This window comes from Budorcas taxicolor, chromosome X (genome assembly GCF_023091745.1).
Source record: "Budorcas taxicolor isolate Tak-1 chromosome X, Takin1.1, whole genome shotgun sequence".
Lineage (NCBI taxonomy): Eukaryota > Metazoa > Chordata > Mammalia > Artiodactyla > Bovidae > Budorcas > Budorcas taxicolor.
In genome coordinates this window covers 43,248,169-43,319,504 of record NC_068935.1, presented here as the reverse complement: position 1 = coordinate 43,319,504, position 71,336 = coordinate 43,248,169, and the positions used below count along the sequence as shown (strand labels likewise).

Sequence of the window (71,336 nt, the reverse complement as noted above, 5' to 3'; positions counted from 1 at the left end):
CATTGAAACTGAGAAATGCTGATATTGAGTACTACGTGAAGAGAGAGAGGTAAGGCCAGAAGTTATGCAACTGCTTATTGGAATAATTTCAATTGAGATTTCCAAATTATAATGGAAACTGACTGGGCTGACAACCAGAAAAGCAGTTTTTGTTTGCTTCAGCTGAAATCTGGAAGTGGACTGATTCTCCTGAAATTACCCCCAAGTAACCATTAAAGAGTGTTTCTCACTGTCAGGTTAAGGACAACCAAAGAAATTTCTCCATTCAGTGCCCGCCCCCACTGTGGCCTATTACCCTCTCCGTACTGAGAGTCTCTCTGGCTCACAGTCTCTCTCCACACCCCTTCCTCACCTTCTCTGCTCTGCCCAAGTTAACTGGTCCATCATCAAGTGTGGGTTGGAAGTAGCTCACTTGAGATAGAAATGCAGCATGATGTTTAAATATTAGCACCATTAAAATAACATTAGCAGGTTAATTTGATGAATTTTAACCATTATATCAAAACATAGGAAGTGGACTAAAATATCTTATTTTATATTTTCATGGAAAAAAAAGATCTTTTAAGATTAAGAAACAAAAATGTGCTTCACATAAAATTCTGTTTAAATTCACTATATTGTTTTTGTTTGGGTTTCAAAGCTAAGAATAGGATGACAGGGCAATGAGACCAAGGTCAAATAAATTGGAGGTCACAGGTCAAAGGAAAGCTGTCATTATATATTAAAAATGGAAGCAAACTGAAACTTGAAATAAGCAGAGAGAGTAGCAAAGGCCTATGTGTGAAATACTGATGTATAACCTCAATGCAGGAAGGGAGACAGACTTCAAGTATGATACCATGAGGAGCTCTATAGATCTATTTCCCAGTTTAACTGGTGACAATTATTAAAAACAATACAAGAAACATTTAAAGTCTAGAAAATTAAGAAACGTCTATTTTTAATAGAAGGGGTAAAATGGAATAGAGTTACATACAAGAAATATTTCTACATCTCACTGACATTAAGTCAATATAAATCTGAAGCTGATTATAAGTCAAGATGTACATGTTAACTAGAGTAACCACTAAGGAAATAACTTTAAAAATTGTGAAAATTCATTAAAGTCAGTAAAATGTTACATTTAAAATATTTACTTGGTGTCAAAGAAAGCAGTAGATGACAGATAGAGGGACAAAAAAGATATGAGACATATCCAAAAATGAAAACTCAAAATAGCAGATATAAACCCAACCAATCAAAGGCAAGACTAAATGGTATGAATTAAACAACTCAATCAAAAGGCAGAGATTGTCAGACTGGATTTTTTAAAATCCAACTATATGCTGTCCAAGGAAACACACTTTAGATTCAAAGATACAAACAGATTGAATGTAAAGGAACAGAAGAAGATATGTCATGCAAGCAGCAAGTAACCATAAGGCAGCCGGAATGACTATATTAATATCAGACAAAATAGATAGTAGAACAAGAGAAGCACTTCATAATGATAAAAGGATCAATCCACTAGGAAGATGCAACAATTATAATCATATGTGCACTTAAATAACACAGTGCAAAATATATGAAGAAAAAAATGTAAAAAGAAATAGACAATTGATAACAATAGTTGTGGACTTCAATACCTCTTTGCACTACTAGATAGAAAACTTAGGCAGAATAGCAACAATAGAAGACTTAAAAATACCACAGACCAACTAAACATCACAGACATTTACAGACAACACTCCACAGCGAGCAACAGCAGAATATACATGCTTCTTAGGTGCAGAGAAAATTCTACAGGACAGTTGAGATGCTACACCACAAAACAAATGTTCAAAAATGTTAAAGGATCACAGTTACAAACTACATTCCCCCACTAAAATGACATTATAAATAAGTAACAGAAAAAAAATTGGGAACATCACAAATATAAAGAAACTGAACAACACATTCCTAAGTAACCCATCAGTCAAAGAAGAAATCAAAAGGGAGATTAGAAATATTCTGAGGTAAATGAAAATGAAAACTTTGGGAGGTAAAACCAGTGCTTAGTTAGAGGGAAATTTATAGCTATGAATGCCTATATTAAAAAGGAAGAAAAATCTCAATAACCTAACTTTACACCTTACACCATACCCTGGATGCAGACAGGAAATGTGTGCTCAAACTTGAGCTTCTTCCTGAATGTTAACTTCCTGCAATTTTTAATTATATACCAACTCCACCCCTACCCACCTCCATTATCCTGCATAACACACAGATCCTTATGCCTCTGGTGCATTCAGTCTCCTCTTCCTGGACTCTCAGAGTACTGCTTCTGACACTATCACCAGTTTGTATTTCCCAACCTATGCTCAAATCCCATGTCAGTGGAGGCCACTAACCATTCCCCTTGACCCGTCCCCCAGCCTTCTGACCTGAGTTCCCATCATCTAGTGACTGCAGCCATGAAATTAAAAGACATGTGCTCCTTGGAAGAAAAGCTATGACAAACCTAGACAGCATCTTAAAAAGCAGACATTACTTTGCCAACAAAGGCCCATATAGTCAGAGCTATGGTTTTTTCAGGAGTCATGTACGGATGTGAGAGTTGGACCATAAAGAAAGCTGAGCACTAAAGAGTTGATGATTTTGAACTGCGGTGTTGGAGAAGACTCTTGAGAGTCCCTTGGACTGCAAAGAGATCAAACCAGTCACTCCTAAAGGAAATCAATCCTGAATATTCATTGGAAGCACTGATGCTGAAGCTGAAGCTCCAATACTTTGGCCACCTGATGCGAAGAGCCGACTCATTAGAAAAACCCTGATGCTGGGAAAGATTGAAGGCAGGAGGAGAAGGGAACAACAGAGAATGAGATGGTTGGATGGCATCACTGAATCAATGGACATGAGTTTGAGCAAGTTCTGAAAGATGGTGAAGGACAGGAAGCCTGGCATGCTGCAGTCCATGAGGTCACAAAGAGTCAGACACAACTGAGCGACTGAACTGAACTGAAAATACAGAAGCAACCCAAGTACACATTTATGGAAAATGGATAAGCTAAATGTAATATATACATACAAGGGATTATTATTCAGCCTTTAAAGGGATGGAAATTCTGACATATGCTACAGCATGAATGAACCCTGAGGACATTGTGCTAAGTGAAATAAGCCAGTCATGAAGAGACAAACACTGCATTATTTTACATGAGGTACACAAAGTAGTCAAATTCATTAGAACAGAAAGTTGAATGGTGGTAACCAGGATCTGGTGATGGGGTGGGGGGTAGAGTGTGGAATGTAGAAATGAGAAGCTGTGTAAATGGGTATAGAGTTTCAATTTTATAAGATGAAAACAGTTATGGAGATGGATGTTGGGAATGGCTCCACAAAATTACAAATGTATTTAATACCTCTGACCTGTACACATGAAAATGGTTGAGGTTGTAAATGTTAGGTTGTGGGTATTTTATCATGATTAAAAAAAAAAATTGAAAAGAGAAAAATAGGCTTCCTGAGCAGGGTCATTAGCTTAAGGGATTTTCAATCCCACTCAATCTAAGGTGCTTTGTGACCAGCTATTCCCAGAAAGATATTTCCTCCTTCTACTCTTGATCAGAGTGGCCCATTTCCATCAGGCATTCCCCAACCCTAGAGAGCTCTTGAGCTCTCAAAACAGAAACCAAAGAAAGGAAAGCAAACCCTTGCCTTACCAGGGTCGAGAAAGGGCTGGCCTTCCCCAGCAGCACTGAAGTTCAGCTCCTGCGGCCCGGCTTGTGGGATCCACGCCTCTGCCACTGGGACTTCCGGGGCAGGTCCCATTACTTGGAGTGGGGGTGACTCCAGGTGGATGTTTGGTGGTATGTGTGCCATTCCCACTGGTGCCAGTTCTTCCAAGAGCATTTCCTGCCTATCCAGCTGGAGGAAATGCCAGAACCATCACTAAAAGTCCAGACCAAACCCTGCCCAGTAGCAATATAATGCAAGCTACCCATGTCCTCTTAAATTTACCAGAGGCCATATGAAACAAAAAAGGAAATAAAATTAATTTAACAATATACAGTATTTAACCCAATATATCTAAAATATCATAATTTCAGAATGTAATCGATATAAACAGTTGTGAGATATTTCACCTTCTCTTGTTTCATATTAAGTTTTCAGAATGTGCTGTGTATGTTATACTTATAGCATATTTCAATTTGGAATAGCCACATTGCAAGTGCTTAAGAGCCACACTTGGCTATTGGCTGCTGTGCTGGGTGGTGCATGATTAGACCATACAAAGATAAAATCTTATATGGTAAGCTAAACCAGAAAGACAGAGAAAGGGAAACCACAAATTCATCCTATCCTAGGGGGCAGGGAACCTTGGATGACTCCTGCTCAGGCAGGCTAACTACAGAGCCCCATCGACACTCCTTGCTGGAGTGTCCCTAATGCCCACTCACAAGTGCTTCCTGCCTTCTCCCAAAGACTCTGCCTCTGCTCAGCTATGGGTTTCACTCGATGGTTCTGAACAGAGACTAATGCCACCACTTCTATGGGGCATTTTGCCTAGGATGGTAGGTGGTGGCTATCAGAATTTACTAAACCAGAGATGGGAGTCTATATAATTCACAGGGAAGAACTGTTCCACTTCCCAAACCATTCAGGAATGTTCCCTCAAACACTCACGTAGGTAAAAAGAACCTGTCAAGGATCTCACCCTGTTGGTTATATAAACACAAAATATTTTTGCATATTTTAGCATGACTTGGATTTTCTAGAAAAGCATTACTTTGGCAATCAGAGAAAGACTATACTACTTATTGTTCCAATTGACCAAGAGTTGTTTGTCATCTTGAGAAATCATATGACCAGCAGCAACACCACTCATAATGTTTGAGTGTACCATATCACTCAGAAGTTCTGGCTGTCACATTCCCAGTGTATCTATGCATAGATTCAAGCAAATGACAACTCCCTAAAGTTTTGGTGTAGTCAAGCTCAAATACATGCACAATGAAATGCACAATGAAATGTGATTTCATAAGAAATCACAATCCTTTTCCTTTATATTCCTTCTAAACTCTACTCAGCTCAGGGTTGGTAATATTTTCTTGTAAAGAGACAGACAGTAAATATTTTAGGCTTTGTGGGTAGTACTGGAGTACTGGTTTGTTGTCTCTTCTTTTTTTAACCATCCTTCTAAAAGGTAATAACCATGACTATTTTGTGGGTTGTATAAAAATAGGCTTTGTGTAATATTTGGCCCACAGGGCACTTATTATGTTGATTTTTTCCCTAATTTTGTATATGTAATTTATATTATTCATAAATTTCATTTTAGGATAGTAAAGGGGACATTATCAAATATTTGTTATAGAAGTGGAGTTGGGTTTAATAGTTGAGACTGTCTGGAACCTATGCTGATTCCAGTAGAAGGAAAAATTGGAAAGCTCCAGCAGGGAAATCCTGTGGTACCAGTCAGAAGGTCTGATCCAGTCCCAGCTGCCTTGCTACTTCTTTGGGTCTAATTACTAAGATCCCAACCTCTTTTCTCACCTGCTGCTCTGGTATCTCAAGTTCTCTCTGTAAGTCTTCTATCAGTGACACAACTCTTTCTCTGTTCTCTGGGCAATGTTCCCTCACCCAAGTCTCTATCTCTGTGGGGAGAATCGTTAGGAATTGCTCCAACACCAGCAGCTCCAAGATTTGCTCCTTAGAACGCATCTTTGGCTTCAGCCATTGACAGCAGAGCTCCCAGAGTTTGTTGAAAGCTTCATGAGGCCCAGCTGCTTCTTTGTACTGGAACTGCCGGAAGCGCTGGCGGAAGACCTCACAGTCAGTATCATACTCTTGAAATACCGAGCCCTGATTCAAGGAGGCCTGGATTGCACAACCCAGGGCCACAGCCATCGCCCTCTTCCAGCAATGTGCAATTTATATGGAACTTGAAGAGGCAGATTCAAATTTCTTTACTTCTGTTATCCTCCGGGGGGAGCCACCTATGTATACGCTGAGGTCGGGACAAAATGAGAAAAGAGAAACAGCAGTGGTTACCAGAGAGCAGATTTACCTCCCTTAACTTGCTTACTTTTCTCCAAAACCCTAAGGAAGCAAATCAGTCTTGAGGGGTGGGGGAGATTGAGAATCTGATGAAAGCCATGAACTCTCTTCTAGAAAAATAAACACCACATGAAATTCTGCATTTAATTTCAATAAGGCTACAAAATCTTCAAGACCATCTATGGATTCTCTAGAAATGTACTCTCCAATCTGGTATTCAATAGTCCCATGTGAGTTGGGGGGAGAGATAAATTAGGAGTTTGGGATTAACATATACACATTACTATATATAAAATAGGTAAACAACAAGGACTTACTGTATAGCACAGGGAATTATACTCAATATTTTGTAATATCCTATAACACAACACTGTAAATTAACCACACCTCAACAGAAAAAGTGGGCTTCCCTGATAGCTCAGTTGGTAAAGAATCCACCCACAATGCCAGAAACCCCGGTTCAATTCCTGTGTCGGGAAGATCCAATGGAGAAAGGATAGGCTACCCACTCCAGTATTCTTGGGCTTCCCTTGTGGCTCAGCTGGTAAAGAATCTGCCTACAATGTGAGAGATCTGGGTTCGATCCCTGGGTTGAGAAGATCCCCTGGAGAAGGGAAAGGTTACCCACTCCAGTATTCTTGCCTGGAGAATTCCATGGACTGTATAATCCATGGGGTTGCAAACAGTCGGACACGACTGAGTGACTTTCACGCTTTCACTTTCAATAGAAAAAAGCAGGCCTACATGGATGTTTAAATTAATTAAACTAAAAATTCAATTTCTCATTCATACTTGAGCAACATTTCAAGTGCTCAAGTAACATCTCTGTGTGGTACATATATGCAATGGAATATTACTTAGCCATAAAAAGGATGTATTGCCATTTGCAGCAATATGTATGGATCTGCAGATTGTCATACTGAGTGAAGTAAGTCAGACACAGAAAGACAAATATCATATGATATCAAATGTGCGGAATCTTAAAAAATGATACAAATGACTTATCAACAAAACAAAAAGTTATAGATGTAGAAAGTAAACTTATGGTTATGAGGGGGTAAGGAGGGGAGGGATAAATTGGAAGATTGGGATTGACATACACACTACTATGTACAGAACAGATAACTAGTAAGTACCTACTGTACAGGGAACTCTACTCAATACCCTGTAATGGCCTAGTATAACTGATCCATTTTGCTGTACACCTGAAACTAACACAACACTGTAAATCAACTATACCCCAATAAAAATTTTTTCAAAAAAGGAGAGACATCTCTGCAGAAAGTTCCATTGGACAGCTCTGCTCTAGGATTCCATGGACCTAAAGCAAAGAAACCCTTCCATTAAACGAACCCCTACAGATTTAGTCGCTTCTGAACCCACTTCCAACCTAATTCCCACTGTCTTGTGGTTTTGAATACAGCTAGGCCACAGAAGAAATGGCAAGCAATATTTACAATGGTGAAGAACCCTAAAAGTTCATCTACCTTTGAGGAGCCTTTAGTCATCTTCAACCATGGGGATCTTAGCTAGAATCATGCCTTGCAAAGACAGTAAACCACCAATCCCTTATTCCTCCCCGCTAGGGGTCACCTGTAGTTCAGCCAACATCACCATGACCCTCACCCTGAAACAGCATTCTAAGTGACTTTCTCATGAGAAAAATACATGGCAACAGGGCAGGCCAGCAGGAATCAGGTCTGCATTAATAACCAAGGACATTTCTCACACCTTGTGCCAGGAATTGTTCTACACCTCCCACATATATTGGTTCATTTAGCCCTTACCCAACATCAGGAAGTGGGCTCTAGTACCGTGTCCTGAACACAGGTGAGAGACTGAGGTAAGGATGAGGAGGACTGAATAACTTGCTCCAAGTCACATGGTAAATGCCAGAGGGGAGTGGCGAGGAGTTTGGAATCGACCTACTACTGCAATGCTAAAGTCTCCTGCTGCTGCTGCTAAGTCGCTTCAGTTGTGTCTGACTCTGTGCGACTCCAGAGATGGCAGCCCACCAGGCTCCTCCGTCCCTGGGATTCTCCAGGCAAGAGTACTGGAGTGGGTTGCCATTGCCTTCTCCAAATACTAAAGTCTAAAAACATCCAAATGTTTTCAGTGCGATCTCTGAGGTCACAGAGGTCCTCACATCCATGTCTCCTCAGATGTCAACCCTAGTACCCACCCGGGCACTGTGGCTCTTCTCAGCCTGTATTTTCGGGGACTCCTCCTTCTTGGAGTGGGACAAGGAAAAAATACTCATGATTCCAGCCAGTCATCCCAAATGGACACAGTCCCCATCTCACCTTTATCTTGATGGTAGTCTGGGTTTTGGCGTCAGATCCATCTAGTGATAACCTGCTAGCCGTGTGATGCTGACACCCAGGGCTTCTGTCGTCAACATGCGATAATCACAGCATCTCTTTCCTAGAAGTTCCCTCGGCAGAGCCCACTGCAGGGAACAGCAGTATGCTTGGCACAGAGGAAGCACTCAGGAAAGGTCATTTCCTAGGAAGCTTCTATTTAACCTCCACCCTGCCAAGGCACCTAAATGTCTCTGGGGGGCATCCAGGGACATGCCTTGAACGTGCTCCAGCCTCGCAGCTGGGCAGCCCTCCCCCGATGGTCCCAAACCTTACACCACGTCGACCAGGGAACTGACCCTCCGGGTTTCCCCCGCGTCGGCCCCTCCGGAGAAAAACTTCACTCCATCCCTGGGCGGATGGCTCCTCCCCAAACCCTCCTGAGCGAACTCGGGCCCACAGGGCCCGTGGATGAATAAGGGTGTAAAGAGAGGGCACTCGGGAAAAGGATCGGGGGACAAGCCAAAAAGCGGGTTGAAAATCGGGTACCCGCGGTGCTGCGCGGCCCCAGCGTGCTCCCCGGGGAGGATGTTGCGCTCCCCGCCCGGGAGAAGCCCGGGAAGGCCCGGCGGGTCGCAGGGGACGGCGGCGGGGACCCGGGCCGGACATGGGCCCTCCGCCTGTCGCTCCTTCCCGCGCCCGCCGCCCGATCGGGACTGGAGGCGGCGGGCTAGCTCAGACCGAGCGAGATGGGAGCCCGGCTCCCCGCGCCCGCGCCCCAGGGACGGCCACGCCCTCTGGCCGCTCCGGGACTCACCGCCTCAGCGCCCGCGGCTCTCCCAGGCTCACCGGGTGCAGCTGCCCATGGCGCAGGCGCGCGGCCGCGCTGCGGACTACAACTCCCGGCAGGCTCCACACCACTCGCCCAGCGATCTCAGTCTCTAAGGATGCTGACGCGGGAGAGGCTGGGATTTTCCTTGGCCTCCTTCGGTCCTGAGGCCGCTTTGGAAGCGATCCCATTTCCGGTCTTAAACGCCTGTAAATTCCCGGGGATTGGGTGGGGCATGCCGCTGTTCTAGATCCTAGCGATGGCTTCTCTCCCATCAGCCCTAGAGTAACTGGAGCGGCTGGGGACTTCCTGAAATCTGTTATGACTGGATCAATGCTTCTCAAACCTCTTTTTAGGAAGAATTTCTTGTGAGGACCTGTTAAAAATTCAGCTTTCTGGGCTCTCCCCCGACACCCGTACGCATTGGATCTCGCGTGAGCTGGAGGATTCGCATTTTAATAAGCTTTCCTGGGGATAATGACCCTGATCTTTCCCTTCCGTATCATAGTGCCCTTGAGCTATCTTTGTATTTTCCTCTTAAAGAACTAGGATTTGATGAAGCTCAGTTCAGTTCAGTTCAGTTCAGTCGCTCAGTCGTGTCCGACTCTTTGCGACCCCATGGACTGTAGCACGCCAGGCCTCCCTGTCCATCACCAACTGCCGGAGTTTACTCAAACTCATGTGCACTGAGTCGGTGATGCTATCCAACCATCTCATCCTCTGTCGTCCCCTTCTCCTCCCGCCTTCAGTCTTTCCCAGCATCAGGGTCTTTTCAAATGAGTCAGTTCTTCGCATCAGGTGGCCAAGGTATTGGAGTTTCAGCTTCAGCCTCAGTCTTTCCAATGAATATTCAGGACTGATACCCCTCTCTGATTTCAGCCGCCACTAGAGAGCTCTTGAATCTTTAGGTCGCCAACATGGCCCCGCCTCTTGTCTTCCAATTGGTCTTTCGCTGTTCCCGCCTCCGGAGTCAAATTTTCACTTCTGGGTGGTCAGCGGTGTTTTGGCCAGGCCAGAGGCAATGATGTCATCCGGAAGATGTAGTCCTCACATTTGGCCCGAGCTAGTTTGTGTGTGTGTCCTCACATTTGACCTGGGCAAGGGGTGTGTGTGTGTGTGTGTGTGTCTCTTTGGACGCCAAACTTTGGTGTTGGTCCAAGACAGAGAGGAAAGAGCTGCCTAGGGGTGTGTGTGTGTGTGTGTGTGTGTGTGTGTCTCTTTGGACGCCAAACTTTGGTGTTGGTCCAAGACAGAGAGGAAAGAGCTGCCTAGGGGTGTGTGTGTGTGTGTGTGTGTGTGTGTGTGTGTGTGTGTGTCTTTTGACGCCAAACTTTGGTGTTGGTCCAAGACAGAGAGGAAAGAGCTGCCTAGGGGGGTGTGTGTGTGTGTGTCTCTTTGGACACCAAACTTTGGTGTTGGTCCAAGACAGAGAGGAAAGAGCTGCCGGCAACTGTGCCTCCCAGAGGCGCTGGTGGAAGCTAGACAGGCAGGCACACCACCATCCCGAACCCACAGAGGCCAAAGCACTTCAAACAGCTCTGTCTGAGCTGGAGTTGGGCTCATGGACTGGGACTTGGCACCAGGGACATGCTGACTCCTGCAGATTTTGTGTATTGTTGCATGGGGCGCCAGGTGCCTTCACCAGCTGTTTTGGATGGTTTCCCAGCCAAGATGGTCTGCGTTTGACCCCAACTCTCAAGAGCAAAAAGTGGTCCTCATTGTGAAACCAGAGTAGTTTCTGTGGCTAGAGCCAAAGGAGGCCCAGCTCCAGGGCCTCTCATCTGCACTTCTGTGGATTCCGCTGCTGGTCCCCGGAATCACTTAGGCAGCTCCTTGAGCTTTGCCATGGATGTGTGCCTTTGGCTGGAGAAGCGCATGGAGCAAGTCCTGAAGCTGCTGGTGATGGAGCAGTTCCTGACCATCCTGTCCCAGGAGACCCACAGCAGGGTGCACATGCAGCTTCTGCACCATCTGATAGATAAACTTGCCAAGAAGCTGTGACTCTTTTAAAATGCATGCAGACAGAGCTTTCGAGAATGAGGGAAGAGGTGACTGAGAAAGAGATGTTTTATGTGCACTTTGGTGGCCCCAACTGGGACATCACAATCTCTTACTTCCCCTCAGTAGTCTCCTGAGTAGAACGACATGGGCAAGTGACTTTGTAGTTTGGTCTGGAACTTTCATCCTCCAGATTCCACCCCCAACCCAAGCACACAGAGGAACAGTGTAGAGTGCCTGTCTTCACAGGGAGGCAGGTCACTGCTGCAAACAGTCAGTGTCATCTTGGATCAGAGGGTTTTGGATCCTGGCTCTGCCTGCTGCTCAGTGGCAACGTGACTTGGGGCAAATCACTTTCCTCTTTGGGCCTCAATTCCCTTTTGGTAAAATGGCATCTGGGATTTTGAGGATTTAAGGGAGACCAGCGTGTACATTGGAGAAGGAAATGGCAACCAACTCCACTGTTCTTGTCTGAAGAATCCCAGGGACGGGGGAGCCTGGTGGGCTGCCGTCTCTGGGGTCTCACAGAGTCGGACACGACTGAAGCGACTTAGCAGCAGCAGCGTGTACATTTGGATCACATAGTCGATGCTTAAAGCTGAGCAGGCCTGGTGCGATTTCTGCTTATGGCACACCCTGCTGCTCCTGAGGCTGACACGGGAGATCCTCTTGAGCTCAGGACTTCTGGGATCCAGGGCACTCTGTGATCATCCACAAGGGGACATCCCAGCAGCAGGAGACTACCAGGTGGCCTATAGAGGTCAAAATTGCCCTGCTGATCAGTACCACACTGCGCCTGTGAGTAGCCACTGCCCTCCAGCCTGGGCAACATCACGAGACCTCGCCCTCCACCAACAAACAAACAAACGAAGTTGTTAGGTGTCGTATTAAGGTCAGCAGTCAGGGCTGTGGAATGGCCTCACTGACAGGATGGAGCATGGCTACTAACAAGAGAGAGTTTCGGAAGTCAAGGTGAAGTGAGTGTGGAGTGAAAGACCTCAGAAATGGTGGTTTGGGGTCTTTCTGGAAGGGAGGAGCATGTCTTCAAGTCCCGCTTTTAAAGTAAACTTTTCATTTTGATATTACTGTAGATTGACAGGCAGTTGAAAGAAATAGAGATGTCTCTTTCCCCTTTCCCTCATTTCCCTAGTGGTGTGAAGTGAAAATCGCTCAGTCATGTCCAACTCTTTGCAGCCTCGTGGACTGTAACCTGCCAGCCTCCACTGTCCATGGGATTCTCTAGGCAAGACTACTGGGGTGGGTAGCCATTTCCTCCTCCAGGGGATCTTCCCAACCCAGGGACTGAACCCAGGTCTCCTGCATTGTGGGCAGATTCTTTACCATCTGAGCCACCAGGGAAGCCCTGGTGGTAATAACTTGCAAAACTGCAGCACAAGGTACACCCAGAATATTGACATGAATACAGTCGGGATACAGAACAGTTAGTTCATCACTGTAAGGGCCCTCCTGCTTTTCTTTCATAGACTCACCCTCATCTTGTCCTTCCCATCCACCCCTCTCCTACCCACTCCCAAACCCCTCACCCCTGGCAACCACCAACCTGTTCTCCTTTTCTAGAAGTTTGTCATTTTAAGAATGTTTTATAAATTGAATCATAGTTTGTAACCTTTTGAGATGGCTTTTTCTCCATTCACCATGATTCTCCAGAGATTTATATAAATCCTTCTGTGTAACAATATCTGTTCCTTTTTATTGCTGAGTAGCATGCTATGGTATGTATGTATCACAGTTTGTTGAACCACTCACCCACTGAAGGACCTGGGGGTGATTTCCAGCTTTTGGCTATTACAAACAAGCTGGTATGTGTGTGTGTGCTAAGTCACTTCATTCGTGTCCAACTCTGTGACCCCATGAACTGTAGCCCACCAAGCTCCTCTGTCCATGGGGATTCTCCAGGCAAGAACACTGGAGTGGGTTGCTATGCCCTTCTCCAGGGGATCTTCCCCACCCAGGGCTCAAACCCCCATCTTTTATGTCTCCTGCATTGGCAGATGGGTTCTTTACCACTAGCACCACCTGGGAAGCCCCAAACAAGCTGGTATGAACATTTAATTGTTGAATTATTTTTATGGTTGTTGCTTTAAAATCACAGTCAGATAATTCTGACGCCTAATTCATTTTGGAGTTAGTGTTACTTGGTTGTCTTTTGTCATTCAAGTTGTGAATCTCCTGCTTCTCTGTATGAAGGGTGATTTTCCATTGTGTCCTGGACTTTTGGTGTCATGTTAGGAGACACTGGGTTCTCTGGAAGCTTGGTAGTGTAGCAGGTAGTCTCCCTGTTTGGGTTTGGAGAGCAGGCCCTGGCCTCCTACTCTGGGCTGTGGTTGTGTGGACAGCATGATTTTCAGAGCCTTTGTGGGGCCTTTGCCTTGCTTGGTTTATTGCAGGCTACTGGGGCTGCCTTGAGTTCCTGGGGATGCTGCCTGGGGAAATGGAAGGAGTTTTCCCAGGCCAGGCCACCTTGGGATTCTAGGTGAGGGAAAGGATTCCCTCTGCTGCCTCCAGAGACAGGAATGCTTGCTATGTGGGGAGCTTCTGGAGGCAAGAGGCAGGGACCAGTGGGGCTGGGGAGTATTTCCTGGGCCTGGGCTCTTTGTGGCCTGATTCCCTTTGCTGGTGCCTCCCAGCAGCAGAGTGTCTCTTGGGGGAGTGGGGAGGGCAGTTTCAGGCCCAGCAGAGAAGTAGTGTGCTTCCTTGGCAGTGAATGGCAGTGAATGTCTTTCCTAGGGGACAAGAGTCTTGGGTCCTTGAGTGACCTAGAACTACCCAACTATTCCCTTGATGTTTTTTTCAGATTAAAGCTGAAAGAAATCTGATATGAAGTGTGAGCTCACCATCTGCACTGTGTCTGAGAGCCCCTGCAAAGACTGTTAGAATGAATAGAATTTCCTCTACAGTGTAACCCAGGAAAATTATATCAACATAAAAACATATCAAACTAGAAGGACTGACAGGCATCTTTCATTTTAACCAGTGAAACAAGGGAGGATTTTGTTATTTTACTTTTTTTTGCATTTTCCAAGATTATGGACAGGCATAAGCAGGTAGGTTATATGACTTTTTGGCAATGGCCAACTCCACCCTGGTGCAGCTCGTGTCAGCATCCACAGCCATTTGGACAAATCCAGATCATTTCTGTGCCTTCCCAGTTGCCTACCAAGTAAAAAACTCTTTATGTTTTTGGAAGCCAAGGTGGGTTTTAGGTATTTATCTGCCAGCCTTCTGATGATTGGTATGGGTGTGTTAGGACTGACTTTAGAGGTTCCTTTATCCATGACTGGTTGATTCCACAGACAGCTTTCAGAAGACAGCACAGCTGAGAGGGCCTGAAAAAGATGGGAAACCCACTTAATCCAGTGGACCGAGGGACTTCTTGCCCCACACCCCTGCCACCTTCCTGCCACACACACTTGCTTTCAGCAAGTGGTCATAAGATATTGCTTTGGGGCATAGTATAATTTGAAATGTCAACCTTATCATTTTCTTCATTCTGTCATATACATGGGTCTGTGTTGAGAATCTCTGTTCTGTTCCACTGACATATTTTTGATTCTTGTTTTAGTCGCTAAATCTATAGTATAGATTTTCACATCTTGAAACAGCTCACAATCATGGCTGTTTCCACATGTTGTTTAGTTGCTCAGTTATGTCAACTCTTTGTGACCCCGTGGACTGTAACCCACCAAGCTCCTCTGTCCATGGGATTCTCCAGGCAAGAATACTGGGGTGGGTTGCCATTTTCTCCTCCAGGGGATCTTCCTGACTCAGGGATCAAACACGCAAGAGGATTCTTTACCACTGAGCCACCTGCGAAGCTTTCACATAGATTCTCTTTTATTTGATTGAATAAACTGTTCATTTCATGGCAAAATCCTGTTGAGGTTCATGACTGTGCTCGCACTGAATTCAAAGATGTATTTTGGGAAGAACTGATAGGATGGCAGTAATTAATTTTCCTGTCATGCAAGAAATGGTATTTTTAGTCTTAAAACAGAAAATAAAAAGCTTCAAGCACATTTCTCTCTAGTTTTAAAAATGATATTCATGTGTGTTTTGTAGTCAGTGTGAAATGGACACATCATTTCTGCTATTTCATATTTTATTGTTAGATACATATCTTCTTTTATGTATTTAACTTATATCCAATAGTTTTTATAAAATATCTGGGTGAATAACTTGTTATTCCAAAGAGACAGCCACTTAAGACAAAGGCAATTTTTCTAATTTCCTTATGTAAATAAATTATAGTATATCAATAGTATGATATAAAATGCAGCTACTGAAAATGGTGACGGGGTCCTCTATGTACTGACCTGGAAAGAATATCCAAGAAATGATAGTTGAAGAAAGAAACTTGAAAAACAATATGTGTCTTAGTATCACATTTGTATTTCTTCAGAGTCATCTATATTGATAAAAGTAAATGCAAAGAATAAAATCTGAATGTTTACAGCAAGCAAATGGCAGTTCTTCTGGGGTAGGAGTGTAAGATGGGGGAATACAGAGAAGGGGTAGAGAGATGGATTATTAGTTGATCTCTGTAGATATAATTCTTGTATTTTCTACAAGAATCTAAAAATGTGAGTCAATTCTATAAAACTTTTTAAATTAAAAAAAGATTCCTGGAAGCATAAATTTGAGACACAGAGAGTGCAAATATCAAGGCAGGTTGACCCAAATTCAGCCTGTTTTCTCCAAGAAAAGAGCATTGGGGCTCAGAAGAAAGATATCAAAACCCCCAGACAAACAAACAGTGAACCAACCTGTAACTAGAGTTCAAGGCAAGGGCACAGACTTTGCCAGGGAAGACTCTCTACCAGTCTGTGGCTTTAAGATGTTCTCATTCAGGAGAGAAAGAGAAGGTGATGATATGCATTCTCCAGTCTCAGGCTTCCATTTTATGAGGAATACATTCCTGATAAGAATAGCGGCAGCGGCAGCAGACCTCTGCTCAGGGTGTCTGTCTGCTAGGCACTTCTCCAAAGGGCTTAACATACTCTGGCTCATGTAATGTCATAATAGCTTTGGTGGGTCCATTGTCAGGCCCACTTACCCAGAAGAGGGCACTGAGCTACAGGAAAATCATGTAATTGGCCCAAGGTCATACAGCTGGTATGTGGCAGAACCAGGAAATGAACCCAATTTGTTTGGCATAAGGGCCCCAGCCTTCTACCCCTTCAGTTTGCCTCCTCTTGATCCTTATGGAAGACGAGGAAACAATTCCCATCCCTCTATTTGTTCTGAACATTGAAAACAGTATCTTAGTGCCTTTACATGGTCCTACATGGTTGAGAGGAAACCCGGATGGCCGAGCCTTCCCTGGCACTCAAGGAAGGGGGCACATGGCCTGGGTCCCTCTTCCAGGCATCCATATCTCGGTTTCCTCAGTTGTCATGTGAGACTGAGCAGGGCAGCCAGTGTGGGGCCAAGTCACATTTCCTCATAATAGTCATTTTAGTTCCTTAAACAGTAGTACTGTAAAAAACACAAAGTCCAGTCTTCACTGTTAATAAAAACATCCTGTAGAAATCTATGTCCTACTTTGAGACAATATCCACATGGGTCACACACTTTTAACATTAACTATCTAGTTGTTCTATATCAGAGACTCACAAGGTAATATGGCGTGAGAAGTCTGACCACTCACAACTATATTTTCTACAACTTAACACCCCATTTATGTGAATTGGTGTTTAACAAAAAGCAATAATTTGAGACTCATTGCCAAGCCTGGCAATGAGATCAAGGAAGTATAGAGAATCCTACCTTGAATTGAATTGCCTTGAAGCTTTCACTGGATGATTGGATCTTGAGACCATAATTGCTGACATTACCCAGCAGACCTGTTGAAATGCAATGAACATAGGATACTTTTTGTATTTCCTCCCATGGGAGAAGTTTTAACAGAGAGATTTTGCTCAAGTCAAGGAAGAGCCAGGACTTCCCTGGCCGTCCAGTGGTTAAGCATCTGCCTTTCAATGTAGGGGACAGGGATGTGATCCCTGGTCATGGAACTAAGATGCCACATACTGCAGGGTAACTAAACCCACATGCCACAACTACTGAGCAAACGCACTCTGGAACCCACAGGCCACAACTAAACAGAAGCCCACCCACCACAGCCTGTGCTATTTTTTCTATATAGGTGTAGAATCTCTTGGACTTCTCACAGGTCTTTGATTTATGAGTGAAGACTCTTGAGAGTCCCTTGGACTGCAAGGAGATCCAACCAGTCCATTCTAAAGGAGAGCAGTCCTGGGTGTTCTTTGGAAGGAATGATGCTAAAGCTGAAACTCCACTACTTTGGCCACCTCATGCGAAGAGTTGACTCATTGGAAAAGACTCTGATGCTTGGAGGGATTGGGGGCAGGAGGAGAAGGGGACAACAGAGGATGAGATGGCTGGATGGCATCATGGACTCGATGGACATGAGTTTGAATAGGCTCTGGGAGTTGGTGATGGACAGGGAGGCCTGGTGTGCTGCAGTCCGTGGGGTTGCAAAGAGTCAAACATGACTGAGCAACTGAACTGAACTGAATTGGCTTTTGTACCCTTACAATATAGGTTCTAAATTAACTTTAGGATCTGTTCATATGCACCAATTGGCAAAGCTTCATAGACTTAATCAGCCCCAGGCTTAGGAAACACAGTTATACCTGGGGGTCTTCACTAAATTTTAAAAAGGAACCTATTACTCTTAGTTTGGAGAGAGTTACCAAACACAAAAATAGAGGACAAAAACTATACCTCACTGTAACCATCAGAACTGTTGCCTTGCATAAATTCCTCCATAGCCCATTACCCTAAAATATGCTCTGATTTAATGAAAAATAAAGTCTTTGACACAATTTGCTCTATAAAATGGAAGACCTTGAACCTTCAATCCCACATAAAATAGTTAATACAGTCCAATACAAATTAAAACAGGATGTTATGGGTTGAATTTCTGCCCCCCTCCCACCAAAATATGTGGAAATGCTAACCCTTTGTGTCTGTAATTTCCTGCCAGTTGTGTACAGTCATGTGCAAATTATAAGTTAAATGTACAAGGACATAAGTGTACCTTGCCCTGGGATCATCCTCACACACAGTTATCAGAATGAGCCATTATGTTGACCCAGAGCTCCTAGAATGCCAGGGCCACCTGAGGAAAGGAATTTTATAGCTTTTGTGAAGCCTCCTAATGGTCTGCCCCCAAATCCAACTGAGTACGTTGACTAGCAACCGTGCCATGAAAGGGAAGACAGAAGCAAAAGTTTCAGAGACTGATTGGTACTAGGTGTGACCCAACAATGATGACTGGAATTAATCAGTTTGATCACATTAATTCCTTTTTAAGTAAAAGTCTAAACCCATATTTAACACAAAGGAAAATATTAATGTTCCTTTGGTAAGTATAATAGAGTCTAATATTTCTTAAAATATTAGTTATAACTTAAAATTTTAGAACAAGCTTATTTAGTATTGGAGAGATGTTGTTGCAAATGAAAGCACTAACCAAATCAGTACCATTCAGTCATTACAGGATATACCTTTTGGAGTTGCTTTCCAGGCATAGTAAATATTTCATATGATCAAGTAATTAATATGCAATTAGAAGTTTCTTACCTATTGCCTTTTTCTTCTCTGCCTTCTTTACAATTGGTCTTATAGTGGATTTCACAAGGCCTGGAATATGGCCCACCCAGATCTACCTGATGTTTATCTACTTAAAAGCTGCATTTTTAAACAGACCTTAATCATCAAAGTAATTCCTTCTTTGATTATGCAAACTATTTGTGTTCATGGATTGAAAGATTTATTGATAGAATGACAATACTACACAAAGCAATCTATAAACTCAATATGATCTCTATCAACATTTCAACAGCTCTTTTGGCAGAAACAGAAAAGCCAACCCTAAAATTCCTATGGAATTGCAAGACATGCCGATAATCAGAACAACATGGAAAAGGAGGAACAATATTGGAGGACCCCCACTTTCTGATTTTTTCCAAATTTGTCATAAAGCTATTGTAATCAAATCAGTATGGTACTGGCATAAAGACAGACATATAGACAAATGAAATAAAATTGAGAGTTCAGAAACAAGCCCATACATCTACTATCAAATGATTCTTGACAAGGGTGTCAGAATCATTCAATGAGGAAAAATAGGCTCTTCAAAAAATAGTGTTGGGATAATTGTATATCCACATGAAAAAGTTTGAAGTTGGACCCCTACCTTACAATACAACCAAAAATTAACTCAAAATGGATCAAAGACCTAAATGTTAGAGCTAAAACATAAAAATTCTGAGGAAAACATAGGTCAAATCTTCATGACCTTGTGTTTGACAATGGTTTTTAGATATAGCACCAAAATCATAAGAAATAAAAGAAAAAAATAGGACTTCATGAAAGTAAAAACTTCTGTGCAAGAAAGTGATGCATTTCTCCAGAATAGGAGAAAATATTTGCAAATCACATATAGGGTAAGGTTCAAGCATCCAGAATATATAAATAACTATTATTTATTATATATAGAATATATAAAATAACTATTACTTATAATAATAGATAACAGAATATATAAATAATAAACAGAATATATAAATAACAAACTGCAAAAAAAAAACCCAATTAAAAATTGGCAAAGGGCTCAAACAGACATTTCTTCAAAGAATATATACATATGACCAACAAGCACATGAAAAGATGCTCAATTATTAGTCATTGGGGAAATCTAATCAAAACCACAAAGATAGGTACAACCTCACATCCACTAGAATGGCTATAATGAAAAGTAAATGGACATTAACAAGACTTTGTGAAGATGTGGAGAAATTGGAACCCTTGTACTTGGTGAGAATGTAAAATGGTGCATATGCTGTGGAAAACCATTTGGAGTTTGCTCAGAAAGTTAAACATACAACTACCATGTGGCCAAGAAATTCTATTCTTAGGTATATACCTAAAAGAATTGCTTTTTTCAATTATTTTGAGGAGCCTGCCAGCTTCCTCTGTCCATGGAATTCTCCAGGCAAAAATATTGGAGTGGGTAGCTATTCCTTTCTCAAGGGGATTTTCCCAACCCAGGGATCAAACCCAGGTCTCCTTCATTGCAAGCTGATTCTTTACCATCTGAGCCACTAGGGAATCCCTATTTTGAAAAGAGGCATCCAAATATGTGTACATGAATCTTCATATGGTACTATTCACAATAGCCAAAAGATCAAAATACCCCTAATGTCCTTCAGTGAAAGAATGGATACAAAATATGCCTATCTATTCAATGGAATCTAATCCAGCTATAAAAGGAAATGAAAACTGACACACGCTACAACACTGATGGACCTCAAAAAGTGTACCTCAAAAAATGCTACAGTTTAGTAGCACTTAGTTCATTCACTATGCTGTGCATCCATGACATCCATCAACTTTGAAAACACTCTCGTCAACCCAAACTCCAGCCTCCTCAGCCTCTGGAAAATTTATCTGCTTTCTGTCTCTATGGGTTTACCTCCCCTGGGTATTTCAAGTAAGTGGAATCATATGTGACCTTTGGTGCCTGATTTATTTAGCATATTGTTTTTTGAAGATCATTAATATTATACATCGGAGAAGGCAATGGCAACCCACTCCAGTGTTCTTGCCTGGAGAATCCCATGGACGGAGGAGCCTGGTGGGCTGCTGTCTATGGGGTCACACAGAGTCAGACATGACTGAAGCAACTTAGCAGCAGCAGCAGCAGCATATTATACATGTGTCAACGTTTCATTCTCTTTTTGCCTAGATAATTACCCATTGAATGGATATGCTACATTTTGTTTAAGAAATCAATTCCAGAAGAATTATAGACCTAAATATATAAAGTAAAATAATACAACTTGTAAATGAAAACATGGGAAAATATCTTCATGACCTTGGGGCGGTGACGATTTCTTCACCAAGATTCCAACAGCACTAATAATGAGGCTTCTTTGGCTCCTCAAACACTTTTCACTCTGGGGTGGGGTACCATGGTGAGGTCAGGGCAGGGGAGGGTGGTGGGAGGCTTGAGGAGAAGGAAAGGTGGGAATGGAATACTGTCCTTTGGGTCTCCCCAGATCAGTTTTAGGAAGAAAAAGATATGAAACTAAGGATTTGGAAATAGATTCTTTTTTTTTTTTTTTTTTTAGATTCTTTTATATATTTATTTTTGGCCACTAGGCGAACTCTTAGTTCCCTATTCAGGTATCGAATCCTCACCCCCTGCATTAGGAGTGCAGAGTCTTGACCACTGGACCACCAAGGAGGCCCCAGAAATAGATTCCTTTAAAACTATCTGTGCCCCAGTCTCCCTTGGGCAGTCTTTGGGTGCCCCCCAGGCATAAGTGAACCTTGGTTTGAAGCCTGTTGGACTAAAGGACTCATCAGAGGTACTCCTCAGACAGCATCTCCAAGAAGCCTCTCTGGGCCTCGAGCACCCAGGCTTCTGCTGACTGGCAGGGGCTAGGGAACTGCAGCACCCCAACTTCTGAAGTGTGTTCTCCTTTATCAGAGGATTTTGGACCTGCCTGTGCAAGGATATTGTTGCTGTTTAGTCATTGAGCTGTGTCCGAGTCTTTGCAACCCCATGGGTTGTATCCCACCAGGCTCCTTTGTCCATGGGATTTCCCAGGCAATAATACTGGAGTGGGTTGCCATGACCTCCTCCAGGGAATCTTCCTGACCCAGGGATTGAACCTGTGTCTCTTGTCTCCTCCATTGGCAGGCAGATTCTTTACCACTGAGCCACCTGGGAAGCAACAACAAAACAGACCATCGCTAAAAACGAATTCCTAGTCCCTAGTCCCATGGGAGATAGCCAAGAGATCACCTTTTGAAAGTGATGACACTTCCTGAGATGCCACTGCCAGGGTGAAGGTACTGTGATGTGTGGAGAGAGGGACCTTAGTCTCAAGGCTTGGATCTTGGGAGACTCTATTGCAATCCCCCTTCTGCCTCAAAACCCTGGAAAGGAAACCATCTAAGCTTCAGTTGCCTATTCTGTAAAACCAGGGGAATGGTCTCCCTGGCTTTTCCAAGGGCCCTTCAGCCCTAATGCACTACAAGACTTGAGGAGTCAGGGACACAGCTTTAAGTAACTGCAGCAGTAATTGTGCCTAAAGGGTCAGGGGTCACAAAGACTTTCAATAATCCACAAAAGTTACCACCTAGCTTCTCAGAGAAATGCCCACATACTCAGAATTTTGAAAGTCCTTTGAACTCTTCCATGGACCACAGATAAGGAAGCCTTGCTTCCCAGACTTGTCAAAGACCACTGAAGGGAAGATATGTTGTTTACATGCTGATCTATCCTGCAGGGATGCCGGCTCCCAGAGGGGCCCTGGCCAGCACAATAGGCAGAAAGGCTTTGGCAAGGGAGGGGCGAGTCTTTGTACAAGGGCCATTAGGAGCCTGGGCCTGGGTAGGCCTGTGTCCACTGAGCCTGAAGACCTGAGAATTTTCTCCCTTGTTGTGAATTTTCAGAAAGGTTTCACCCGCTGTGTCAGGATCTGTGGGGGTAAGGGCTGGACAAAGCAGAATATGAGCCACATAGACTGCCCCCTGCTGTTACATTTCTCTCAGCTCACATTCCTGCTTACCTGTTTTAAGAAGGGCCTTTTTTTAACGTTTGTTTTGGGGTATAGCCGATTAACAATGTTGTGATAGTTTCAGGTGCAGAGCCCAGGGACTCAGCTATATGTATACACGTGTATCTATTCTCCCCCAAACTCCCCTGCCATCCAGGCTGCCACACAACATTGGGTAGAGTTCCCTGTGCCCTACAGTTGGTTATCCATTTTAAATACAGCAGTGCGTACATGTCCATCCAAACCTCCCTGGTGCTGCTAAGTCACTTCAGTCGTGTCCAACTCTGTGTGACCCCATAGAGGCAGCCCACCAGGCTCCCCCCATCCCTGGGATTCTCCAGGCAAGAACACTGGAGTGGGTTGCCATTTCCTTCTCCAATGCATGAAAGTGAAAAGTGAAAGTGAAGTCGCTCAGTCGTGTCCGACTCAGCGACCCCATGGACTGCAGCCTACCAGGCTCCTCCACGCATGGGATTTTCCAGGCAAGAGTACTGGAGTGGGGTGCCATTGCCTTCTCCCCAAAACTACCTAACTATTCCTTAAAAGCAAACAATAGACAGAGTTAAGATGGCTATTTTTCAGTCTTGGCAAGGGATTAGATGTTTCCCTTTAGGTTTACTTTTTACACACACACACAAAATGCACAGATAGCTTGCGCCTGTACCACCTCAACTTTATGTGAGAACCTGCACTGGCTCCAGCACGGGGAATGCCCAAAAAATATGGTGCTGACACTTCAGTGAATGGGGCATAAGGTTAAGAAGAAAACCCACAATAACACCCGTTAGGGAAGCTAAGGGCCTCCCCAAGGGAGGCCTGGGGATGGCAGATATATGGGTACTACCTGAAGAGAGAACACTCTCAGCCATGAGATCTGTCACCAAACTCAAGTTCCTCTGAGGTGTCTGCAGCCCAGGGGTTGGAGTCAGTTCTTTCCTGTCATCCCCGGTCACACATCAGAGCCTAAGGATGGATGAGGGAAACCTCTCTTGGCCTTTCCTGGCTCTTTCTCTCTGCTGCTGCTGCTAAGTCGCTTCAGTCATGTCTGACTCTGTGCGCCCCCTTAAACAGCAGCCCACCAGGCTCCCCTGTCCCTGGGATTCTCCAGGCAAAAACACTAGAGTGGGTTGCCATTTCCTTCTCCATCTTTCTCTCTACTTCACCTGAAATGCCAACCCTGGGGCAGAACTGCTTCCCAGAGCTGGCCTGGCCTCCTCCCTCCCTCCTTCCCCCAGGTGGTCTGGAAGATCAAGAGGTGACAGGTGCTCACCACCACTCCTCCTCACGTGCTCATGACTGTTGATCCTCAGGAGGATGGCCCTCCCTCCCCTTCACTTTTTCCACAGCTGCATCCATCGCCTGGCCCATGATGGTAGGAAGGAGGAGGTGGCACAGAGGGAGGGAAGAAGGCAAAGACAGTGACAGGAATGGACGGCTTTCACAGCCATTATGTCTGACCACCCAGCCTGGGATAGGCTTTTGTAGGGAATCCCCTCCTTATTAGGAATAGCTTCCCTCCATCCCACCCCAACAGGGTCATCATGGTGACCAACAACCTAACATCTCATGCTTTTCAAAAACTACAGAGAAGAGGTAGCAAAGAGAGCTTTTGAATCTGACAAGACCATAATTTCATTTTTCTCTTCCTGCCCATTCTCAGTCACTGTGCCTATTCCCCTGGGGACAGAGGGACAGTTTACACTCACAATTCGTGGTGGCTGAAGCGGGCATGGCCATGGCCAAGGGAGCAAGGCAGTGATGGATGAAGAGGCTGCTGGGATGGAAGAAGGGCTGGAAAGGACGCCCCACAGGCTCTTTGGTAGCAGCCATGTCAGTTTTCTGGGCAGAAGCTGAAGACACATGTCTTGAATGAACTGGCCTGCACATGAGGACAGGTGCTGGTACCTTGGTCACAGTGGGCAGTGGCACTCTGCTCCCTGAGCCCTTGACTCCCAACCTCAAGCATCACAGATTGGAAGGCAAAAAACCACTGCCTGCTGCTCTCCTGGCTCCATTCTCAGCCAATCTTTTCCCTGATATCTCTCACTTGCTCTGAGTCGGAGCACAGTGGTGGAAATAGAGGAGCCCACAGCCCTCACCCCCGGCTCTGGTCATCTTTCGTCTCTTCAGTGCCATCTCTGCCTGTGGGATCTTAAGTGGTCTCTCCATTTTGTCCCCTGAATGAATATCCAGCCTGCATCTCCAGTCCCCTGGATTTCGTATGTTGCCTCCGTTGTCCTGAGAAAAGCATTGGAGTTCTCACCTCTTTAGCCAAGTTCTGGGGAGGTGGCTAGCGAGTATGAAGCAGAATGACATCTCTCCTTCATTCCATCCTGCCATTTCTTCCCTTAGTGCCCACTTCTGAGATGGTGAGGGCTGATATGAGTGGTCAAGATGCATGGGGAAGGGGGCCCTGCGAGGCCGTGGCAGAGGGTTGAAAGGGAAAAACACGTACTAATGAGTCAGTCAGGAGACCCAACTTCTACATTCTGTTCCACTACAAGAATGTCCTTTCTTCCTGGAGCAGTGGAGTATCTGAACTTGGAACCAGGAATTCCCAATCCTCTTCCCGTTTCTATTTACATCTAAAAGGTCTTCCTGCCATTTATGCCTTAAAAAAAAAAAAAAACTATCTCTGTAGCAGGTGAGAAGTTGCTGTACAACACAGAGCCCAGCCAGGTGCTGAAGCTACAAGTGTTCTGAGTGGGGACAGCAGCTTTGGGAAGATGGAGTACCCTTTTGCCAACCTGTTCTCAGGAACTGTGGTGAATGGGCAATAACTACTGGCTCCATCTGCACAGTACTTCCTTCAATTTTTGAGTCCATCTCTTCTTTCTAAATGCTACACATGGACTCTCCTGGCTATTCAGTGGTTAGGACTCCATGCTTCCACTGCAGGGGGCACAGGTTTGATCCCTGGTCTGGGAACTAAAATCCCAACGTGAACAAACCAGTTTCTGTCTGACTTGGCTTTCAGTGAGCCATCACTTAAGTCATAGGCCTTACCCTGCTCTGACTGGACATCCCCTCCTAGCATCCAACATTCACTGAGGCTACAAGACCATGAGGCCATAGGGCTCTCCTTACCATTCTGAATAATTCAGTTTGCAAAATCTCCAGATCTTCCTGCAAAGCATCCATACATATGAAGCAGTGCCTGAAGAGCCATACAAGTTGGCCTCCTGTTAGGTCCTGGAGCAGGGTGGCATCAACTTGAAAATTTTCTAGTCCATATAACGAAAGTTAAAAAAAAAAAAAGGCCACTCACATGCCCTATCCCTTCTATGGAGATAGGTACTCGGAATAGAGCCCAGGCTGCCTCCTTCATCATTTCACTCTAAATACCTCAGTGTTGAAGGCTCAGCAGGAAGAAAGGTATCAAGTGTTTCCAAGGCCCCTAGGCCTTTGCTTAATGCTAGAATTAATTGACAGAAAACACTGCAGTAGTGGGTGCTCAGGGGAGAGGCAACTAGAATGGGGGTACTTCTCCCAGGGCAAACACTGAAACTTCTCTTCCTGTTTCAGGATACAGTTCCCTGAACCCTGGACTTAGGCTGTTCATGTAGACAGGATGACAGCCACAGATACTGCCTCAAACTTAGTAATTCATTCTGAGCTCCCTTCAGAGAAACTGTGTACTCTTATGATCCATCTCTACTGAGAAAGAATGGGAGTAGGATTCCTCACCATCATGTATTTACTGAGTACCTGATACCTGAAGAATTTAGATCATGGAGGATGGGGAGGCTGAGTAACCAGACAGATACAAACAGGTAACTTCAGATATACAAGAACAATTCCACTCTTTTATTTATAAAGAACTTGCCAGGTATTGGTAGTAGGCACTGAAGATACAAAGCTGCATAAAACAGAGAGTTTAGATTCCTTTTTGCAAAACATCCCATGTGCCCCTCCTAAAAACATTGTTACTGGCTACTTCAACATTATGCACTCTTTCATCACATCCAGGATCTATCTCTAAATGGTGACTTTCCTCAAACTGGAGACACTGGACATGATTCCCTTCTCTTGTGGAGTTTCTGGTGTCTAACAAGGCTTGAACGCCTGCTAAAATTTCTCTTGCATATGCTACAGGTATAAGGCTGCTCACCTGTGTGGGTTCTCTGGTGTTTAATAAGGTGGGAGTTCTGAATGAATCTTTTCCCACATTCATAACATTTAAAGGGCTTCTCTCCAGTGTGAATTCTTAGGTGTGTGTGTAGATTTGTGTTATGACTAAAGCTTTTTCCACACCATGAGCATCTATATGGTTTAATTCCTTGGTGTGCCATTAAGTGCTTACTAAGATCTGAACTCCATCTAAACTGCTTATCACATTGTTGACATTTATAGGGTTTCTCTTCAGTATGAACCCTCTGGTGCTTAGTAAGGTCAGAGCTAACTCTGAAGCTTTTTCCACATTCCTGACATTTAAAAGGTTTCTCTCCCTCAGAGCCTTTCCCATTAACACCTACAGGTTTTGGAAGCTCTTGTTTACAAGTTTTAAGTTTCTTTCTTTTCCTCCCTGGAAAAGCACGAAGTCGTTTCCGTACCCTGCATGTACAACCATAATTTTCATTGCCCATTGTTGTCTCAGCATCTTTCATTGTGGCCTTTCTTAATACTTCGCATCCTGATGGTTGTATCTCTAATGTAGGAAGAGATACAGGTGGGTCATTTCCAGTGTCATTTTTGAGCTTTAACCCTGTTGGAATAAACAGAAGAATCAGCCACCTGTTTCCCAGAACAAGAAAACTGGAGGCATGGAAAGAAAAATCAACGCTGACAGCTTTTTAAAAATACAGGAACAAGGGATTTTTGGTCCAATCTGGACAAAATGGCACAGACCCATTTCTCCCTGGTCTTCCTTTCTGGGCACAACAACAAATCCATTCAAGAATGCAAGATACAATGAACAGAGAATTCTAAAAAGTGGTAAGAGGAAGGCAAAATTGTTTGGGACTCCAAGACTATAAGAGTAACACAGTAGGTATCTTACATCCCCACATCCAAAAAATGTAGGCAACCCAGATTTAGTGTTTTCCAAATCTCAACTGAGCAACAGAAGGCTACCTGAATAGGCTTACTCCATCTGCAATCTGAAATGGGAAACCTTCTGACAACATCAGAACTCCAATCGGAGACATCAGATTTGTCATGCAGAACTAGCAAGATGGACCTCGCTAACCAGCCACTAGCAGCCTGCCCCAGGAAGCTTCTTCATCCCTATGGGTCAGAGATTCCCACCGAGAGACACTCTAGCCTAAGTAAAGATCTTCCTCATTCCTCACTCTTTGGCAGCATGAGCAGGAGCACATGGAAATCCCAGCAGTACCACATAAATCAAGGAGACCAAAATAATACCATAAAGGCTCTGAAAATTATGTCACTAGACACATATTCCACAAAGTAGGAAAGAACTTACATGCTAAACTAAAACAGAGTGACTGCCCATTAAAATATTTAAATAGGACCCAGACTCTCCTAACATAATAGACAAAATAATCAGGATACAAAAAAATAAATCACACAGCACACCTAGAACAAAAAAAAAAAAAAAAAATCACAATTTGAGTGAGAAAAGGCAATCTGACAAAAATGGAATCAGATTGGTAATCAAAACCAGAAAGACAATAGAAAAAATTTAAATATATGGAAACAAATGGAAATATACTTCTAAATAATCCACGATTCAAAGAGAAAGTCTCAAGGGAAATTTAAAAATACATAATTAAATGAAAATGAAATTATAATATATCAGAATATGTGGAATGCAGCTATAGGAATGCTCAGAGGAAAATGTATAGCCCTAAAGGCATACAATAGAAAAGAGGAAAGCTCTCAAATAAATAATCTAAGTTTCTACCTTAAGAAACTAGAAAAATAGGAAAATAAAAGTTGAAGAAAGGAATAATAAAGATCACAGCAGAAATTAAACAAAAAACTTGCTCCTCAAAAAATTAATAAAATTGATAAACCTGTATTAACTTAGGCAAAAATGAAAGAAGACACAAACCATCCATATTAGGAAGGAAATTGGGTCTATCACTACACATTCTGCAGCAATTAAAGAGATAATAAGGGAATACTATAACCAACTTATGTTCACAAATTTTAAGTTAGGGGAAAATGGGTAAATTTCTCAAAATCTACAAACTACCAGAATTCAACCAGTGTGAAATAGATAATCTGAACAGCACTCTGAAAATTAAAAATTGAATTCATAATTAAAAAGCTGCCAAAACAGACATCTCCAGATTCATATAGTGTTACTGGAGGATTCTACAAAATATCTATACAATTAACACCACTTTTATATCATCTCTTCCAGAAAAGAAAAAATACTACCCAAACCATTTCATAAGGCCAGTAATTACCCTGATAACAAAATCACACAAAGACAGTACTAAAAAGGAAAACTACAGACTAACATCTCCCATGAACTTCAACACAAAAATCCTCAACAAAATATTGGCAACCTGAATGTAACAATATGTAAGCATTATATACCATGATCAAGTAGGATTTCAATATTTGAAATCAATCAACATAACCCACCATATACCAACAAGCTTTGAAAGATCATAATCCCATTAACTGACACAGAAAAGTATTTGACAAACCCTACATCCATTAACGATTAAAAAAAAAAAACCTCAAGAAGGACTTCCTTGGTGGACCAGTGGCTAAGACTCCACATTCCCAATACAAGGGGCCCAGGTTCAATTCCTGGTCAGGGAACTAGATACTGAAATGATGCAACTAAGAATTTGCATGCCACAACTAAGAGTTTACACACTTCAACTAAAAAGATCCTGAGTGCTGCAACGAAGACCCAGCAGAGCCAAAAATAAATAAATAAAACCCTAGGAAAGTTAGGAATTATATCAACTTGATAAAATATCAATAAAAACCCTGCACTGACATCACATGTAATAGTGAAAGACATAACGTTTCCATGATAAAATTGGGAAGAAGGCAAGGATGTTTGCTCTCACCATTCTTATTCAACATTGTACCAGAAGTTGGACCTATTGCAACAAGGTAAAAAAATAAATAAAAAGGACTGTAGATCATGTGACTATGTATAAAAATCCCAGGAAAAACCTTCTTAGAACTAATAAGCAAGTTCAGTAGGGTCACAGGATAAACGAATAAAACATAAAATTAGAGGCATACCTATATAAAAACAGTGAACATTTAACAAAAATTTAAAACAATACCATTTACAGCTGTGCCAATGAAAATTAAATGCTTCTGCATATATTTGGCAAACATGTAGAGGATATGCAGACTGAAAATTATAAAAAGTAGATGAACAACTATACTCCAACAAAAACATAAATAAAATAAACTTTTTTCTCTATCAAAAAGTTGGTGATGGGACTTCCCTGGTGGTCCAGTGGTTAAGAATCCACCTTCCAATGCAGGGGACTCAGGTTTGATCCCTGGTTGGAGAACTAAAATCCCACATGCCCCAGGGCAATGAAGCTGCTGCTGCTGCTAAGTCGCTTCAGTCGTGTCCGACTCTGTGCGACCCCAGAGATGGCAGCCCATCAGGCTCCCCCGTCCCTGGGATTCTCCAGGTAAGAACACTGGAGTGGGTTGCCATTTCCTTCTCCAGTGCATGAAAGTGAAAAGTGAAAGTGAAGTCGCTCAGTCGTATCCGACTCTTAGCAACCCCATGGACTGCAGCCTACCAGGCTCCTCCGTCCATAGTATTTTCCAGGCAAGAGTACTGGAGTGGGGTGCCATTGCCTTCTCCAGGTAATGAAGCTAGCACACTGTAACTAGAGAGCGCCCTCAAGCGGTAACTAGAGAAACCTGCACACCACAATAAAGACCCAGTGAAGCCAAAATAAATAAATAAATAAATAAATAAATTTTAAATGATGAAAGAAATCAAAGAAAACTTGAACAAACATACTGTGTTCATTATTTGGAAAAATCAACACAATAAAGATATCATTCCTCCTCAAATTAACATATGGTTTAATGTAATTTCTAGCAAAATTCCAAAAGTTTCTTCTAGATAAGCTTATTCTAAAATTTACATGGAAAGGGACAGGCCCTAGCATAGCTTAAAATAAAATTTATCTTGACAAAAGAATAAAGTGGCAAGAGAGACTCTATCTGATTCAGGCTTTCTATATGACAAAAGTGCAACAACAATTCAATGGAGGAAGGGCAGCCTTTTCAATAAACAAAGCTGAAGCAACTGGACCTACATAGGCAAAAAAACAAGTGAGCTTCAATCTAAATTTCGTATCTTATATAGAATTTACTCAATATGAATCACAGACTTAAATGCAAACTTAAAAAACTTTTAGGAAAAACACAGAACATTTTAGGGATCTATGGCTAGCCCTGATAGCAAATATACAATCAGTAAAAGGAAAAGTGAAAAATTGGGCATCAAAATAAAAAACTTACTCTGTGGAAACCCATGGGAAGAGGATAAAAAGAAAAATATACAGATTTGGGGAAACTACTTGCAAACCATATACCCAAGAAAGCACTACAATCTATAAGAGAACTCTCAAAATTCAACAGTTAAAAAACAACCTAATGAAAACCATGGCAAAGGCCGTTTCACTGAAGATAATATAAAGATGGCAAATAAGCACATGAAAAACTACAACATCATTAGCTATTAGCGAAATTCAAGTCCAAGCCACAATGAGATAACATTACATACTTAACAGAATGCCAAAAAAAAATTTTTAATGGTAATACTATTAAACAATGGCAAAAATGTGGAGAAACTGGATCACATCCATTGCTGGCTAGGAAGGTAAAATGATGCAGCCACTCTGAAAAACAGTTTAGCATTAAACATCTAATTACCATATGAAACAGCAATTTCATTCTTTCACTCTCTATCCCAGAGAAATGAAAACTTACCGTCTCTACACAAAATTCTGTACAGGAATGTTCATGGCAGCTTTATTCGCAATAGCCCAAGACTGAAGACAGCAAAAATATCTTTCAATGGATGAATGGTTAAACAAATTGTGGTTTATCAATATTACGGAATGCTTCTCAGCAGTAAAAATGAATGAACTACTGATACACACAATAACTTAGATGAATTTCCAGGGAATTATTGTGAAGGAGAAAAGTTAATCTCCCAAAGCTACATATTTTATGACTCTAATCATATATTTTTGAAATGGCAAAATTTTTAAAAACTGTAAGCAGATCAGTGGTTGGCCTAGGTTGGTGACGAGGTAGGGTGTGGGAGGGAAGTGTGTGTTGTTATATTGATAAAAGGGCAACAGGAAGCATCCTTGTGGTAATGTATCTTGATTGGGGTGGTGAATATACAAACCTCCACATGTGATAAAACCTTACAGAACTAAATATATACACACCCACAAATGAATACAAGGAAAAATAGAAATATGAATAAGGTCAGTGGACTGTACCCACTTTATTATCCTGGTTGTGACATTATATACGTTTGCAAAAATTATCATTGAGGGAAAACGGGTGAAGTGTATATGGGTTCTTTGTATTACATTTAAAATATGCATGTGAATCTACAAATAAGTCAATAAAGAGGTTAATTTTTTTAAATATATAGGAACAAAATCTTAAAATTGTTAAGCCCTTATAAAGGCTCCTATTAAGGAATTTTCTCCTCTTCCTATATGTACATTTACCTCAAAGAGACTCTCCAAGAACGTCCTTGAACTCTTAGGGACATTGGGTCTATGGTTCTTGCCCTTGTGCTAAACAGATCACTTTAAGTGTAGGGTGCAATGATAATGCTCTGAGAATAAAACTTGGAGGTCATGGACCGCCATCTAAATTCTAGACTATTTCAGAAAAAGTGAATAACTCTTGATACTTTTATTTACTCCAAACATTTAAATGGGCGGAATCTTAAACTCAATATCTTCTTTATATTCTACCGTGGCTGTGGGTGGATGTGCAATGAGGAAGCTAGGAACTAACCCTAAGGACACATGGAAACGTCATGGGACTGGGAGTCCTGTGGTATTCCAGCAGACCTGGTTAAAGATGAGGTGGCAGAGAGACCAGGATGGTAAGAGCAGAAGAGGTTGAGACATGGTTGTATTCAGGACTTATTTTGAAGACAGAGTTAAAGAGTACTTGCTCACTGATTGGCTGGGGGGTAGGGTATAACAAAAGGACTGGAAAAAAGGATAACTGAGAGGTTTGGGGCCTGAACAACTGGGTAAACTGTGCTTTCTACTGACATGGAAAAGATGTGGAAAGAGTGGGCTTGCAGGGTAGGGCAAGAGTATGATAAATCAAGCAGTCTACTTAGGAGAAAGACGTGTGTAAAAAGCTCTCCAAGTGATCTGGATCTGCCTTCCCTTTCCCTCACACCATCAAGCTGAGAACCAACCCACTGCTGGGACACTCTCACCAGTGTGTATTTTCCATGAACTGAGGATGTAACAGATTGCTCAACTGCTGTACAAAAGAAAGGAAGACTCTTTACCTAGAGAGGTGACATTCTCATAGAGTTCCTGCATTACTTCAAGGTAGAGGGTCCTCTGATTAGGGTCCATTATTAGCCATTCTTCCTCGGAAAAATACAAGGCCACATCTTCAAATGTCAACGGCCTCTAAAGAAGAGAGTAAGTTATAGTTCAGTACTTGCTACAACAGAAGCCGTCCTATCACTCATCTCTGAATTACATGGGAGGCGAGTTACCAAAAAAGTTAAGAGAAGATTCAAGGGAAAAGAAGTGAGATGACAGAAAAGGTGCCCAAGAGATCAGTACACAGCTTGGGAGGTGCCCAATCCCACAGCGTCAATCCTAGTTGCCTAGGGAACACCTGGGGCTAATGTGCCTCAGAGCATCTGCTGTGTAAGGTAGGATCATGGGCAGCAGAGAAAAGTGGACAAGGCCCCATTCAGGCTAACTGAAAAAGCTTGTAAAGTACAGCTCACCTGGGACTTAGGCAAGGTGAGCTCAGATGCCATCTTCCAGCTTAGGGTGCTTTTCTGCTCACAAAAGGTTAGATTCTCTTCATCAGGCACAGCTGTGGGGAAGAAGCCAGAAAAAAAAATATATTTTCTGTTTATGAACACCCCAAACCAATTTCTACAGTTTAGGACTCCTTCAGTAAAGACAGCTCACCTTCACGTGTGTGTGTGTGCGCGTGTGTGCGCACGTGCGTGCTCACACATGTGCACCAGAAGTGGCCTTCTCCTTATAAATTAGAACCAAAAAGCCACCACTCCGTAGAACTGGTTCCCAGGTTTCATTAAATAAAAGGAAATCCATTGTTTTTCCTCTCATTGAAGAAAATGTTCACTGAGCTGGGCAAGCATTAGAGGTGTTTGAAAATTAAAACCTTGGGTCCTCCAGTGTATGGTGGGAAACATGGGAGATTTCTTTTATTACTTTTTTCCTGGTGTACAATTCTCTTCCCATTCTGCCACTGACAGCCCATTTCTGATCCCAATTTCTCCTCTAACGGTGAGATGACCCCGCCTTGTCCCTGCTCTACCTTCTTCTCCCCTCTCAAATTTCTATAGAAAAAGGTCCACATTGTGAACACCAGGGTTCTGTGGTCTGGATGCTCCTGCACCCCAGAATGACCTTCACCGTCACCCACCACTGACCTACTGTACTCCCACTAGAAAGACATCCTAACTGAAAGCATGACTGGGCACCTGGAAAATTCCCATGACATGCTACCTGAACCAATTACTATCACAGCTCCCAGGAGAAGATAATTATGATGAAACTCCTCACCTCCTTCATACACAGGCTGGGTTTCCTTGTGAGTATTCCAGCCCGGCTCTTGCAGTACCTGGTATATATTCGAACATTCTTCCTGGAACACACCCATTGGTTGGGGCTCTGCTGGCTTCCACTTAAAGCCTGGGGCCACTGCTGTTCCTCCCAAGAGCACTGTGTCCTTTCCCAGTTCATGGGCTGTGACCTAGAAATAATGCCCATCCTCATTAGCAAAGAGCTTTTGGTTTTGGGGTGGTGACAGAAGAACAAACAAGAGTAGAGTCCACGTTTGGGGAGTGTATAAGGAAGTAATTTTAAAAAATGAAGAGATAAACTGTGCCATGATTTTCTCACAAGAAACTGTACACATGATCTGGGGAAATCAGATTAAAATGAGAGAAGCTATGACTGTTGCTGGCCTCCACACCTCCTTGGACAGCCATGGCTCAAGCCAAGAGCAGGGTAGGGGCAGGCTGCCTGTTCTCTCACTGCCTCCACTCTCTTGCTTTCTAGACTTGGATCCTTGATTTAGTGGACTTTTATTTTCTAGTTTTCTCTAAAGAATAAGAAAATGAATAAAAAAGGGTTTTCGGTCAGTCAGATTTTCCAATCCTCCCACGTCCAGGGAACAATTTCATGGAGAAAGGGGATGCAGCAGAGGAAAAAATGGGGGAAGAACTGGATTCAACTTTCCTCCAAACACTTCAGGTGTATAAGACACTTGTGCTCCTCAAGGTGGGCTCTCAAGGAGAGGAAGTATGCTGCCATCTCCCCAGGGCAGACCTGGTTACCCACTCACCAGCAAGGCCAAGGGAAAGCATGAAGGAAGGCCGCAGAGGCTCTTTTCTCCTGGCCCTGAGATGTGTGTTCCCATCCCAGAGAGCACCACCCCTCAGCATTCAGATTTTCTCCATTTTTCTGTTAGCTTTTTTCTCCTTTCTGATCCTTGTTTCCCTTTTCTCTTTCCATTTCTTCTCTTTCTTTGCAGTCTCCCCAGAAAGGTTTGACTTATACTTTGGCTGCTACCCTCTCCTGACTTTGACCTTTAAAACCCTGCATTCAGAGGTTTTTTCCTCCCTTCCTAGCATTTTCTTGCCTTTTATTTCTTGGCTGCTAAGTCCTGTCTCCTTTGCCATCTAGGCCAGGCCCATCACCTTCAATTCACCCTGGTCCTAAAGAGGGCAAAATGCGTTTTTCTAAGGCTCTCAGGAACTCCCAAACCTGGAAAAAGACTCTCAGGAACTCCCAAACCTGGAAGCTGTCACTGCTCAAGTCTGTGATTTCAGATTGCACTTAGTTATTCTAAAGGAACAACAGAAGAGTGACTTAATCCATCTCATTCTCCAATTATTGACCCCACTTTCACCCTCTTTCACAGTGTACATGTAAGGAATCTTTCTGCTCACCTCATTGCTTATTCCACCAGATTCTCTCTTAAAGCGGTCTACCAGGGCAACAGCCTCTTTGATGTTCTGTGGATGATACTTCTGCACCCAGTTCTGGATATGACTGGGCAGAACATCGAGGAACTGCTCCAGCACCAGCAATTCCAAGATTTGCTCTTTTGAGTGGATCTGTGGCCTCAGCCACTGATAGCATAATTCCTGCAGTTGGCTGATAACCTCATGTGGTCCAGGTGCGTCATGATAACGGAAGCTCCGGAAGCGCTGGCGAGCACTCTCAGGACTAAGACTGCCCATCTGTGGGCTGGAATTCTTACTCTTATTGGAACTCTCTTTCACAGACCTCTTAGTCCCCTGCAAAACCTCCACATGTGGGTACAAGCATGCATTCGCCTCCACATGGCTCATCATTATTTGCTCTGGGAACACTTTTTCTCCTACTTGTGACATCCTCCTGGGCCACCTGATAACTGAGGCCTTGTCAGGTTTGGTACAAAACCAATGAGTGGATCTTCTCCCCAAGGGCACTGAGAAAGGGGAGGAAAAAAAAAAGTACACATCAAGAATAAAGCCACATGACCAACATTTACTATTTATAGTTATCAGAGAAGAAACAGAAAGTTATCAGAAAAGGAAGAACAGAAAGTAACTGTTCTGCCTCCTCTTTAAAATTAACTGCCATTCGTGAAGGCTCAGGACTCAGGACATGTTCTCAACCTTTCCTCTGTTACCCAAAATTGAAACAAATATACAGCTCTGAAAAGATAAATGTTAGTTCATCACATTTGCTAAAAGGATCTTTGATGTTATCCAGTACTTAATCTGTGCAGTTCCTGTCCCACCTTTATAAACCGGGGTATTTGACTTTCTCTACATTTTAATAGATCATTCCAGTTTCTTATCCTCAGTGAGATGAGGGATAACTGCTCTGTCCCTTCATCTTCTTATGAAGACTGATTCCTTTGCTTCATGGAACATCTATATTCTCTTTTCCATCATACTAACACTGGAAAGGAAACTGAGACACCCAGATCAGCAAAGAATTAGAGAAAAAGTAACCTTATTCCTTTCAGCAAGTTTCCCCCACTAAGCTATCAGATGGCATCAACACTGCTTCTTTGGTACCTCCTGGGAACACTTATAAAAGTCACTGCCCCTTTCTACCTATGTATGAAAATTTCTGCTCACTTTACTAGAAAAACTGACAGCTGGCTTTGTTTACAAGATAGCCAAAGGGTCACACTGTAAAAAAAAAAAAAAAAAGAGAGAGAGAAACAGCGACGATTAAGGTGCTTCGGAAACAAGAAAGGTCCTAGAAAAGGTAACCCTTGTCTTGACTTTACATTTTCTCAGGGTCATAGACATTTTTAAGCAAGGCTGAGGATGGCCTTGAGAGTCTGATTTTCTCAGAGGTGACCCAAGAGAAACAACAACAAAGCTCTTTCGAGGAAGCCACCCACAATGTGGGAGACCTAGGTTCGACCCCTGGGTTGGGAAGATGCTACCCACTCCAGTACTCTGGCCTGGAGAATTCCACGGACTGTATTCGAAGAGTTGGGACACAACTGAGCGACTTTCAAATTCACCAGGAATATGCTCATAAGCCAGCAGAAACGGGCAAGTTTCGCTGGGTGCACTGGTAGGCTTTACTGCCCTATGCCCCACCTACACCTTCTGCGTCGAAAGGACCAAAAGCTCTCAACACACCAGCAGCCTCCCAGTCTACTTCAGCAGCAACCCTGGGTGTCATTTCCACACAGTGTACAAAAGTTTGCTTCCGGAGGTTAGAGGTGACTGCCCGCGTACCGGCCTCCTCGAGAACAGGTACCGCCGGTTCTCAGAGCCACCCGCCTCCCGGCAAAGACGCCACAGCGAAAACGAAAAGGCTGCGCCGCGGCTAACTTCCGCCCTTCCCCCACCCCCGCTCACCGCAACGCAGCTGGCTCGTGAGGTATCTCTAAGGGAATGGGGGGTTATTTCTCGGGGGTCTCCTGACCAAACCCAGAAGGAAAATCAGCTTCTCGATTACCTCCACCGAGCTCTGGCTTCCGTGGACGCCACTCCCCTCTTTCTGGGCTCGGCTACTGGAGTCACCACACCTCACGCCGTCGCGGGGAGGAAGGCAGGTCCGGGTTCCCGCGCCCCCGGGGGCTGTGCCGGGAAGGCGCGAGGCCCCGGGAGCGCACGGACCTCGGAAGTTCAGTCCCCGGCGCGACCCCTCTAGCGCTTCGAGACCGTACCCCGCCACGCCATTTTGGGGTCTCGTGCTGCGGGCCGGGCGCCGACCGGAAAAGAGAGAGTGGCTTCCGGTGGCTGCGTGATAGCCACGCCCATAACGGCCCTCCCGCCACCTGCGGAGTCGCGCGCGCGGGCGCGAGTCCGGAAGTGTCCCGCACGTCTGGAGTCGCGCGGGCGCGCGCGCGCGAGTCCGGAAGTGTCCCGCACGTCCGCCCCATCCTGGGTTCAGCCCCGGATGCAGAAAAAAAAAAGGACAGTTCAGGTCACCGAGTCTCGGGCTCACGGGAGTCCTAGCGGCGCCGCGAAGGCGGCTGTCTCCTGCGAGCGTCCGCGATCTCGGAACCCCCGACTTGCTGCCTGTCTTGCGTCCAGATTACTACCGAATCGCATTCCAACAGCCGGTGGCCTTTTCTACCGGGAAGTTCGCCTGGTTACGACCCCGATCTCCGAAAGTCATGTGTAGGATTGTCCCGGGACTCGAGTTAAGAGGCTTTTGGTCCTCCTGGCCAGACCCCTCGCTGGATCAGAAGCAGCAGTCCCTGATATTTTTAAAATCCTTTTCTGGTTTGCAGGCACGTGCTTCCCAACTATTATTGATTGTTCTTGTTAGGTAGGTTTTAACCTCATGGTGTCCCTTACATTTATACTTCTCTTTGACATATAAAGAAATTCAGATACAGGACGCGGCGTCCACAGAGTCATGTGGATTACAGGTGGCAGATTTTAGACCAAGTTAGGTCTCCTGTTATACCCCATGCTTTTGCTACTATATTATGCTTCCCTGAAGGACAGGAATCTTGTTTGATCTTACACGTCCTGTAGTGCTTAGCACAGTTCTTTGGAGAAGGCATCCTTCTAAGAACCCGGATATCTCAGGTTGTCAGTGTCTCCAAATTTTCATGGTTTACCTACTATTGAGCCATTTGGACAAAAGTTATCTATAAGAATCAAAGAGGAGAAACTATGTGTAGCTCAGTTGTACAGTGGAGATGAAACTGATGTCAGTGTGAAAAATCAGTGTGAGAAACTACTCTGGCAAGGATACCAGAGATCTGCATGCCAAGGAGGAAAATAAACAAGGAGCGCCTTTCTGCCTTTTAACATGCAAACTAAGATTACACTCAGAAGATAAGGTTAATCCTTATTTGCAGAGCAAAGCTGCCCAAAAGTGTGAGAGGACGCAGTGCATTATCTGTGATTGTAAAACTAGTAAAGATGTTTGCTTCACCAGGGAGTCGTTTTCAGGCATTCTCAACCGAATGTTTTATGACAATGGAAGAGAAGTCAGAGCCTTGTTGCTTCTGGATAATTCCCAGGCTTACCTTTCAGCTCAGTCACTAACCAGTGAGGACGGCCAGATAAAGGCATTTTCTTTTTCCTCTTTTTTAAATAGTGAGATTTTTAAACCATGTGAAATTTAATACTAATCTGCTAAAAGTTATTCCCTATAATTGTCTTCAATAGAAATTAGACTATACAGTTAGCCATTTAAAATGAATATGGAAATAAGTACGATGATCTCTCCAGTTTTCCTTATAACCTACTGTGGCTTATATGCTTCAAAGAAAAGAAAAAAAAAAAGTTAAATGACTATAGACTCCAGGAAGACAGGTTGTCATTCACTTAAATTTCCTTACATATTATTAATATGATTAGTGGTTTAAGCATACATTGACCCATGTTTTCCGCTATAAAACTCTGCATAATTAAAGGTTTATAACTTACTTATAATTTAAATCCATAACACCCAGATCCCTTCCATAGTTATGTTTTGGCTAATATGTTTGAGACACTAAGTAACAAGAAACTGTGTAAAATCTGTGTAAAAAGGATTTTCTTTCCTCTAAACACTTCAACTTTGAGTCACCCAAGGAATCAAGATGCGATACTGAGCAGCAAACAACTTTATAGGTGGAAGCAAGAATACTGGAGTGGGTTACCATGTCCTCTTCCAGGGAATCTTCTTGACCCAGGGATGGAACCCGTGTCTCTTACATCTTCTGCATTGGCAGATGGGTTCTCTACCACTGGTGAAAGCTTACCAGAAGGGGGGCTGATCTGGGGACTAGGTGAAGACCCCTGTTGGAATGCCGTTTTAGTGCCTAAGAGCAATTATACGGGCCTCCTCTTTGCTCAGGCTTCAAGGGAAACATTCCAAGTAGGAGCAACATCAGCTTGGTGACATCGTAAGATCTGTGCACTTCCTGTCCCACCTTTATAAACCGGGGTATTTGACTTTCTCTACATTTTAATAGATCATTCCAGTTTCTTATCCTCAGTGAGATGAGGGATAACTGCTCTGTCCCTTCATCTTCTTATGAAGACTGATTCCTTTGCTTCATGGAACATCTATATTCTCTTTTCCATCATACTAACACTGGAAAGGAAACTGAGACACCCAGATCAGCAAAGAATTAGAGAAAAAGTAACCTTATTCCTTTCAGCAAGTTTCCCCCACTAAGCTATCAGATGGCATCAACACTGCTTCTTTGGTACCTCCTGGGAACACTTATAAAAGTCACTGCCCCTTTCTACCTATGTATGAAAATTTCTGCTCACTTTACTAGAAAAACTGACAGCTGGCTTTGTTTACAAGATAGCCAAAGGGTCACACTGTAAAAAAAAAAAAAGAGAGAGAGAAACAGCGACGATTAAGGTGCTTCGGAAACAAGAAAGGTCCTAGAAAAGGTAACCCTTGTCTTGACTTTACATTTTCTCAGGGTCATAGACATTTTTAAGCAAGGCTGAGGATGGCCTTGAGAGTCTGATTTTCTCAGAGGTGACCCAAGAGAAACAACAACAAAGCTCTTTCGAGGAAGCCACAGGTATTCGAAGAAATGGTTGGTTCCTGCTGCCTATCTAGGCTCGAGAGGTACAGGGACACTTCCTGCATTTCTCTGTCAGCAGACACTAATGTCTTGGAGGCTGAAATGATCTCTTTCTCGGAGCTTCCCTGATAGCTCAGTTAGTAAAGAATCCACCTGCAATGCGGGAGACCCCAGTTCGATTCCTAGGCCGGGGAAGATCTGCTGGAAAAGGGATAGGCTACCCACTCCTATATTCTTGGGCTTCCCTTCTGGCTCAGGTGGTTAAAAAAAAAAAAAAAAATCCACCCACAATGTGGGAGACCTAGGTTCGACCCCTGGGTTGGGAAGACGCTACCCACTCCAGTACTCTGGCCTGGAGAATTCCACGGACTGTATTCGAAAAGAGTTGGGACACAACTGAGCGACTTTCAAATTCACCAGGAATATGCTCATAAGCCAGCAGAAACGGGCAAGTTTCGCTGGGTGCACTGGTAGGCTTTACTGCCCTATGCCCCACCTACACCTTCTGCGTCGAAAGGACCAAAAGCTCTCAACACACCAGCAGCCTCCCAGTCTACTTCAGCAGCAACCCTGGGTGTCATTTCCACACAGTGTACAAAAGTTTGCTTCCGGAGGTTAGAGGTGACTGCCCGCGTACCGGCCTCCTCGAGAACAGGTACCGCCGGTTCTCAGAGCCACCCGCCTCCCGGCAAAGACGCCACAGCGAAAACGAAAAGGCTGCGCCGCGGCTAACTTCCGCCCTTCCCCCACCCCCGCTCACCGCAACGCAGCTGGCTCGTGAGGTATCTCTAAGGGAATGGGGGGTTATTTCTCGGGGGTCTCCTGACCAAACCCAGAAGGAAAATCAGCTTCTCGATTACCTCCACCGAGCTCTGGCTTCCGTGGACGCCACTCCCCTCTTTCTGGGCTCGGCTACTGGAGTCACCACACCTCACGCCGTCGCGGGGAGGAAGGCAGGTCCGGGTTCCCGCGCCCCCGGGGGCTGTGCCGGGAAGGCGCGAGGCCCCGGGAGCGCACGGACCTCGGAAGTTCAGTCCCCGGCGCGACCCCTCTAGCGCTTCGAGACCGTACCCCGCCACGCCATTTTGGGGTCTCGTGCTGCGGGCCGGGCGCCGACCGGAAAAGAGAGAGTGGCTTCCGGTGGCTGCGTGATAGCCACGCCCATAACGGCCCTCCCGCCACCTGCGGAGTCGCGCGCGCGGGCGCGAGTCCGGAAGTGTCCCGCACGTCTGGAGTCGCGCGGGCGCGCGCGCGCGAGTCCGGAAGTGTCCCGCACGTCCGCCCCATCCTGGGTTCAGCCCCGGATGCAGAAAAAAAAAAGGACAGTTCAGGTCACCGAGTCTCGGGCTCACGGGAGTCCTAGCGGCGCCGCGAAGGCGGCTGTCTCCTGCGAGCGTCCGCGATCTCGGAACCCCCGACTTGCTGCCTGTCTTGCGTCCAGATTACTACCGAATCGCATTCCAACAGCCGGTGGCCTTTTCTACCGGGAAGTTCGCCTGGTTACGACCCCGATCTCCGAAAGTCATGTGTAGGATTGTCCCGGGACTCGAGTTAAGAGGCTTTTGGTCCTCCTGGCCAGACCCCTCGCTGGATCAGAAGCAGCAGTCCCTGATATTTTTAAAATCCTTTTCTGGTTTGCAGGCACGTGCTTCCCAACTATTATTGATTGTTCTTGTTAGGTAGGTTTTAACCTCATGGTGTCCCTTACATTTATACTTCTCTTTGACATATAAAGAAATTCAGATACAGGACGCGGCGTCCACAGAGTCATGTGGATTACAGGTGGCAGATTTTAGACCAAGTTAGGTCTCCTGTTATACCCCATGCTTTTGCTACTATATTATGCTTCCCTGAAGGACAGGAATCTTGTTTGATCTTACACGTCCTGTAGTGCTTAGCACAGTTCTTTGGAGAAGGCATCCTTCTAAGAACCCGGATATCTCAGGTTGTCAGTGTCTCCAAATTTTCATGGTTTACCTACTATTGAGCCATTTGGACAAAAGTTATCTATAAGAATCAAAGAGGAGAAACTATGTGTAGCTCAGTTGTACAGTGGAGATGAAACTGATGTCAGTGTGAAAAATCAGTGTGAGAAACTACTCTGGCAAGGATACCAGAGATCTGCATGCCAAGGAGGAAAATAAACAAGGAGCGCCTTTCTGCCTTTTAACATGCAAACTAAGATTACACTCAGAAGATAAGGTTAATCCTTATTTGCAGAGCAAAGCTGCCCAAAAGTGTGAGAGGACGCAGTGCATTATCTGTGATTGTAAAACTAGTAAAGATGTTTGCTTCACCAGGGAGTCGTTTTCAGGCATTCTCAACCGAATGTTTTATGACAATGGAAGAGAAGTCAGAGCCTTGTTGCTTCTGGATAATTCCCAGGCTTACCTTTCAGCTCAGTCACTAACCAGTGAGGACGGCCAGATAAAGGCATTTTCTTTTTCCTCTTTTTTAAATAGTGAGATTTTTAAACCATGTGAAATTTAATACTAATCTGCTAAAAGTTATTCCCTATAATTGTCTTCAATAGAAATTAGACTATACAGTTAGCCATTTAAAATGAATATGGAAATAAGTACGATGATCTCTCCAGTTTTCCTTATAACCTACTGTGGCTTATATGCTTCAAAGAAAAGAAAAAAAAAAAGTTAAATGACTATAGACTCCAGGAAGACAGGTTGTCATTCACTTAAATTTCCTTACATATTATTAATATGATTAGTGGTTTAAGCATACATTGACCCATGTTTTCCGCTATAAAACTCTGCATAATTAAAGGTTTATAACTTACTTATAATTTAAATCCATAACACCCAGATCCCTTCCATAGTTATGTTTTGGCTAATATGTTTGAGACACTAAGTAACAAGAAACTGTGTAAAATCTGTGTAAAAAGGATTTTCTTTCCTCTAAACACTTCAACTTTGAGTCACCCAAGGAATCAAGATGCGATACTGAGCAGCAAACAACTTTATAGGTGGAAGCAAGAATACTGGAGTGGGTTACCATGTCCTCTTCCAGGGAATCTTCTTGACCCAGGGATGGAACCCGTGTCTCTTACATCTTCTGCATTGGCAGATGGGTTCTCTACCACTGGTGAAAGCTTACCAGAAGGGGGGCTGATCTGGGGACTAGGTGAAGACCCCTGTTGGAATGCCGTTTTAGTGCCTAAGAGCAATTATACGGGCCTCCTCTTTGCTCAGGCTTCAAGGGAAACATTCCAAGTAGGAGCAACATCAGCTTGGTGACATCGTAAGATCTGTGCACTTCCTGTCCCACCTTTATAAACCGGGGTATTTGACTTTCTCTACATTTTAATAGATCATTCCAGTTTCTTATCCTCAGTGAGATGAGGGATAACTGCTCTGTCCCTTCATCTTCTTATGAAGACTGATTCCTTTGCTTCATGGAACATCTATATTCTCTTTTCCATCATACTAACACTGGAAAGGAAACTGAGACACCCAGATCAGCAAAGAATTAGAGAAAAAGTAACCTTATTCCTTTCAGCAAGTTTCCCCCACTAAGCTATCAGATGGCATCAACACTGCTTCTTTGGTACCTCCTGGGAACACTTATAAAAGTCACTGCCCCTTTCTACCTATGTATGAAAATTTCTGCTCACTTTACTAGAAAAACTGACAGCTGGCTTTGTTTACAAGATAGCCAAAGGGTCACACTGTAAAAAAAAAAAAAGAGAGAGAGAAACAGCGACGATTAAGGTGCTTCGGAAACAAGAAAGGTCCTAGAAAAGGTAACCCTTGTCTTGACTTTACATTTTCTCAGGGTCATAGACATTTTTAAGCAAGGCTGAGGATGGCCTTGAGAGTCTGATTTTCTCAGAGGTGACCCAAGAGAAACAACAACAAAGCTCTTTCGAGGAAGCCACAGGTATTCGAAGAAATGGTTGGTTCCTGCTGCCTATCTAGGCTCGAGAGGTACAGGGACACTTCCTGCATTTCTCTGTCAGCAGACACTAATGTCTTGGAGGCTGAAATGATCTCTTTCTCGGAGCTTCCCTGATAGCTCAGTTAGTAAAGAATCCACCTGCAATGCGGGAGACCCCAGTTCGATTCCTAGGCCGGGGAAGATCTGCTGGAAAAGGGATAGGCTACCCACTCCTATATTCTTGGGCTTCCCTTCTGGCTCAGGTGGTTAAAAAAAAAAAAAAAAATCCACCCACAATGTGGGAGACCTAGGTTCGACCCCTGGGTTGGGAAGACGCTACCCACTCCAGTACTCTGGCCTGGAGAATTCCACGGACTGTATTCGAAAAGAGTTGGGACACAACTGAGCGACTTTCAAATTCACCAGGAATATGCTCATAAGCCAGCAGAAACGGGCAAGTTTCGCTGGGTGCACTGGTAGGCTTTACTGCCCTATGCCCCACCTACACCTTCTGCGTCGAAAGGACCAAAAGCTCTCAACACACCAGCAGCCTCCCAGTCTACTTCAGCAGCAACCCTGGGTGTCATTTCCACACAGTGTACAAAAGTTTGCTTCCGGAGGTTAGAGGTGACTGCCCGCGTACCGGCCTCCTCGAGAACAGGTACCGCCGGTTCTCAGAGCCACCCGCCTCCCGGCAAAGACGCCACAGCGAAAACGAAAAGGCTGCGCCGCGGCTAACTTCCGCCCTTCCCCCACCCCCGCTCACCGCAACGCAGCTGGCTCGTGAGGTATCTCTAAGGGAATGGGGGGTTATTTCTCGGGGGTCTCCTGACCAAACCCAGAAGGAAAATCAGCTTCTCGATTACCTCCACCGAGCTCTGGCTTCCGTGGACGCCACTCCCCTCTTTCTGGGCTCGGCTACTGGAGTCACCACACCTCACGCCGTCGCGGGGAGGAAGGCAGGTCCGGGTTCCCGCGCCCCCGGGGGCTGTGCCGGGAAGGCGCGAGGCCCCGGGAGCGCACGGACCTCGGAAGTTCAGTCCCCGGCGCGACCCCTCTAGCGCTTCGAGACCGTACCCCGCCACGCCATTTTGGGGTCTCGTGCTGCGGGCCGGGCGCCGACCGGAAAAGAGAGAGTGGCTTCCGGTGGCTGCGTGATAGCCACGCCCATAACGGCCCTCCCGCCACCTGCGGAGTCGCGCGCGCGCGGGCGCGAGTCCGGAAGTGTCCCGCACGTCTGGAGTCGCGCGGGCGCGCGCGCGCGAGTCCGGAAGTGTCCCGCACGTCCGCCCCATCCTGGGTTCAGCCCCGGATGCAGAAAAAAAAAAGGACAGTTCAGGTCACCGAGTCTCGGGCTCACGGGAGTCCTAGCGGCGCCGCGAAGGCGGCTGTCTCCTGCGAGCGTCCGCGATCTCGGAACCCCCGACTTGCTGCCTGTCTTGCGTCCAGATTACTACCGAATCGCATTCCAACAGCCGGTGGCCTTTTCTACCGGGAAGTTCGCCTGGTTACGACCCCGATCTCCGAAAGTCATGTGTAGGATTGTCCCGGGACTCGAGTTAAGAGGCTTTTGGTCCTCCTGGCCAGACCCCTCGCTGGATCAGAAGCAGCAGTCCCTGATATTTTTAAAATCCTTTTCTGGTTTGCAGGCACGTGCTTCCCAACTATTATTGATTGTTCTTGTTAGGTAGGTTTTAACCTCATGGTGTCCCTTACATTTATACTTCTCTTTGACATATAAAGAAATTCAGATACAGGACGCGGCGTCCACAGAGTCATGTGGATTACAGGTGGCAGATTTTAGACCAAGTTAGGTCTCCTGTTATACCCCATGCTTTTGCTACTATATTATGCTTCCCTGAAGGACAGGAATCTTGTTTGATCTTACACGTCCTGTAGTGCTTAGCACAGTTCTTTGGAGAAGGCATCCTTCTAAGAACCCGGATATCTCAGGTTGTCAGTGTCTCCAAATTTTCATGGTTTACCTACTATTGAGCCATTTGGACAAAAGTTATCTATAAGAATCAAAGAGGAGAAACTATGTGTAGCTCAGTTGTACAGTGGAGATGAAACTGATGTCAGTGTGAAAAATCAGTGTGAGAAACTACTCTGGCAAGGATACCAGAGATCTGCATGCCAAGGAGGAAAATAAACAAGGAGCGCCTTTCTGCCTTTTAACATGCAAACTAAGATTACACTCAGAAGATAAGGTTAATCCTTATTTGCAGAGCAAAGCTGCCCAAAAGTGTGAGAGGACGCAGTGCATTATCTGTGATTGTAAAACTAGTAAAGATGTTTGCTTCACCAGGGAGTCGTTTTCAGGCATTCTCAACCGAATGTTTTATGACAATGGAAGAGAAGTCAGAGCCTTGTTGCTTCTGGATAATTCCCAGGCTTACCTTTCAGCTCAGTCACTAACCAGTGAGGACGGCCAGATAAAGGCATTTTCTTTTTCCTCTTTTTTAAATAGTGAGATTTTTAAACCATGTGAAATTTAATACTAATCTGCTAAAAGTTATTCCCTATAATTGTCTTCAATAGAAATTAGACTATACAGTTAGCCATTTAAAATGAATATGGAAATAAGTACGATGATCTCTCCAGTTTTCCTTATAACCTACTGTGGCTTATATGCTTCAAAGAAAAGAAAAAAAAAAAGTTAAATGACTATAGACTCCAGGAAGACAGGTTGTCATTCACTTAAATTTCCTTACATATTATTAATATGATTAGTGGTTTAAGCATACATTGACCCATGTTTTCCGCTATAAAACTCTGCATAATTAAAGGTTTATAACTTACTTATAATTTAAATCCATAACACCCAGATCCCTTCCATAGTTATGTTTTGGCTAATATGTTTGAGACACTAAGTAACAAGAAACTGTGTAAAATCTGTGTAAAAAGGATTTTCTTTCCTCTAAACACTTCAACTTTGAGTCACCCAAGGAATCAAGATGCGATACTGAGCAGCAAACAACTTTATAGGTGGAAGCAAGAATACTGGAGTGGGTTACCATGTCCTCTTCCAGGGAATCTTCTTGACCCAGGGATGGAACCCGTGTCTCTTACATCTTCTGCATTGGCAGATGGGTTCTCTACCACTGGTGAAAGCTTACCAGAAGGGGGGCTGATCTGGGGACTAGGTGAAGACCCCTGTTGGAATGCCGTTTTAGTGCCTAAGAGCAATTATACGGGCCTCCTCTTTGCTCAGGCTTCAAGGGAAACATTCCAAGTAGGAGCAACATCAGCTTGGTGACATCGTAAGATCTGTGCACTTCCTGTCCCACCTTTATAAACCGGGGTATTTGACTTTCTCTACATTTTAATAGATCATTCCAGTTTCTTATCCTCAGTGAGATGAGGGATAACTGCTCTGTCCCTTCATCTTCTTATGAAGACTGATTCCTTTGCTTCATGGAACATCTATATTCTCTTTTCCATCATACTAACACTGGAAAGGAAACTGAGACACCCAGATCAGCAAAGAATTAGAGAAAAAGTAACCTTATTCCTTTCAGCAAGTTTCCCCCACTAAGCTATCAGATGGCATCAACACTGCTTCTTTGGTACCTCCTGGGAACACTTATAAAAGTCACTGCCCCTTTCTACCTATGTATGAAAATTTCTGCTCACTTTACTAGAAAAACTGACAGCTGGCTTTGTTTACAAGATAGCCAAAGGGTCACACTGTAAAAAAAAAAAAAGAGAGAGAGAAACAGCGACGATTAAGGTGCTTCGGAAACAAGAAAGGTCCTAGAAAAGGTAACCCTTGTCTTGACTTTACATTTTCTCAGGGTCATAGACATTTTTAAGCAAGGCTGAGGATGGCCTTGAGAGTCTGATTTTCTCAGAGGTGACCCAAGAGAAACAACAACAAAGCTCTTTCGAGGAAGCCACAGGTATTCGAAGAAATGGTTGGTTCCTGCTGCCTATCTAGGCTCGAGAGGTACAGGGACACTTCCTGCATTTCTCTGTCAGCAGACACTAATGTCTTGGAGGCTGAAATGATCTCTTTCTCGGAGCTTCCCTGATAGCTCAGTTAGTAAAGAATCCACCTGCAATGCGGGAGACCCCAGTTCGATTCCTAGGCCGGGGAAGATCTGCTGGAAAAGGGATAGGCTACCCACTCCTATATTCTTGGGCTTCCCTTCTGGCTCAGGTGGTTAAAAAAAAAAAAAAATCCACCCACAATGTGGGAGACCTAGGTTCGACCCCTGGGTTGGGAAGACGCTACCCACTCCAGTACTCTGGCCTGGAGAATTCCACGGACTGTATTCGAAAAGAGTTGGGACACAACTGAGCGACTTTCAAATTCACCAGGAATATGCTCATAAGCCAGCAGAAACGGGCAAGTTTCGCTGGGTGCACTGGTAGGCTTTACTGCCCTATGCCCCACCTACACCTTCTGCGTCGAAAGGACCAAAAGCTCTCAACACACCAGCAGCCCTCAACACACCAGCAGCCTCCCAGTCTACTTCAGCAGCAACCCTGGGTGTCATTTCCACACAGTGTACAAAAGTTTGCTTCCGGAGGTTAGAGGTGACTGCCCGCGTACCGGCCTCCTCGAGAACAGGTACCGCCGGTTCTCAGAGCCACCCGCCTCCCGGCAAAGACGCCACAGCGAAAACGAAAAGGCTGCGCCGCGGCTAACTTCCGCCCTTCCCCCACCCCCGCTCACCGCAACGCAGCTGGCTCGTGAGGTATCTCTAAGGGAATGGGGGGTTATTTCTCGGGGGTCTCCTGACCAAACCCAGAAGGAAAATCAGCTTCTCGATTACCTCCACCGAGCTCTGGCTTCCGTGGACGCCACTCCCCTCTTTCTGGGCTCGGCTACTGGAGTCACCACACCTCACGCCGTCGCGGGGAGGAAGGCAGGTCCGGGTTCCCGCGCCCCCGGGGGCTGTGCCGGGAAGGCGCGAGGCCCCGGGAGCGCACGGACCTCGGAAGTTCAGTCCCCGGCGCGACCCCTCTAGCGCTTCGAGACCGTACCCCGCCACGCCATTTTGGGGTCTCGTGCTGCGGGCCGGGCGCCGACCGGAAAAGAGAGAGTGGCTTCCGGTGGCTGCGTGATAGCCACGCCCATAACGGCCCTCCCGCCACCTGCGGAGTCGCGCGCGCGCGCGCGCGAGTCCGGAAGTGTCCCGCACGTCTGGAGTCGCGCGGGCGCGCGCGCGCGAGTCCGGAAGTGTCCCGCACGTCCCATCCTGGGTTCAGCCCCGGATGCAGAAAAAAAAAGGACAGTTCAGGTCACCGAGTCTCGGGCTCACGGGAGTCCTAGCGGCGCCGCGAAGGCGGCTGTCTCCTGCGAGCGTCCGCGATCTCGGAACCCCCGACTTGCTGCCTGTCTTGCGTCCAGATTACTACTGAATCGCATTCCAACAGCCGGTGGCCTTTTCTACCGGGAAGTTCGCCTGGTTACGACCCCGATCTCCGAAAGTCATGACTAGGATTGTCCCGGGACTCGAGTTAAGAGGCTTTTGGTCCTCCTGGCCAGATCCCTCGCTGGATCAGAAGCAGCAGTCCCTGATATTTTTAAAATCTTTTCTGGTTTGCAGGCAAGTGCTTCCCAACTATTATTGATTGTTCTTGTTAGGTAGGTTTTAACCTCATGGTGTCCCTTACATTTATATTTCTCTTTGACATATAAAGAAATTCAGATACAGGACGCAGCGTCCACAGTCATGTGGATTACAGGTGGCAGATTTTAGACCAAGTTAGGTCTCCTGTTATACCCCATGCTTTTGCTATTATATATGGGCCTCCTCTTTGCTCAGGCTTCAAGGGAAACATTCCAGGTAGGAGCAACATCAGCTTGGTGACATCATAAATCTGTATGGGGGTATTACAGTGGCTGCAGTGGGGAGAGGGTACATCCTTATGAGACTTACCATTCACATCAATTACCATCTTACTCAGAGAGAACTGCATGCTCACTAGTTCCAGTTTTGTTCCCTGTGACTTCTGCAATGATGTTCTGCAGAACCGTGCTGGTCACCCTAACTTTGCCTCACTGTACCAGGAACTGCCCAACACCCCCACAATATCTGAACATGTATTGTGGCCCTCATGTAGTAGGCAAAAGGATCACTTCACATAGGAAGGCGTCAGATTGCCTACCACCTTTCTTGCCTTAACAAGGGGAGAACTTCAATTCCGGCCTGGAGAGCCCTCCCCTTGCCACCCACGACCTCTCATCAATGCCCAGATTGCTGAGCCCAGAGTCGCACTCGGTAACCTGTAGTGATGCACACAGAGGCATATCTTCATCAATCATGCTTGTAGTCATCACAAATAATAACGTCTACAAGTGGGATCTTTTTCAATATACATATCTTCCTGAGAAACATAAGTATTTTACAAATTCTTCCGCCAACTGGGTTTGTCTCCTCCAAAACACTTGGGAAAGGGCTCACGTGTATCTTTTCAAGCTAGCATTTTTCTTTTTCTTTTTTGATATGTACCCAGGAGTGGAATTGCTGGATCATATGGTAGCTCTATTTGTTTGTTTGTTTCTGAGGAACATCCATATTGTTTTCCATAGTGGCTGCACCAATTACATTTCCAGCAGTGGTGTAGGAAGATTCATATTTCTTCACATTTTTGTCAATACTTGTTATAGCTCATCTTTTTCATAATGGCCATTCTAACAAGTGTGACGTGATATCATATTATCATTTTGATTTGCATTTCCTTGATGGTTAACAGCATAGTGCACCTTTTTTTTCTATTTTTAATTAAAAGATAATTGCTTTACAGAATTTTGTTGTTTTCTGTCAAACCTCAAAATGAATCAGCCTTAGGTATATATATGTCCCCTACTTCTTGAACCTTCCTCCTATCTCCCTACCCATCCCATCCCTCTAGGTTGTGGGTCTCAAACAGGCCCTGTTTGATTTCCCTGAAACATACAGCAAATTCCCATTGCCTATCTATTTTACATATGGTAATTTAAGTTTCCATGTTACTCTCCATACATTTCACCCTCTCCTCCCCTCTCCCCGTGTCCATTAGTCTGTTCTCTATGTCTGTTTCTCCACTGCTGTCCTGCAAATAAATTCTTTGTTACCATCGTTCTAGATTTCATGTATATGCATTCAGTTCAATCGCTCAGTCGTGTCCGACTGTTTGCGATCCCATGGACTGCAGCATGCCAGGCTTCCCTGTCCATCATCAACTCCCGGAGTTTACTCAAATTCATGTCCATTGAGTCGGTGATGCCATCCAACCATCTCATCCTTTGTCGTCCCCTTCTCCTCCCGCCTTCAATCTTTCCCAGCATCAGGGTGTTTTCCAATGAGTCAGTTCTTTGCATCGGGTGGCCAAAGTATTGGAGTTTCAGCATCAGCATCAGTCAATGAATATTCAAGACCGACTTCCTTTAGGATTGACTGGTTGGATCTCCTTCCAGTCCAAGAGACTCTCAAGAGTCTTCTCCAACACCACAGTTCAAAAGCATCAATTCTTCAGCACTCAACTTTTTTTATAGTCCAACTCTCACATCCATACATGACTACTGGAAAAACCATAGCTTTTACTAGATAGACCTTTGTTGGCAAAGTAATGTCTCTGTTTTTTAACATGCTGTTAAAAAGGTTGGTCATCGGAGAAGGCAATGGCACCCCACTCCAGTACTCTTACCTGGAAAATCCCATGGATGAAGGAGTCTGGTAGGCTGCAGTCCATGGGGTCGCTAAGAGTTGGACACGACTGAGTGACTTCACTTTCACTTTGCACTTTCATGCATTGGAGAAGGAAATGGCAACCCACTCCAGTGTTCTTGCCTGGAGAATCCCAGGGATGGGGGAGCTTGGTGGGCTGCCATCCATGGGGTCACACAGAGTTGGACACGACTAAAGCGACTTAGCAGCAGCAGCAGCAGCATTAGGTTGGTCATAGCTTTTCTTCCAAGGAGCAAGCATCTTTTAATTTCATGGCTGAATCACCATCTGCAGTGATTTTGGAGCCCCCCAAAAATAAAGTCTGTCAGTATGTCCATTGTTTCCCCATCTATTTGCCATGAAGTGATGGGACCAGATGCCATAAGCTTAGTTTCCTGAATGTTGAGTTTTAAGCCAGCTTTTTCTTCCTCCTCTTTCACTTTTACCAAGAGGCTCTTTAGTTCTTCCTCGCTCTCTGCCATAAAGGTGGTGTCATCTACATATCTGAGGTTATTGATATTTCTCCCAGCAATCTTGATTCCAGCTTGTGCTTCATCCAGCCTGGTATTTCTCATGATGTACTCTGCATATAAGTTAAATAAGCAGGGTGACAATATACAGCCTTGACATACTCTTTACCTGATTTGGAACCAGTCTGTTGTTCCATGTACAGTTCTAACTGTTGCTTCTTGACCTTGACCTTCTTGATATATGCATTAATGTATGACATTTATCTTGCTCTTTCTACTTACTTTACTCTGATAGGCTCTAGTTTCATCCACCTCATTAGAACTGATTCAAATGCATTCCTTTTATGGCTGAGTAATAGTCCTTTGTGTATATATACCACAACTTCTTTATCCATTCATCTGTTGATGGACATCTAGGTTGCTTACATGTTCTAGCTATTGTAAATAGTGCTGCAATGAACAGTGGAGTACATGTGTCTTTTTCAATTTTGGATTCCTCAGGGTATATGCCTGTGAGTGGGATTGCTTGGTCATATGGTGGTTTTATTCCTAGTTTCTTAAGTAATCTGCATACCATCTTCCATAGTGGCTGTATCAATTTACATTCCCACCAACAGCACAAGAGGGTTCCTTTTTTTCCACATTTATCGTTTGTAGACTTTTTGATGATGGCCATTCTGACTGGTGTGAGGTGATATCTCATTGTAGTTTTGACTTGCATTTCTCTAATAATAAGCAATGTTGAGCATCTTCTCATGTACTTGTTAGCCGTCTGTATGTCTTTGGAGAAATGTCTGTTTAGGTCTTTTCCCCACTTTTGGATTGGGTTGTTTCTTTTTCTGGTATTGAGTTGTATGAGCTGCTTATATATTTTGCAAATTAATCCTCTATCAATTGTTTCATTTGCTATTATTTTCTCCCATTCTGAGGGTTGTCTTTTCACCTTGTTTATAGTTTCCTTTGCTGTGCAAAAGCTTTTAAGTTTAATTAGGTCCCACTTGTTTACTTTTGTTTTTATTTCTGTTACTCTAGGAGGTGGATCATAGAGGATCTTGCTTTGATTTATGTCATCAAGCTTTCTGCCTATGTTTTCCTCTAAGAGTTTTATAGTTTCTGGTCTTACATGTAGGTCTTTAATCCTTTTTGAGTTTATCTTTGTGTATGGTGTTAGGGAGTGTTCTAATTTCATTCTGTTACATGTAGCTGTCCAGTTTTCCCAGCACCACTTATTGAAGAGGCTATCTTTGCCCCATTGTATATTTTTACCTGCTTTGTCAAAAATAGGGTATGGATAGATGCATGAGTTTATTTCTGGATATTTTTCCATTGGTCTATGTTTCTGTTTTTGTGCCAGTACCATGCTGTCTTGATGACTGTAGCTTTGTAGTAGTATCTGAAGTCAGGAAGGTTGATTCCTCCAGCTCCATTCTTCTTTCTCAGGACTGCTTTGGGTATTCAGGGTCTTTTGTGTTTTCAGATGAATTGTGAAATTTTTGTTCTAGTTCTGTGAAAAATGCCATTGGTAATTTGATAGGGGTCACATTGAATCTGTATATTGCATCTGGTAGTATAGTCATTTTCACAATATTGATTCTTCCTACCCAGGAACATGGAATATCTCTCTACCTGTTTTTTTTTAATCTTTGATTTCTTTCATCAATGTCTTATAATTTTCTGTATACAGTATACAATTCTTTTGTCTCCTTAGGTAGGTTTATTCCTATATATTTTATTCTTTTTGTTACAATGGTGAATAGGATTGATTCCTTAATTTCTTTTCCTGATTTTTCACTGTTAGTGTATAGGGATGCAATTTATTTCTGTGTATTGATTTTCTATCCTGAAACATTGCTAAATTCACTGATTAGCTCTAGTAATTTTCTGATAGTATCTTTAGGGTTTTTTTTGTATAGTATCATGGCATCTGCAAACAGTGAGAGCTTTACTTCTTTTCCAGTCTGGATTCCTTTTGTTTCTTTTTCTTCTCTGATTGCTGTAGCTAGGACTTCCAAAACTATGTTGAATAATAGTGGTGAGAGCATCTTTTAATGTACCTGTTGGCCATCTGGGCTTCCCTGGCGGCTCAGAAGTAAAGAATCTGCCTGCAATGTGAGAGACCTGGGTTTGATCCTTAGGTTGGGAAGATCCGCTGGAGAAGGGAAAGGCAACCCACTCCAGTATTCTTGCCTGGAGAAGTCCATGGACAGAGAAGCCTGGCCAGCTACAGTACATGGAGTCTGCAAAGAGTTGGACACAACTGAGTGAGTAACACTGGTCATCTGTATGTCTTTGGGAAAATTTCTATTCAGATCCTCTGCCCAGTTTTAATGGCACTATTCACTTTTCTGCTCTTGAGTTGTATGAGGTTTTTATATATTCTATTTCTTCCTTCAGGTGATCTTCCCTACCCAGGGGTCAAACCTGGGTCTCCTGAGTTGCAGGCAGATTCTTTACCATCTGAGCCACCAGGGAAGTTCCCATATTTTTTTTGGATATTAGCCCCTTATCAGATATATGACATGCAAATATTTTCACCCATTTAGTAGTTGCCTTTTCATTTCATTGATGGTTTCCTTTGCTGGGCAGAGGCCTTTTAGTTTGATATAGCCCCACTTGCTTATTTTTTGCTTTTGTTCCTTTGCTTTTTGTGTCAGAACCTCCTGACTTCTTCTGTGACCATGCCTAGGACCATACCAATCACTCTAATTCTGCCTTACCTTAGCAGGGTCAGGAGATTTCCTTAAACATTCTTATAGTCCTCAAATATGTATGTGTGGCCTTTGTGTTATGGCCCAAAGGATAATTTCTCATAGGGATCTATTTATTTACCTACTCTCTTTCCTTAATGAATTGTTAAGCCTCAGAAATCACCAGTTATGCAGGGCAGCTTGAGAGACCTGGTATCTCACAGTGGGCATTTAGTCATCTAGTATCAGGGAGGCAATGAAAAGATGAAGAGAGCATGCAGTTCCTCTAGTATATGCCAGGAAGACTCTCATCTATTGGCTTGACATAGGCTTCTTACAGCCACCTGATATGCAATACAGCACCATCATGCACCACACCACACGGCCTAGTACACTCACTTGCATCAGCTGGAGTCACCTGCAAAGGTTTCTCTTCCGATAAGGCTGTGTATTGTTCATGGACCTAGAAACTCAAAACATTATTCCTGCATGGGGGATGTCTGAATTATCTCACAAGCCAATAAAATGGATGAATACAACAGATCCAAAAATTGCTTATTTAGTGTTATTCATAAGGCTTTCCAGTTCACCTTTTGAAAGCAATTTCCTGTATGTACTCATATAGGATTGATTTTGAATTAATTCCATGGTGGTAGGAAAGAGAAGGGGGCAGAGATCCATTCTGATTGAGTATGGGTTGATACTTATTGCTCATAGATAATGAGAACATGCAGTTTCTCTGTATTATTTTTCAACTTCCATGTGTTTTGATCATTGTTGTGAAGTTTGTGAAATGCAATCTGTTTGGCGAGAAGCTACAAGTTCAGGCCCTTCTGCACATGAAGTGCTCTTTTAAGCTCATTATTCTCTGGAGAGCAAGAAAATAAACCTCATAGTGCACAATGTGCATCAGCGAGAAGGGATCAGAGGTGCTCTGGAGATGCAGTTTAATCCTAAACTTTGAGATTTGTTGAAAGATATTGAGAGAAGAATGGAATGACTATATTTATGATTTCCTTGAACCGCATTATCTAGGAGAAGGAGGGTGAACTTGGCATTGCTTGGGGTGGGGCTCAAAACCTGGGAATGGGTAAAAAGTGACAGGAAACTTGTAGAGAGTCAACAGCAAAATAAGTTGTATCTAAACCAAAGCAAGGCTGATAGGGAGATGGATTCAAGAAACAACAGGAAGTGGAGTCTTACTAACTGGATGCATGAGGGAGAAGGACACAGCCAATTCAGAGACGACACCTGATTTTGGAGTGGATGGTGGTGACACCACACAAAATAGGGAACCAAAAAAGAAGAGAAGGGTATTTTGGGTTTTTAGAAAAGACAAATTCAACTTGGAACAGTTTGACTATGAACACTAGACTGTGCCAAAAGCAGCTAGATCTCTGATGAGAATCTGCTTGGTTACCACTAAGGGTTGGTTCTTGATATTGCAGGGTAATGAACTCATTTTTGCAAGAGTCAAAAATTAAGATATACTCACCAGAGACTGATCTACAAGCTAGAATGCTAATCAGCTTTCATGATGAGAACTACAGTGGGAACTATAATGGTCAGGGTAAAATACCAACACGAATTAGAAAGCAGAAGGTATTCTTGAAGGAAAGTGATGCCAGAACAGATGTATTTTAACTGGGGACCTGAGAAGCCCCAGGTGAAAAATAATAGTCTACAGTTCCATAAATTTTCCAGAGGAAAACAATGTGGCTGACTTTGCAGGTTTAAGTCCTCTGTGGCATAAAAGGCTGAGCAAATCCGTATGCTCCATGGAGCACACAGGTGATGGAAAAGCATCGACAGGGATTGGTGGAGGCAGAGGGCAGAACCGAGTGAGGGCAGGAATCTAGCCGAGGTCTCAGCCTTCAGTTGTCCTCCCACCGGGCCCCCTCCCCGCACCCGGGAGGAGAGGCAGTAGTACCAACTGGCTTGCTCCTGTGGCTGCGGGAGGCCAAAGGTTCAGGTACACCAAAGAGGCAGCAGGGGGAGACTATGAGGGGGTTTCAGCTGTAGTACGACCTGAAAGTCACAGGGTGGCTTTGTCTTTCCCAAATCCAGGGAAGGTTGATGAATAGAATCCCTTCCATTTCCTGTGTTCTTTTTTCTTCCTTTGGATCTCGACTACCCACTCTGTGCAGCTGAGGGCAAGCAGATGAGAACTGGGTGAAGGAGCTACAGACGAGGCGGAAGGAGTGAGTTGTTTCCGGATGGTGCGCAGTGAAGGCGACCCCGCAGCCGGCTTCACACAGAAGCTGCCACCCACCGAACCTGTCCCAGGACGAGCCAGGCCCTTACCCATGCTCGCGGCCGCATCGGACCCACGACAGTCACCAGGTAGGTGCTACCCACGCCAATTTGACCAGTCATGAGGCTGCGGCTCAGAAAGGCCGAGTGGCCTGCCCCTGTTAAGTGGTAGAGCTGCTGTGTCTAAATAGAGAGTTGATGCCCTTGACCCTGACGCGGTGCTGCGTTTTGACATCCTAAGACTAAGCAGCTCTTCTGACCAGCTCAGAATCAAGCTGATGACTAACGAAGACGGGTCCTCATGGATAGACCGCTTCTGCGTGTCAGCCACTGTGCTCAGTGTCCAGATTGATGTGATGTGGATTGCCAACACAACACCCCCAGGGTTTTCTGATGTAATTCAAAGAATCCACCAGTAGACGGCGCAGCTCCACTGGGTTTTCGAGTTAAACGAAGCTCTGCACCCTCACGTTGACGTATATTCCTCCCACTCGCTTCGTGTGTCCCAAGGCCTCTCTTCTCTTTCTTATCTTGCCCTTATCAAAACTGGCTGTGCACGGATGACTGTCCCTGTCGCTGAAGGCCTTGGCAACACACCTTTAGGGCTTTCTGATGTAGTTCAAGGAATCACCAGCAGGTGGCGCTGCTCCACTCAGAAATCGGGAGACTGTAGTCGGTTCCTAGGTTATTTATTTTGGCTGTGCTGGGTCTTCTTTTCTCTGGCTACAGCGAGCCAGGGCTACTCTTGGTTTCAGTACGTGGGCTTTTCATTGCCGTGGCTTCTCTTGTTTCGGAGCACAGGCTCTAGGGCCAGAAGACTTCAATAGTTGTGGCTCCCTGGCTTCGTTGCTCTGTGGCAAGTGGGATCTTCCAGGACCAGAGATGGAAGCCTTGTGCAGTGAACTGGCAGGATGATTCTCAACCACTGAACCAACCATCAGGGGAGCACTGGAAGGTGAAATCTTAACTGCTGGATCACCAAGGAAGTCTCACAAGTCATGGATTTAGATGCAAGGACATATGACAGGGGCTTGGTTGCAGAAACAAGGCATGAACTTGTCCTCTGGGACCAGAGGGGAATCTGCCACAAGGTGCAACTGATCAGAATAGTGCAGAAAAGCCTGAGCTGAAAGTCAGGAAACCTGGATGCTAATCTTGGCTCTTCCACCCATTAGTTTTGTGGTTTGGGGTACATCACTGTAAGTCTTTTTTTAGTTCATTTAAAATACACTTTACTTATGTCAACCTCTTGACTCTCAAGATACCAGGGGGTAGTGCTTTTCAAACTCTAATGTTCACTGGAATCACCAGTTATTATGAAAGTGTAAGTCCTAATTCAATAGGTCTGTGGTGGAGGCCTCAGAGTGACAAGTTCCCAGGTGATACTGATGCTGCTCATCCCTGGACCACACTGTGAGTAGCAGGCAAGCGTACACTACAGAAGTGGCTCAAGGGCTCTCACTGCTGGTGTGGATGGAAGGCCAGAGGCAGGACTCTAGTCACCAGCCCCTCCCCAGCTTCAGCAAGAGCAGCTTGTCTTTTGATATCCTGAGACTGAGTAGCTCTTCTGACCAGCTCTGAATCAAGCTAATCACTAACAAAGACAGGGTCTCATATACAGACCACTTCCACGAGTCAGTCACCGTTGCTCAGTGTTCAGTGATTGATGTGTATTGGTTCACATGTTCCTCAGAGAACCACGGAATTACTCACCATCTCGCAGATGAAGTGAAAGACAGAGAATCTGAATGTGCACAGTCACTCAGTCCTGTCTGACCCTTTATGACCCCCCGTGGACCATAGCCCACCAGGCTCCTCTGTCCCTGAAATTCTCCAGGCAAGAATACTGGAGTGGGTAGCCATTCCCTTCTCCAGGGGATTTTTCAGACCCACGGATCGAACCCGCCTCTCAAGCGGGTTTCGAGCAGATTCTTTACCACTCAGCCCACCAGGGAAGCCCAGAGAGTCTGAAGGACCTGGCCAGAATGACTCCACTCAAGAGTCCGGGTTCGAACCCAGCTAGTCTCCCCTCCCAAGTCTGCTCTAAGCACCATGTACCTGATGTACAAAAGGTAATGACAATTTCAAGTACTGCTGGTGTTCTGAAAAGTCCCTGGTGACTTAAGGGGGTACCCTGCATCCCAGATGTATTTGCAGATCTTGTGGTATGCATAGAAATCTGAAGCACATAGTCAGTTCATAGATTCTTATTTGCTCAAGATCTTGCACCTCCTATAACTCGAAAACCTGTATATCTCATCCTCATGGTGTGTTCATTACAGAAAGCAAAGTCTGCCAAAACTTGGTGAAGGCTCCATGCTCCAGTCCAAGGCTGGCCAGTGCTGGTGGATTCCTTGAACTATATCAGAAAATCCCATAGGTATTGTGTGAACAGGAACTTCATTGACAGAAGCAGTCATCCATATACAGTCAGTTTTGTTTTTTAAATTGAAGTATAGCTGATATACAATGTTGTGTTAGTTTTAAGACCACAGTAAAGTGATTTGGTTTTATATATGTATATTCTTTTTAAAATTTTTCTGTTATTAGAAAATAGTGAATATTGTTCCCTATGCTTTACAGTAAATCCTTGTTTATTTTATATATAGTAGTGTGTATACTAGAGAAGGCGATGGCACCCCACTCCAGTACTCTTGCCTGGAAAATCCCGTGGATGGAGGAGCCTGGTAGGCTGCAGTCCATGGGGTCGTGAAGAGTCGGATACGACTGAGCGACTTCACTTTCACTTTTCACTTTCATACATTGGAGAAGGAAATGGCAACCCACTCCAGTGTTCTTGCCTGGAGAATCCCAGGGACAGGGGAGCTTGGTGGGCTGCCGTCCATGGGGTCGCACAGAGTCGGACACGACTGAAGAGACTTAGCAGCAGCAGCAGTGTGTATACGTTAATACCATACTCCTAATTTATCAAGGGTTTAATTTCCAAAATATACAAACAAATCAGGAAACTCAACATTTTAAAACATGAAAAAAAATGGGCAGAAAAGCTAAACAGACATTTCTTAAAAAAAAAAAAAAGAGACATATAGATGGCCAACAGGCACAAGCTAAGGGAATGAGAAGAGAGGTCTTGGGGCACAGAAAGGGAGTGGGAGGAATGAGTGTCAAAATGAGGTTGTAGAGGCTCTGCTTTAGCCATATGACTGGGATTCCCAGGGTGACAGAGACTGACTTTCTGTTAAACTTGACCTTGCGGAAAGGGCGCCCAGCAGGGCAAGGTCAAACTGCAGTATTTTGCAGGTGGCATGTACATGGAGAGTTGCCATCATCATGAAGTCATAGAAAATGAGAAAACATAAACATAGAGAAAATAGTCTACTGGTCTCAAAACATCAAAAAGCATTGAGATGTTGCTTCCTTGGGGCCTGCACTACTGTGCCTGTAGGCCAGGAAACGGGTGCAGTGAGGCACAGTGCCATGCCCACATCCCCATAGCTGGTGATTTGTGGAGCTGGAACCCCACAGGGCCTTTGATTCCTGGGCTGGGGCTCTGCACTCTGTACTCCTGGGTGCAAAACCCTGTTGTAGAGGGAGGTAGGAAAAGCAGGATGGAGAACACTCCAAAGGGTCTGGGTTAAGGATGTGCACAATATCTGAATAAAAAAACGTTTTAAAAAGTGCTCAGATCTGCCGTGGTATTCACCTGGAAACAACTTTAGATAAGACTTTCCAGAAAAATTTCCTCGAGAACATCGATGGAATTACCTTCCAGTTGTGTCTGGTGCATTCATTGGAATTCCTGCCACATGTGTCCTGACATTTCTTTTTAATCTACACCATGTAAAAATGCAATCTTTGGCTGCCAGTCTCTGGGAACTGGGAAAGTCACCTATGGCTCTGCTGGTCTGGGTGGCCAGGCTGCTCTGAGTTAACCTTGTACCTGGAGCTGGCCATAGCAATGACACCCCAGATTACTTCCTGGGTACATGAGGGGTTGCATTCCTCCTGACTGAACCCTCCCATGAGCCCTGCACCTATTATGCTCTCACATGGTCTGTGTGGGCTCCTCTGACTGGTCCATGGGTTCGGTGCTCAGGGCTTACTTTGGGGTCGGGCATGGAGAGGAGCCCAGGAAATATGTCTTGCCAAATGAGTGGCTGAGGGTCTCTGAAGAATTGCCTTCCCTGAGGCCCTCTGGGTGCCACTGTGACCCCATTATCAGGGTGAATGTTAATGAGCTACAGGGGATGTGTGGCATAAATTGGGATGTGGGAGGCAAGGGAAGGAGGGATTCCTGAGACTTTTGATTTCTGGCTAAGGGGTGTTGTGGGTAGATGAGCAGTGGCGGTTGCTGCAGATGGATCCTGTGGTGGCCACAGAGAGGGAGGGCTGTCATGGCAGCCACTGAGGGAAGCCTGGAGAAAGGCTTGGTGACCAGGCAAGGGAGAAGCTGGCCTAAGGTAGCCTTGGGGACTGCTCTGCAGAAGAGGCAGAGGCTCCCAGGTTCTGCCTGGTTCCCAGGGCTGAGGTGGAACACAGCCTCAAGATAATCAGGAGCTTCTGCCACTGTCAGCACGGCAGTGGGGAGTGAGATAGTCTCTGAGTGCACAGGATTGGGGGGGATACCCAGTGCCTTGGTGGGGAGCTGTGGCCCATGGAGGCCTACTGTTTGCAGAAGTTGGGAAAGTCAGTTATAGGCCCCAGGAGGCGCTCTGGCCAGAGGGGAAGCCCCACCATGCTAGCTTTCATGGGTAGACACTGTCTGTCTTCCTCCTGCCTGGTTGGGTGTGAGAGGGGGGGCAGCAGAAGGGCTGGAATGGGCCTCCCTGGAGGGGCTGGGCAAGTGGGTGCAGGGAGCTGAGAGCTGGATGGGGTGCAGGGTGCAGGCTCAGAAGCAGCCTCAGGTCCAGGACAATCATGGGTGCCAAGAAGGAGACCCAGAGGCAGCAAGAACACTGGACCGAAAGTCACGGGCTGTGCCTGGGCCCAGATGCTGAGTGAGCCCTTAGCTCAGGGTGGTGGAAGTGAAGGAGCAGAGGAGGAGGCAGCAGGAAAGACACAGCAGGAGAGGTCTGGCTGAGACCAGAGGCTGAGGCTAAGGAGGGAGAGCAGACAGAATCATCTCTTGGGGGGCCGAGGGTGCCCAGATAAGGGCTGGGGGAGCTGTGTGCTCTTCCTCCCTGCCTGGGTAGGTGAGTGCAGGTGTGGAGGTGGGGTCTGAGCTGGATCCTGGTCTAAGGGTGGGCAGAGTCAGGAGACAGACAGGGAGGATGGGGAGCAGAGAATGAGTCCCTCCAGTGGGGTGACAGGACCCTCAGGGGATGCCAGGGCCAGGCCTTAAGATCTGCCAGTAGCTCAGAGCCTTGGTCCTGTCGTGGGACTCTGCTTAAGCACAGGTCTCAGCCACCCCATGACCTGATGTTTCTGTTTCTGTGAGCAGAAGAGGGCCCCACCTTCCTTCCTCTGAGGTGGGTGCTGTGCTTCTCTGCAGGCCTCCCTCCCCCAGCCTCTGACCACCACCCCCTCTCCCTCTACAGCAGTCTCAGAGTCCCCACCCCGGGCCCTGTGATGGGACAACTTGCGTCTAAGGTGGAGGGAAGGGAAGCTGGTCTCTGGTCCCCAACGTTGATCTTCTCCAAAACTGGGCACCAACCTGACTGCCAGAGAAGCGATGGGTCCCTGCCACCTGCTGCTGCAGAGGGGCCTCCGGGTGACACAAAATGATCTGCAGATGGTCCATTTCACCTCACCTACCCCAGCCCATCCTTGGGTTCAACTGAATTAAGTGCTTTCTAACACCAGGCTTTAAAATAAAGAAAACGCTTAGCTGTCTGGTTATTCAAATAGTTTGTGAATGGGACAAACTGGGACAATTGCCGCATCTTAGGCCAGGCCTATGCTGCTGAGTTCTCATCCCGGGAACAGCGCTCCAAGTCAAGTCCTGTCTCAGAGCAACTTCTGAACAGGCCACCATCCCTGCCATGACCCCACCCACTTACAGCCCTCAGGATGCTCCCCTCCCCCAGCTTCTGGCCGCCAGAGTGGGGTGAGCTCACCACCAGCCCCTCTCCTCCAAGGGGGCACCACACCAGAAACAAGAGGCCTCCAGTTTTTATTTTATTCAATTCAAAGAATATTTTTTATTAACTTAGATAGACACAAGTTTTGACAACACTGGAAACAAGAACATTTCTCTGACCAGACTGCGCTGACTGGTGCCGAGTTCATCACACACAGAAAAGGAAAAGTTGTCTTATTCAAGTCAGTGATTGTGTATAAGCTCCACTGCCTGAAAAACAGACTGCAAACAAAGTGCAGAGAGAGCAGCAGGGGCCCAGTCGGGAGATGAGGAAGCGGTGGGAGAGCAGAAGCAGCAAAGTACTCAAGATCAAAACAGTAAGAAAAGCAGTGGCAGGAGCACGTGCTGAGGACGTGTCCCCGCCCCTCCCACGGCCAATATCTTTGGGGGCGGACAGCCCCCAGCCAGAGCCCCACAAGGAGGGGGGATTCTCTGCAGGTGGCGAAGGGTCTCTGAGCCCGGGGCCCCTGAATCTCCAACATACTTTCTCCACTTTGGGAAGCGGCCTCCCAGGGCCCAGGCAGCTCCAACAGAGCCACAAGCCCGGGAAGGACAGGGAGCCCTTCCTGCACTGCACACCCGCTAAACAGCTCTGCACCCTCTGCAGCGCATAGTCACTCGTGTGTGCACAAGTAATCACACACTTGTGCACAGACATATACCCATTCACAAATGCACACTGACACATGTGTATTCACACACACTCACATCCACACATTCACACACAAACATCTGTGCATTCATGCATCTGCACTCATACCCACACACTCACACACTCAAGCCCTCATACATGTGCATACATACTCGCACATACATCCCCACACACATCCCACACTCACACATGCACTCAACATGTGCACTCGCACACACATTCACGCACATATTAAGTAAAGATCCTCCCTAGTGCCCTCCCCAGGTCCTCTCAGGCTGGCCCAGGAAGAGGCTGCGGCTGGGGATCCAGTCACCCAGAGGGTGAGACGTGAACTTGAAAAGTGCACACATTTGTGCATCAGCCCCAAGGAGGCCCCTGGTCCTCCACTCCTCTCCACCCCTGCAGCCCCATGTCACAGTCTCTCAGAACTCCAGGGATGCAGTCCAAAGGCTGGCAGTCTCCTGGAAATGGTCCTGGAGGAACACAGTTGGGGTGGAGGAGGGGCCACCAGGACCAGGGGTTTCCAGGCAACTTGGCACAAGGGAGGAAGCCATCAGCGTCCTTCCGTCTGTGGGAATCTGCGGGGGGCATGTGGTAGCCCGGGTGCAGCCTCAGGCCTCGGGGTGAGGCAGGCAGAGATCTTCAGCCGGGACCTGGGTGGCTGAGAAGGGCACATGGTGTGAGGCTCAGCCCCTGTGTCCCAGGGGCAACCAGGCTGCTGTGGTTCTTAGTCCCAGGAACTGAGGACCAGGACCTCGAGCAATCACTGAGGGGGCAGATGTGGATCTGGGATGGGGGGTGAGGGCCAGGGCCTCTCCCGGCTCCCCTCAGTGCCGCTCTTGGTGCACCAGTCAGCAGCACAGCCAGGGCCGCTGCAGGCCCGTCCAGAGCAGATGCTCCTGTGTGATCCTAGCAGGAGGGGCAGCCTGGAGACAGAGACATGGGGTCATGCGTGGGTCTCAGCTCCACCCCACCCACATGTATCCCTTCCCTCCTATTACACTTGGCCCCAGGAGCCAGCCAACACCCCCCCCCCCAAAACTGAGAGGCCTGTGCCACTCAACACCAAGGAACCCTTGTTTAAGCCTTGGGTGGGGCTTGGGTTGGGGTGGGGAGGCCTGACTGTGTGTGAGGGCCTTGCTCCCCAAGGGGGTTCTGGGACTCATCTCTCCTGTGACCATCTCAGCTCAGACTGTCCCCCAGTTCTTCCCTGTGACTTGACCCCACCTTCCCTGCCATGGGCCTTTCTCTCTAGATCTCTTGGGAGCCTGTGCTCCCTTCCCCCATCCCACTGTGCCAGGTCTCCCAGAGACTGGGGGGCAGGTGGGGAATGCAGGCCCGGAGGCAGGTTCAGCTCCCCCACTTCTGATCTATGTGACAAGGGCAAATGTCTCCCTTCCCAGAGCCCGGCAGGCGGGGAGAACAGAGCTCCGCCAGAGTGTCTCTAGCTCTGTACTTCCTTCCCCGTGCCAGAACCGGACCACTAGGTCACTCCACCCCTCGGGCTCTCTGCCTGGAAGGCCCTTCCTCTCCTCGGGGGGTCAGGCCCTTCTCTTGGCTGCTCTCCAGGCAACTCTAGGGTCAGGGGTGCCCCAGGCAGGGATTTGAGTCTCTCGACAAGACCACAGAAGGGGCGGTTCACCTTCTATAACACCAGTTCCTGCAAGAAAAACATGGGGACTTGAGAGTTGCCTCCTCACCCAGAGACATCCTCGTCTCCCCAACTGTCGTCTACCCTACAAGCCTCTTCTCCATCTGCTCTCCCATCCCAGCCTGACAGCTGCCCTCCACTCAAGGAGACCCCCACTTTCCCAAATCCTGTGGGACACAGGGGCTGCTGGAGGCTGTCCAGGACTGGAGCAGCACATTCGGTGGCACCAGGAAGGCACTGGTAGGAGGTGGAGGGAGCGTGGCTGAGACGGGGCAGGGCTGGGAGGAACACGTCTTTCCCACTCTTCCCTTTCCCCTGATGCAAAGCTTTGGAGGGTGGAGAGGAGCAACAGAGACAGCAGGAGCAGGCAGAGAGCAGTCCAAGACCCGCCAGGAGGAAGTCTTGTGAAGGGCTGAGAAAGACACAGACCTGGGCTTGGGCCAAGAACACAACCATCCATCTAGGCTGTCTCTTGAGGGGTGGAGGACAAGGGGGCCAGCATCCACTCTCTTCTAGGGCTTTCTCCGGGCCTCTCCAGGGCCATTTCCCTCCATTCCCCCGTGTTCAGGTGACACTACCGGGGCTGTGGGCCGAGGTGATGGGCTGACCCTCGGAGATGCCCAGGAAGCCGCCTCTCATCCCCAAGCTGGAAATATGACAAGGGAGTCCAGAGGGCCTGCGTGCACCCTGCTTTGCCTGCTCTCAGCTCGGCAGCTTTCCAGGCTGGCTTCCACGGGTCCCTTCCTCCCCCAAGCCGCCCAGGGGCTGGATATCTAGATGCCATGGCAACCGCCTCCCTCCAGCCCGCAAGTCCAACCTCTGGCCTCCTACCTTTTCAGTCAGGGTCAATCATTCATGTTCCTATTGAAGAATTTCTTCCTTCTGCTCCCCCCTTCGGCCAAAGTGAGGCAACAGGTAGGCTGCATTCAGATAATTTTCTCGAGTTCGACGGAAAGGGCCCTTTTCGCTAGCTTTCTGTGCAGTTCGTCACCAGCCGCGACGTGGCTGGCTGGAGCCGGGGCTCGGTGGCTGCGTCCTCCGCTGTGGTCTAGGGCTTAGAGGCCTGGGCCGCCCCTTCCCCGGCACGTCCTGGCGGCCCCCGGCCCCGTGATCCTTCATGCCGATGCGGCCATCGCGGCCGGGCGGAGGTGGTAGTGGGCGTTCACTCGATCCTCACCTGCAGGCGCACGTTGAGCATCACCGAGGCCACGATGTAGAAATAGGGGAAGTTCATGCGCAGACGCCAGGCCAGGTCGAAGAAGGTGATCAACGTGCGCGTGAGCCCCTTGCAGAAGGCGCCGTACGAGCCGCGGATCGCGGCTGAGCGCGCCAGCCGCACTGCCACGCCCGACAGGGCCGCTGCTGCCGCCGCCGCAGACAGAGCCCCCGACGCCGCCATGGGCCCGGGCCGGCGCGGGACCCGCAGACCGACCGCAGCACGAGCTGGCGGACAGGTGGACGCGAGGCCTGGAGCTCCTGGCAGACAGCAGTCACATCCCACCCCGCCCCTCCCCGCCGCGCCCTACCGTCGGTCTCCCCTCGGGGGGTGGTCTCCCACTGCCTCCTCTGCCACATCCAAGGCCAGGCCTGAGCTGTCCAGGGACAGCTCCGCCCCCTGCCTGCACGCACATTGGCGACAGCCAGCACAGTTCCACCCCTAACGTGGCCCCGCCCCTTGCCGGGTACCACAGAGCTGCTGCCAGCGACTCTGCCCCACCCCCGGGATCCGCCGCTCCGACAATCCCCGCCTCCTCCTGGACTCCCAAAAAGAGAGCCGGAGGGCCTGAATGGTTTGGAAGGCGCTGCCCTCCAGGGATCCTTTTGCAGAATGCGTTATTCTGCAAGGAAAGCCCGCCCGAAGCGCTCTGCCCCTTTACACCATCCCCTTCCCTGACTCCGCAGAAAACCAGGGCAGTCAACCCACTGTGTGTTTGTGTGTATGTGTGTGTTGGTCGCTCATTCGTGCCCGACTCTTTGCGACCCCATGGAGTATATAGCCCACCAGGGTCCTCTGTCCAAGGAATTCTCCAGGCAAGAATACTGGAGTGGGTAACCATTTCCTTCTCCAGGGGATCTTCCCGACCCTGGGAAGGAACCCAGGTCTCCTGCTTTGCAGGTGGACTCTTTACATTCTGAGCTACCAGGGAAGTCCCAACTTTTCTTTAATTCATAATTTTTCCCCCTGGTAACTCTGCACTATAGAATTTCACCAAATCCACACGCACATTTTTTCCCTTTCTGGTATATTCGCTTGGTGCTGTGTATTTCTCTATTCTTGAATTGCCCCATTGTCCTTACATTTTACCTGCTGGGGAGCAAAGATTTTCCCTCTACTCTCTTAGCTATATACACTTCATAGGTCAATGAAAAAAAACTGACAACATGCAGATTAACAGAAAATGTATATACACTTCTTAATTTTTAATATTATTTCAGCATGGGCATCATAAGAAAAAAATACCCAGAAAGACAGTGAGATTTGAGATCTTATAATGCCACTTTTCCAATGAGTCAACTCTTCGCATGAGGTGGCCAAAGTACTGGAGTTTCAGCTTTAGCATCATTCCTTCCAAAGAAATCCCAGGGCTGATCTCCTTCAGAATGCACTGGTTGGATCTCCTTGCAGTCCAAGGGACTCTCAAGAGTCTTCTCCAACACCACAGTTCAAACGCATCAATTCTTTGGTGCTCAGCCTTCTTCACAGTCAAACTCTCACATCCATACATGACTACTGGAAAAACCATAGCCTGGAGGGATTGGGGGCAGGAGGAGAAGGGGATGACAGAGGATGAGATGGCTGGGTGGCATCACTGACTCGATGGACGTGAGTCTGAGTGAACTCCGGGAGTTGGTGATGGACAGGGAGGCCTGGCGTGCTGTGATTCATGGGGTCGCAAAGAGTCGGACACAACTGAGCGACTGAACTGAACTGAACTGAACTGAATGCCACTTTGCCAGGGATAGGGGAGGGAGGATATGGGCAGTCTGCTGCTGCGTTGCTTCAGTCGTGTCCGACTCTTAGCGACCCCATGGACTGCAACCCACCAGGCTCCCCCATCCCTGGGATTCTCGAGGCAAGAACACTGGAGTTGGGTTGCCATTTCCTTCTCCAATGAGTGAAAGTGAAAAGTGAAAGTGAAGTCGCTCAGTCGTGTCCGACTCTTAGCGACCCCATGGACTGCAGCCCACCAGGCTCCTCCATCCATGGGATTTTCCAGGCAAGAGTACTGGAGTGGGCTGCCATTCCCTTCTCTGATGGGCAGTCTAGGAGACAGCAAATGATTTATAGAAAAATGAATAACTCCTTAGAAGCATAGATGGGAGATTTGATAGTTTGAGACAAAGTTGTCTGGGTTTGGTGTTGACTGCTTGTTCTCCTTGACTTCCCTGGTGGCTCAGACAGTAAAGGGTCTGCTTACAATGCAGGAGACCCGGGTCAGGAAGATCTCCTGGAGGAGGAAATGGCAACCCACTCTGGTATTCTTGCCTGGAGAATCCCATGGACAGAGGAGACTGGTAGGCTACAGTCCATGGGGTCACAAAGAGTCGAACACGACTGAGGGATTTCTAGTCATCCTGTGGTAAGACTCAATATTTCCTGGTTGTTGAAACTTCCAAGGAGGGAATTTATGACAATTGAGTTCTTTTTAGAAGATCTGTCGTTAGGCAAAGAAGGGGATTTAAGAAAAAGTTGTTTTTTTTCAGATGCTGCTGCTGCTCCTAAGTCGCTTTAGTTGTGTCTGACTCTGTGCAGCCCCGTAGACGGCAGCCCAACAGGCTCCCCCGTCCCTGGGATTCTCCAGGCAAGAACACTGGAGTGGGTTGCCACTTCCTTCTCCAATGCATGAAAATGAAAAGTGAAAGTGAAGTCACTCAGTCATGTCTGACTCTTTGTGACACCATGGACTGCAGCCTACCAGGCTCCTCCATCCATGGGATTTTCCAGACAAGAGTACTGGAGTGGGGTACTGGAGTGGGCCATTGCCTTCTCCTTTTTCAGATGACTTCAGATAAAAATAATCAGTATAACTGAAACGGCATATTTTGAGTTGGCACGTACTAAACTTCTTCATACCTCATAGTGATTTCTAAACACTTGTCTTAATCCTTTGTTTGCCCTGGACCCTGCACAGAAATCACTCAGGTTTTCATTTGCCTTGCCCTTATACATGGCATTTCTTACTGGTGTGTTTAAAAGCCCATTTCATCTTTATTCTAAACCAAGTCCAACCCAAACTTGACCATGTTTTCAAGACTATTTAAAGAAGTGGGAAAATCCTCATATCTCCTTTTAGTCATAACTTTTTGAAACCTGTCTGCAAGAGGTAGAGTCACCATGACTCCATCCCAGTTTCACAAGAAGGGCTGATCTGAGTATTAACGCTTTCTCAAAATGCCTGTTCGGCACACTTGAACATCTCTATGGCATCTATGTGACTTCTTAAGAAACCCAACAGATTTATATACACTGATTAGACAATTGTCCTACCTACATGGTCAAGGGAAAAAAGGCAAACTTGAAGCATCAAGGACACTGAAAGAAGTGGTATGGACCAGGATTAATCTGTGGTTCAGTTTACCACCCATAAACGTATACCCAAATTCTATATTTGTGAATACATCCTTCAGAAGTGAAGGAGAGAGATTTCCCTGGTGGTCCAGTGGTTAAGAATCTGCCTTTAAATGCAGGGAACATAGGTTCGATCCTTGGTCAGGGAACTAAGACCCCACATGCCTTAGAACGATGAGCCCATGTGCCATAACTAGAGAGACTGTGTCCTGCAAAATATCCCACATGATGCAACAAAGATCCTGTGTGCCGCAACTAAGACCCAACACAGCCACATAAATAATTAAATAAAGTTAAAAGCAATGCTACTGTAAGTTTAGAGAGTTGTTTCTGTAAACATTAGTAAAATATTTATTGGCAAAAGACCCTTTGTAGCTTTAAAACATCATTTTACTACAGACTGCACTTCACTTACACTGAGGAGTTAATGTCACCAGTATCACAGAAACTCCATGTTATCGGGTGATTTTACTTGCAAGTTATTGCCATAGCCTGAGCCCTAA

At 45.8% G+C, this 71,336-nt stretch overlaps 3 protein-coding genes across 8 annotated transcripts in view; all 3 read right to left on the bottom strand.

Annotated features, from left to right (window-relative positions):
- The window catches only part of ZNF449 (zinc finger protein 449), a 7,644-nt gene extending 1,776 nt beyond the window's left edge, over nt 1-5,868 (bottom strand). The window contains exons 1-2 of the mRNA XM_052663842.1: nt 5,515-5,868; nt 3,681-3,885 (exon numbers count right to left, since the gene is read on the bottom strand). Coding sequence (XP_052519802.1) covers nt 3,681-3,885; nt 5,515-5,868 — 559 coding nt within the window. The remainder of the gene's footprint in view (nt 1-3,680; nt 3,886-5,514) is intronic.
- Nucleotides 5,869-14,106: 8,238 nt separating this feature from the next.
- ZNF75D (zinc finger protein 75D) lies at nt 14,107-38,168 on the bottom strand. 6 transcript variants are annotated; one of them, XR_008201581.1, is made up of 9 exons: nt 37,922-38,168; nt 35,896-36,419; nt 34,505-34,694; nt 33,694-33,785; nt 33,238-33,364; nt 27,317-27,468; nt 16,933-17,009; nt 15,480-15,571; nt 14,461-14,492 (listed from the first exon to the last, which is right to left on the bottom strand). XR_008201581.1 is itself a non-coding variant. In XM_052663118.1 (8 exons), exons 2-8 carry the CDS (start codon nt 36,340-36,342, stop codon nt 14,366-14,368), a joined length of 1,212 nt encoding a protein of 403 aa, XP_052519078.1. In that variant the 5' UTR covers nt 36,343-36,419; nt 37,922-38,168; the 3' UTR covers nt 14,241-14,365. The 6 variants fall into 6 exon arrangements, 5 of the variants coding, with proteins under 5 accessions (XP_052519077.1, XP_052519078.1, XP_052519079.1 ...); XM_052663118.1 differs by lacking the exon at nt 15,480-15,571 and having other exon boundaries at nt 14,241-14,492; XM_052663119.1 differs by lacking the exon at nt 27,317-27,468 and having other exon boundaries at nt 14,241-14,492.
- A 29,257-nt stretch (nt 38,169-67,425) lies between these two features.
- On the bottom strand, nt 67,426-67,662 carry LOC128070450 (small integral membrane protein 10-like protein 2A). Its single transcript, XM_052663761.1, has one exon. The coding sequence runs from the start codon at nt 67,660-67,662 to the stop codon at nt 67,426-67,428; it is 237 nt and encodes a 78-aa protein (XP_052519721.1).
- Nucleotides 67,663-71,336: the final 3,674 nt, after the last annotated feature.

Coding starts and splice junctions, on each gene's coding strand:
- LOC128070450 (XM_052663761.1), bottom strand. CDS start 67,662: ATGGCGGCGTCGGGGGCTCTGTCTGCGGCGGCGGCAGCAGCGGCCCTG.
- ZNF75D (XM_052663116.1), bottom strand. CDS start 36,342: ATGTCACAAGTAGGAGAAAAAGTGTTCCCAGAGCAAATAATGATGAGC. Junction 33,786..34,504: donor CCAGCCTGTGTATGAAGGAG/GTGAGGAGTTTC, acceptor TCTTCCCCACAG/CTGTGCCTGATGAAGAGAAT. Junction 33,365..33,693: donor TCACCTTGCCTAAGTCCCAG/GTGAGCTGTACT, acceptor TCTCTTCTTTAG/AGGCCGTTGACATTTGAAGA.